The 72,089-nt window shown below is 47.7% G+C and overlaps 1 protein-coding gene and 2 non-coding genes across 3 annotated transcripts; 1 reads left to right on the top strand and 2 right to left on the bottom strand.

The window, feature by feature from the left end:
• The first annotated feature begins 4,780 nt into the window (after positions 1 to 4,780).
• TRNAP-AGG lies at positions 4,781 to 4,852 on the top strand. Its single transcript has one exon. It is a non-coding gene; the product is annotated as a tRNA-Pro (tRNA).
• A 1,670-nt stretch (positions 4,853 to 6,522) lies between these two features.
• TRNAP-CGG lies at positions 6,523 to 6,594 on the bottom strand. Its single transcript has one exon. It is a non-coding gene; the product is annotated as a tRNA-Pro (tRNA).
• Positions 6,595 to 16,420: 9,826 nt separating this feature from the next.
• On the bottom strand, positions 16,421 to 56,104 carry RCSD1 (RCSD domain containing 1). Its single transcript, XM_038758231.1, has 7 exons — positions 56,013 to 56,104; positions 29,821 to 29,928; positions 28,155 to 28,244; positions 25,630 to 25,701; positions 22,708 to 22,911; positions 18,864 to 19,661; positions 16,421 to 16,808 (listed from the first exon to the last, which is right to left on the bottom strand). The coding sequence occupies exons 1-7, from the start codon at positions 56,016 to 56,018 to the stop codon at positions 16,776 to 16,778; spliced, it is 1,311 nt and encodes a 436-aa protein (XP_038614159.1). The 5' UTR covers positions 56,019 to 56,104; the 3' UTR covers positions 16,421 to 16,775.
• Positions 56,105 to 72,089: the final 15,985 nt, after the last annotated feature.

Below are 72,089 nucleotides of genomic sequence, written 5' to 3'. Positions count from 1 at the left end.
TTATTTTGTTAATGATGTGCATCTAGCTATAATTCTATTTGTTCTGATGATTTTGACATCTGTCTACATGTTTTGTTTTGTTGCCTGTCTCCCCCTTCTAGACTGTAAGCCCGTTGTTGGGTAGGGACCGTCTCTATATGTTGCTGACTTGTGCTTCCCAAGTGCTTAGTACAGTGCTCTGCACACAGTAAGCGCTCAATAAATACAATTGAATGAATGAGTGAATGAATGAGAGCCAATCTCTCCAGCCCGGAGTCAAGAGATGTCCCTGGGAGGAGAGATGGTCAGTTATATTTATTGAGCGCTTACCGTATGTAGAGCACTGTACGGAGCGCTTGGGAAAGTACAGTTGAACAAGCAACAGACACATCCCCTGCCAAGTGCTAAGAGGTAGGGGGGAAAAAGGAGGTGAGGGGGCCGAGAGAAGCCACAGGGACGTGGCTTCCACCGCCTGGGCCCGCGGGGACGGTCACCGAACCATCTTCCGCCTGGCCATCCTGTCAGAGACAGTCGAAAGAGGGTGGCGACGGGCTCCGGACCAGAGTAAAGGTCTCCAGAGCCATAGAGCCTCCCAGCTGACCATCCAGCTGACCCTTCCCGGACGCTACATCCGACTCCTCGAGTTGTTCCTCGGCATCACTCGCGGGTTCCACTCAACAGCAGGCGTCGAGGCGGGATCCCAGGTAATCAATCAATCAATCAATCGTATTTATTGAGCGCTTACTATGTGCAGAGCACTGTACTAAGCGCTTGGGAAGTACAAATTGGCAACACATAGAGACAGTCCCTACCCAACAGTGGGCTCACAGTCTAAAAGGGGGAGACAGAGAACGGAACCAAACATACCAACAAAATAAAATAAATAGGATAGAAATGTACAAGTAAAATAAATAGAGTAATAAATATGTACAACCATATATACATATATACAGGTGCTGTGGGGAAGGGAAGGAGGTAAGATGGGGGGATGGAGAGGGGGACGAGGGGGAGAGGAAGGAAGGGGCTCAGTGTGGGAAGGCCTCCTGGAGGAGGTGAGCTCTCAGCAGGGCCTTGAAGGGAGGAAGAGAGCTAGCTTGGCGGAGGGGCAGAGGGAGGGCATTCCAGGCCCGGGGGATGACGTGGGCCGGGGGTCGACGGCGGGACAGGCGAGAACGAGGTACGGTGAGGAGATTAGCGGTGGAGGAGCGGAGGGTGCGGGCTGGTAACTAGGTCGGTCTCTGGCCCTGAAGCCGGGCTCACTTCAACACTGCTGCGCTGCGAAGAGAAGCGATGACCGGAGCGCACCCAGCAACCTCTCCTGGCTGGCGAGGTGAAATTGGGTGGGAAAAAGAAGCGAGGGGGACCGAAGGAACGTCCTAAGGGTCCAATAAGTCAAAACACCAGACGGTGCTGCATCCCAGCTGAGAATCGGGCGGTAGGTACTGTAGAAAAGCAAGGGGGACCGAAGGAACGTCCTAAGGGTCCAATAAGTCAAAACACCAGACGGTGCTGCATCCCAGCTGAGAATCGGGCAGTAGGTACTGTAGAAAAGCGAGGGGGACCGTAGGAACGTCCTAAGGATCCCAATAAGTCAAAACACCAGACGGTGCTGCATCCCAGCTGGGAATCGGGCGGTAGGTCCGGCAGAAAAGCAGTGTGGCCTAATGGATAGAGCACAGACCTGTGCGTCAAAAGGACCAAGCTCTGCTACTTGTCTCTGCGGCCGTTTGTGCGAGTCGCTTCATTTCTCTGGGCCTCGGTTTCCTCCTCTTCCGTGCAATAGGGATTAAGACTGTGAGCCCCACGTGGGACAGGGACTGTGTCCAACACGATTAGCTAGTGTCCACCCCAGCGCTCAGAAAGGGGCCTGTCGCATAATAAGTGATTGACAAGGTCTCCCCGTTTTAGACTGTGAGCCCACTATTGGGTAGGGACTGTCTCTATATGTTGCCAACTTGTACTTCCCAAGCGCTTAGTACAGTGCTCTGCACACAGTAAGCGCTCAATAAATACGATTGATGATGATGACAAATACCATAAAAAAACAAGTAGGCCTGCTTGGTGTACTGTAAACGAAATACAGCACTGCTTTTTGAGCGACAGCGGTGTAAGGATCGTGGAAGAAGGCTGTAAAAATGAAATGGAACCAGGTGCGGCGGACAACTAAATGACAGCACAAGAGATGGCTTTGGTAAGCGCTTAATACAGTGCTCTGCACACAGTAAGTGCTCAATAAATACGATTGATTGATTGATTATGTGCCCGGTGGGGCTGGCAATGAGGGACCAACAAAGACCTTTTCAGCCACCCACTCTACATCTCCATCTATGGCATTGTCTTCAAGCAGGCAAAACAGCTAGAGAAGCTGCGTGGCCTGCTGGAGAGAGCGCGGTCCTGGGTTCTAATCGCGCCTCCACCACTAGTTTGGGCAAGTCGCTTCACTTCTCTGTGCCTCAGTTCCCTCATCTGTAAAATGGGGATTAAGACTGTGAACCCCAGTTGGAGCAGGGTCTGTGCCCAACTCGATAGGTGTGCATCCACCGCAGCGCTTAGTACAATGCCTGGCACATAGTAAGCACTTAACAAATACCGTTATTATTATTATAGTAAGCACTTAATAAATACCATGGGAAAAAGTTGACATTCCCTGTCCACAAGGAGCTTGTTCTTCAGTGGGGAGATGATGTAAAAACATAAAGGTGTACCAGATACCTAAGATATTATTATTATTACTGGAAAACAAATAGGGGAAAATAAGTGAAGAAGTGGACAAAACCGAGGAGGAGAGCTCAATGGTAAAGAATTAATGAGGGTCAAATGTTCAGTAGAAACCAAATGAGTTATTCATTCAGTCGTATTTATTGAGCGCTTACTGTCTGCGGGGCACTGTACTGAGCGCTTGGCAAGTACAATTCAGCAACAAGTAGAGACAATCCCTGCTCACAACGGGCTCACAGTCTAGAAGCCGGAGTTAGACTCTCCTGAGATATTTGAATAATAATGATGATATTTGTTAAGCGCTTACTATGGGCCAAGACCATTGGGCACTTGAGACTTCATTAAATCTCTGCCGGCAGCACTTAGCACAGTGCCTGGCACGTAGTAAGCAGCGCGGCTCAGTGGAAAAGAGCCTGGGCTTTGGAGTCAGAGGTCATGGGTTCAAATCCCGGCTCTGCCATTTGTCAGCTGTGTGACTTTGGGCAAGTCACTTAACTTCTCTGGGCCTCAGTTCCCTCATCTGTAAAATGGGGATGAAAATTGTGAGCCCCCAGTGGGGCAACCTGATCACTTTGTAACCTCCCCAGCACTTAGAACAGTGCTTTGCACATAGTAAGCGCTTAATAAATGCCATTATTATTATGGAGAAGGGAGGAAGTCAAAAAATTTGGAACGATCAAATCAATCAATGGTATTTATTGAGTGCATACAATGTGCAAAGGCAGGCACGTTCCCTGCCCAACAAAACCCCTCCAAAATCACTGTCATAAACATGATGACTTGATGACATGATGATTAAAACCTTGGGAGGAAAGTGATGTGAAAATAAATTTAAGTAACAGGAAGACCTTAAGAGGCTTGTAAAATTACAGAGCTCAATACCTAGAATGTGGGAAGGGATGCAACTTTGGATTCCCTTGTTCGTGGTTTTATATTGGCTTTTTGGGCTGTATTTAGCTGTCTATTTTAAAGAGATTTATTTGCAGTTCTTGGAGGCAACAAGTTTGACTAACTGATTTTGGTGTCCCTTTCAGGTGTAGGAGTCTGAACTAACTTGATTTTCTTTTGTACCTGTATATATGTATATATGTTTGTACATGTTTATTACTCTATTTATTTATTTATTTATTTATTTTACTTGTATATATCTATTCTATTTATTTTATTTTGTTAATATGTTTGGTTTTGTTCTCTGTCTCCCCCTTCTAGACTGTGAGCCCACTGTTGGGTGGGGACTGTCTCTATATGTTGCTAACTTGTACTTCCCAAGCGCTTAGTACAGTGCTCTGCACACAGTAAGCGCTAAATAAATACGATTGATTGATTATTCCTCTATTTATTTATTTACTTGTACATATCTATTCTATTTATTTTATTTTGTTAGTATGTTTGGTTTTGTTCTCTGTCTCCCCCGTATATATGTATATATGTTTGTACATATTTATTACTCTATTTATTTATTTATTTTACTTGTACATATCTATTCTATTTATTTTATTTTGTTAGTATGTTTGGTTTTGTTCTCTGTCTCCCCCTGTATATATGTATATATGTTTGTACATATTTATTACTCTATTTATTTATTTATTTATTTATTTTACTTGTACATATCTATTCTATTTATTTTATTTTGTTAGTATGTTTGGTTTTGTTCTCTGTCTCCCCCTTTTAGACTGTGAGCCCACTGTTGGGTAGCGACTGTCTCTATATGTTGCCAACTTGTACTTCCCAAGTGCTTAGTACAGTGCTCTGCACACAGTAAGCGCTCAATAAATACGATGGATTGATTGATTGATTAATTGATTGATGATGAGAGCGGGAGGGAAAAATAGAAATATCCTCCCGGCTCCTTCACCAGATTCCTCTTCCCGTTCTTAGGTTCCCAAAAATCGGAATAAGACATCTAAATCAAGAAAGCATGAATGAGAGGCTCAACGGTATTACAGGGAGAAGCCAAGGCAAGGACCTACATGAATATCAGTAAGTAAAATAACAATTTAAACATATTCCTGCTGCTTTGAGGCAACATTGCCAAATATCTTATAAACCTTATTTTCAGCTAGTAAATTGTAACAACCACGTTGGCTCGTTGGTCTAGGGGTATGATTCTCGCTTAGGGTGCGAGAGGTCCCGGGTTCAAATCCCGGACGAGCCCTGTGGTTTTATTTTTATTTAATTTTTTCCTCCTCTCTCGAGCAACAACAACAATCGTATTTATTGAGCGCTTACTATGTGCAGAGCACTGTACTAAGCGCTTGGGAAGTACAAATTGGCAACTTATAGAAACAGTCCCTACCCAACAGTGGGCTCACAGTCTAAAAGGGGGAGAGAGAGAACGAAACCAAACATACTGACAAAATAAAATAAATAGAATAGATATGTACAAGTAAAATAAATCAATAAATAGAGTAATAAATAGGTACAAACATGACATTGAGTTTTCAAACCAAGGCAGCCTTTACGTCTAAACGCTGTTCAAAGCTTGCAACCTCGAAAGGTTATATTTTTTGAAGCCTGCTGTTTGGGGGTAATGTGTGTGTGAGATAAGCGCTTAGAACAGTGCTTTGCACGTAGTAAGCGCTTAACAAATACCATCATTATTATTATTAGATAAGGGAGGCTATGTCCTTTTTGGGGGGAGGGGGTGTGTGTCCTTTTTATAGGTTTTTTTTGTGTGGGATGGGTGTGGGCCTTCCTTGCAGCCTCCCCGTTCTGGGGAGGGAGAGGAGGATCTCCTAAATAGATGTCGGGTAGATGGGAAAAATAAGGCCTGCTGGAGGAGGGGAGGGGTAAGAAGAAGGAAAGAAAATTAAAAATAATTTATGACTCTATTTTACGTGTACCTATTTACTATTCTATTTATTTTATTTTGTTAATATGTTTGGTTTTGTTGTCTATCTCCTCCTTCTAGACTGTGAGCCCAGTGTTGGGTAGGGACCGTCTCTATATTGTTGCCAACTTGTACTTCCCAAGCGCTTAGTCCAGTGCTCTGCACACAGTAAGCGCTCAATAAATACGATTGAATGAATGAATGAAGGAAAGAAAATTAAAAATAATTTATGACTATATTTATTTTACTTGTATCTATTTACTATTCTATTTATTTTATTTTGTTAATATGTTTGGTTTCGTTGACGGTCTCCCCCTTCTAGACTGTAAGCCCGCCGTTGGTTAGGGACCGTCTCTATATTGTTGCCAACTTGTACTTCCCAAGCGCTTAGTCCAGTGCTCTGCACACAGTAAGCGCTCAATAAATACGATTGAATGAATGTCGGATAGATGGGAAAAATAAAGCTTGCTGGAGGAGGGGAGAGGGAAGGAGGGGGAAGAAGAAGGAAAGAAAATTAAATATAATTTATGACTATTTTACTTATACCTATTTACTATTCTATTTATTTTATTTTGTTAATATGTTTTGTTTTGTTGTCTGTCTCCTCCTTCTAGACTGTGAGCCCAGTGTTGGGTAGGGACCGTCTCTATATTGTTGCCAACTTGTACTTCCCAAGCGCTTAGTCCAGTGCTCTGCACACAGTAAGCGCTCAATAAATACCATTGAATGAGTGAATGAAGAAAGAAAGAAAATTAAAAATAATTTATGACTATTTTACTTGTACCTATTTAATGTTTTATTTATTTTATTTAGTTAATATGTTTGGTTTTGTTGTCTGTCTCCCCCTTCTAGACTGTGAGCCCGCCGTTGGATAGGGGCCGTCTCTAGATGTTGCCAACTTGGACTTCCCAAGCGCTTAATACAGTGGTCTGCACACAGTAAGCGGTCAAAAAATAAGATTGAATGAGTGAATGAAATAATGGAAAAAAAAAATTGGGCTCGTCCGGGATTTGAACCCGGGACCTCTCGCACCCGAAGCGAGAATCATACCCCTAGACCAACGAGCCACCTCCGGTAGGAGGCGGCCCAGCGGCGCACTTCAGTATTGCCTCACTTCCGTTCGTTGGTTCGGGCCCCGCCCTCCCCTGTAGCCACGCCCCCTCCACGCGCTGCGCCCGGCCCTCCTCCCCCCCGGAGGCTGCACACGGCCCTTCGCCCAGCCCTCCAAACGGGCTGCACACGGCCCTTCGCCGCGCCCCCCGTAGGGGTGCACACGGCTCTGTGAGGGCACGCGCTAGCGGGTTTGGCGTGAGGCGATGGGAGAACGCCATATATGCATATGTATATATATATATATATATATATATATATTTTTTTTTCATTCAATCAGTCGTATTTATTGAGCGCTTACTGTGTGCAGAGCACTGTACTAAGCGCTTGGGAAGTACAAGTTGGCAACATATAGCGACGGTCCCTACCCAACAGTGGGCTCACAGTCTAGAAGGGGGAGACAGAGAATCAATCAATCAATCAATCAGTCAATCAATCGTATTTATTGAGCGCTTACTGTGTGCAGAGCACTGTACTAAGCGCTTGGGAAGTACAAGTTGGGAACATATAGAGACGGTCCCTACCCAACAGTGGGCTCACAGTCTAGAAGGGGGAGACAGAGAATCAATCAATCAATCCATCAATCGTATTTATTGAGCGCTTACTGTGTGCAGAGCACTGTACTAAGCGCTTGGGAAGTACAAGTTGGCAACATATAGAGACAGCCCCAACCCAACAGTGGGCTCACAATATATGGGAACAAAATAAAATAAATAGAATATGTACAAATAAAATAAAGAAATATTATATATTTCTTATATATATATTCACAGGTATATGTATATGTATATGTATATACAGCTATATACAGGAATATATATATGTATGCATATATGGCATTCTCCCATCCCCTCACGTCAAACCCGCCATCGCGTGCCCTCAGAATACCACCTGTATATATGTATATATGTTTGTACATATTTATTACTCTGTTTTATTTTATTTGTACTTATTCTATTTATTTTATTATTATGTTTTGGCAACATATAGAGACAGTCCCTACCCAACAGTGGGCTCACAGTCTAGAAGGGGGAGACAGAGAATCAATCAATCAATCAATCGTATTTATTGAGCACTTACTGTGTGCAGAGCACTGTACTAAGCGCTTGGGAAGTACAGGTTGGCAACATATAAAGTCCCTACCCAACAGTGGACTCACAGTCTAGAAGGGGGAGACAGAGAATCAATCAATCAATCAATCAATCAATCAATCAATCGTATTTATTGAGCGCTTACTGTGTGCAGAGCACTGTACTAAGCGCTTGGGAAGTACAGGTTGGCAACATATAGAGACAGTCCCTACCCAACAGTGGGCTCACAAAACATAGGAACATAATAAAATAAATAGAATATGTACAAATAAAATAAAGAAATATTATATATTTCTTATATATATACACACAGGCATATATATATATATGTATATGTATATACAGCTGTATACAGGTATATATATATGTATGCATATATGGCGTTCTCCCATCGCCTCACGTCAAACCCGCCATTGCGTGCCCTCAGTATACCACCTGTATATATGTATATATGTTTGTACGTATTTATTACTCTATTTTTTTATTTTATTTGTACATATTCTATTTATTTTATTTTGTTACTATGTTTTGTTTTGTTGTCTGTCTCCCCCTTCTAGACTGTGAGCCCACTGTTGGGTAGGGACCGTCTCTGGATGTTGCCAACTTGTACTTCCCGAGCGCTTAGTACAGTGCTCTGCACACAGTAAGCGCTCAATAAATACGATTGATTGAATGAATGACGGTTCTGTTGCCTGCGACTTTCTTTGGAAATTGAGCTTGGTTCCGGACCAGGCCTGACTTCCTCCCCTCGTGTTGGGATTGTGGCCCCTGTCACTCGCTAATAATAATAATAATGATGGCATTTGTTTAGCCCTTAGAACAGTGCTTTGCACATAGTTCAAGGAGGATACACGGTGATCAGATTGTCTCCCGTGGGGCTCACAGTCGTCATCCCCATTTTACAGATGTGGTCACTGAGGCACAGAGAAGTGAAGTGACTTGCCCGAAGTCACCCAGCTGACAAGTGGTGGAGCTGGGATTAGAACCCATGACCTCTGACTCCCAAGCCCGTGCTCTTTCCATTGAGCAACAATGCTTCCAATAATAGTAATTGTTGTACATAATAATAATAGTAATAATGATGGCATTTATTAAGCACTTACTATGTGCAAAGCACTGTTCTAAGCACTTGGAAGGTTACAAGGTGATCAGGTTGTCCCACGGGGGGCTCACAGTCTTCATCCCCATTTTACAGAACTGAGGCACAGAGAAGTTAAGTGACATGCCCAATGTCACACAGCTGACAAGTGGTGGAGCCAGAATTTGAACCCATGACCCCTGACTCCAAAGCCCGGGCTCTTTTTCACTGAGCCATGCTGCTTCTCCATGTTGGGACGGTGGCCCCTGTCACTCGCTAATAATAATGATAGCATTTGTTTAGCGCTTACTATGTGCAAAACACTGTTCTAAGCGCTGGGGAGGATACAAGGTGATGAGATTGTCCCACGTGGGGCTCACAGCTGTCATCCCCATTTTACAGATGCGGTCACTGAGGCACAGAGAAGTGAAGTGATTTGCCCGAAGTCACCCAGCTGACAGGTGGTGGAGATGGGATTAGAACCCATGACCTCTGACTCCCAAGCCCGGGCTCTTTCCATGGAGCCATGCTGCTTCTAATAATAATAATTGTTGTATGTGTTAGATGCTTCCTATATGTCAAGCACCGTACTAAGCGCTTAGTACTAAGTACCAAGATACAAGTTAATCAGGCCCCACATGGGGCGCAGTGTCTAAATAAGAGGGAGAACAGGGATTGAATTCCCATTTTGCAGATGAGGGAACTGAGGTACAGGGAAGTGATGATGATGATGATGGCATTTGTTAAGTGCTTACTATGTGCAAAGCTCTAAGCACTGGAGGGGACACGGTGATCAGGTTGTCCCGCATGGGGCTCACAGGCTTCATCCCCATTTTACAGATGAGGTAACTGAGGCTCCGAGAAGTTACTTGCCCAAGGTCGCACAGCAGACAAGTGGTGGAACCGGGATTAGAAGCCAGGGCCTTTAACTCCCAGGCCGGAGCTCTGTGTGGCCTCGCTTTAGAAGTAACGTGGCTTAGTGGAGAGAGCCCGGGCTTGGGAGTCGGAAGTCATGGGTTCTAATCCTAACTCTGCCACTTGTCTGCTGTGTGTCCCCGGGCAAGTCTCTTAACTTCTCTGTGCCTCAGTTCCCTCATCTGTAAAATGGGGATTAAGACCGAGAGCCCCATGTGGGACAACCTGATTACCTTGTATCTACCCCAGTACTTAGAACAATGCTTGGCACATAGTAAGTGCTTAACAAATATTATTATTAATCAATCAATCAATCAATCGTGTTTACTGAGCGCTTACTGTGTGCAGAGCACTGTACTAAGCGCTTGGGAAGTACATAAGCGCTTGGGAAGTACATTATTACCACTAGAACGCACTACTTACAATCTCAGCTGCAGCTCTCCCCATCTTCAATGCCTTTCTAAAAGGGCTTTATTATTTATTTAATTGAGCACTTACTACATTACTTTGTTTGCTGTGTTGTACTCACCCAAGCGTTTAAGTACAGTGCTCTGCATGCAGTAAGCACTCAATAAATATGATTGGTTGATTACTAGGTGTCAATCAATCAATCAATCATATTTATTGAGCGCTTACTATGTGCAGAGCACTGTGTCAAACACTGTTCTAAGTGCTGAGGTAGATACGAGTTAATTAGGTCAGACACAGTCCTTCTCCTGCATTGGAAGTGCTTACAACAGTGCTTTGCACATAGCGCTTAATAAATGCCATCATTACCTCCTTCCTCCTTACCTCCTTCCCCTCCCCACAGCATATATGTTTGTACGTATTTATTACTCTATTTATTTTGTTTGGACATATTTATTCTATTTATTTTATTTTGTTAATATGTTTTGTTTTGTTCTCTGTCTCCCCCTTCTAGACTGTGAGCCCACTGTTGGGTAGGGACCGTCTCTATATTTTGCCAACTTGTACTCCCCAAGTGCTCAGTACAGTGCTGTGCACACAGTAAGCACTCAATAAATACGATTGAATGCATGAATGAATCATTATTATTATTATTATCTAAGGGAACAGGGATAGTGTCAACCAACTCGATTGTATTATGCTTTCCCAAGCACTTCGTACAGTGCTGTGAACACAGTAAGTGCTCGATAAATACCAGTGATTGATTGATTGTCTGATTGAACAAGGTGGGCAGTAGAAGCACAATATACGCTTGGACCACTGGTTCCCAAATCAGGCACCCTTCCCTTGGGCGGACACCGACCAACCATCAGCTGGTAGCCAAAACTCTACCAGCCTAGTCTGGCTTTCCGTTGGAAACTCAGATCTAAATAATAATAATTATGGTATTTGTTAAGCGCTTACTACGTACCCAAGCACTGTTCTAAGCAATGGGGCAAGTACGAGGTCATGAGGTTGTCCCACATGGGACTCATAGTGTTAATCCCCATTTGATAATGAGGGAACTGAGGCGCAGAGAAGTGAAGTGACTTGACTAAGGCCACACACACACACAGCCTACAAGTGGAAGAATGTGTCTTTCTGTTTCAGCCTTTCCAAGCCCGACAACGGTCTCAGCTGGGCCCACCTGAAAAAGGCTTCTGTCCGAGGCTCCCAAAGCCACTTGCTTGTTTTTCCCTCCATCAATAGCCCTGTCCCCGAGGATGGTCACAAGCCTCCCTCGGAACGGGGACAATTACTTGGCAGAAATACTCTCCCTCCTCCTCTTGCAGCTGTTGCCACCCTCCCTAGATGGAGAGAGAGGCCGGGGAGAGGAGAGACGGAGAAAGGAGGGGGAAAGAGGTGGGAGAAAAGGATGGGAAAGGGAAGGAAAGGGATTAAGTGGGGAGAGGAGAGACGGGAAATGAGAGGTAATGGCGGAGGGTGGGGATGGGAGGGGGAAAAGGAGCAAACCTAAGGTTTCGCAGGAAAGCATCAAAACTTCCTTGTCTTGGTCCCTGTTTACAAGTGAAGTCTTTATGTGTAGAGATACCAGCTGTGCCAAGAAAGGATTCAGCAGAGAGGTGCCCCTGGGTTTTGCATGGTGCCTCGTAGTGCTTAGCTCCAGTTGGGACACACAAACAACACACCCACTCTTATTTCTGCGGTTCCTTTTATTTTACCAAGCCTGCATGCAGTTCCTTTTTTTTTCCCTGTCCCGCCGCCCCCCGTCCCCAGCACCAAAGTATCAGCCCCCTTCTCAGATCCGTCGGAGGGTGACGGAACCATAGTCTGTGTGCTTGGGATTGGGTAGAAGTAGATCCATCCGAGGCGCATAAGGGACCTGATTATAGGGCCAAAGAAGTTTGGAATAAGCCCGAGGAATCTGCGATCTTTGTGCGTTCAGATAATGATTCGACGTTCACCCGTGTCCGTCGCTGATATCCCTTTTCTTCTCCTCTCCTGCTTTCCTCCTCTAATAATGATTTTTGCCAGTCTCCCCTCCATTACATTAAAGCTCCTTGAGAGCAGGGTACATGAGTCTTGTTACTGTTTTACTCGCCGAAGTGTTTCACCTTGTGCTTTGCCGTCAGCAGGTGCTCAGTAAATACCATTGATTATTGATGGAGCGATTTTCCGAGGGCCAACGCCAGATTCCTGGCACCTGAATATCTGTGGGCCCACTCCCTAACCCTCCGGCTGGCCACGGGCCTGAGACCTTCCCTGACTAAGCCCTTCTTTCCTCTTCTCCCACTCCCTTCTGCATTGGCCCGACTTGCTCCCTTTATTCACCCCAACTCCCAGCCCCACAGCACTTATATCCATATCTGCAATTTTATTTCTTTCTATTAATGTCTGTCTCCCCCCTTTTGACTGGAAGCTCACTGTGGGCCGGGAATATGTCTGTTATAATGTCTGCTGTGTGACCTAGGGCAAGTGACTTCACTTCTCTGTGCCTCGATTCCCTCGTCTTTAAAATGGGGATTAAGAGTGTGAACCCTCTCCGGGACGGGGACTGTGTCCAACCAGGTTATCTTGTATCTACCCCAGCGCTTGGAACAGTGCTTGACACATAGTAAGTGCTTAACAAATACCGTCATTATTAATATTATTATCAAGTAACAGTTATTATAACAGCAGTAGTGAAGGTAGTAGAAGTCGTAGCAATAGTAGTCTAGTAGTTATAGAGGTAGAGGAGTAGAAGCCGTGTGGCTTAGAAACAGCATGGCTTAGTGGAAAGAGCCTGGGCTTGGGAAACAGAAGGTCATGGGTTCTAATCCCACCCCGCCACTTGTCTGCTGCGTCACCTTGAGCAAGCCACTTAACTTCTCGGTGCCTCAGTGACCTCATCTGTAAAATGGGGATTAAGAATGTGAGCCCCACGTGGGACAACCTGATTACCTTGTGTCTACCCCAGCGCTTAGTGCTTGGCACATAGTAAGCGCTTAACAAATACCATAATGACAATAATAATAATAGAGGTAATAGTTGTAACAGTCATAGTAAGAGTGGAGGTGGTTGTAGCATTAGTAACAATAACAGTCTGTCTCTTTCATTCATTTGTAAAATCCTTGAGGAGAGAGAAGCAGAGTGACCTAGTGGGTGGCCCGGGGAGTGAGAAGGACCTGCGTTCTGATCCCAGCTCAGCATTTGTCTGCTGTGTGACCTTGGGTAAGTCACTTAACTTCTCTGGGCCTCAGTTGTCTCAGTTGTAAAATGGGGATTAAGACTGTGAGCCCCGTGAGGGACAGGGATTGCATCCAACCCTATTTGCTTGTATCCATCCCAGCGTTTAGTTCAGTCTCTGGCACAGAGTACTTAGCAAATGTCATTATTATTATTAGTAGTAATAATGGTGTGCATTAGATGCTTGGGAGAATATTCCAGAAGCAAAACACCCTTAATGTGGTGTTTGTGGCATTTGTTAGGTGCTTTTTGTGCCAAGTACTATGGTAGAGTCTAGACTGTGAGCCCGTTGCGGGCGGGGATTGTCTCTGTTGCTGAATTGTACTTTCCAAGCGTTTAGTACAGTGCTCTGCACACAGTAAGTGCTCAATAAATACGATTGAATGAATGAATGAATGAATGAAAATAATCAGATCAGACACAGTCTCTGTCCCACATGAGGCTCACAGTCCGAAGGGAAGCGAGAACAGGTATTTAGTCGCCATTTTACAGATTCATTCATTCATTCATTCAATTGTATTTATTGAGCGCTTACTGTGTGCGGAGCACTGTACTAAGCGCTTGGGAAGTACAAGTTGGCAACATACAGAGACGGTCCCTACCCAACAGCAGGCTCACAGTCTAGAAGATGACAAATGGGGGCCCAGGGAAGTGAAGTGGCCTGCCCATAGTTAGACAGCAGACAAGTGACAGAACCAGATCAGAACCCTGGTCTTCTGACCCCCAGGTCTGTGTTCTTTCCACTAGGCCACACTGCTTCTCTACCCTCAAGAATCTTACAAAATAACGAGGAAGGCAGAAATGATTTACAATTAACGGGAGCGGGAGGAAAAAGAGCTTTCAGCAGGTAGCAGACAAACGTAACAGGATGAAATAGATGAATAAACAATTGAATGTTTAAATATACGGATGTGAAGTGCTGAGGTTAGGGTTAAAATACATAACTGGTGAAGGTGGTGGCTGGATCGACGAGGTTGTCGGGGGCGGGCGGAAGAGTTGTGAATTAATCCAGGAAGGCTTCCCGGAGGAGGTGGGGTTTCAGGAGGGCTGTGAAGATGGGGGAAGCTGGGGCCTGGCAGATTCGGGGAGGGGGAAGATTGATGGATCCAACTCGCGGACTACAGGGAGGGAGTCGAGGATGGCAAAATTGGGGGACAGGAGAGGGAGGTGGTCAAAGTTTCACACCAGGCCACCTAGTTAGCTCATTGGCTTGGCATCCCTCCCGAATGATTTCTTCCTCTTGTCAGGTGCTCCCTCAATTCAGGGCCCCCAGACGCAAAACACAGTTCTCTTCTCATGTCGACATGATTTATTTCCTCAGTTTTCCCACTATTGATTTTTCGGGGGGGGAAGGGGATAAAATCTTTTCCCTTCCACCACACACACGTATAAACACACCCACATCCTGTAAACGCTTGCACACAATATATACAGTAATGCACCATCGTTGTCGTCCCCTCCGTGTCCTCCCCGTGCACCCAGGAACCCATCCCCTGAGCCCGGAGCCACAGGAATACCCGGCTGAGCCTAGGAGGACACAGTTTTTACATTAGAACAAGTGGATTGATCCTAATGGATCTTTCCTGGAACCTGAGGGGATGTCTGGTAGGCTACAAAAGAGATCTGAAGCGGCGGTGGCAGCAGCAGCAGGCTAAGCACTTGAGACTGGACGATGAAGATCGGCGGGAAGATTTTTTTCAGCTACCGTGGGGGACGCCGGCAGTCACACAGAACCTGAAGCGGAACCGGTTTCAGGCCCGGCGACCGTCTTCCTGGGTGCCGGCCTCTCATCCTGCTTCGGGAAAACGTTCTCGAGCCCGCTGGGCTGTGGGGAGGCATGGTGGGGATGCAGGGGGAGACACGTTCTTCTCTCAGTCTCCGGGCCTCGCTTGAGCTCTCGATAAATACCATCGATTGATTGAATCATTGATTAATAGGTGGCTAAGAACAGGGGCCGATGGTGCGGACGGATTTTTGGAGACAAACACCTCTCCAGAGCTGAGAGTTCTGACTGGCAACAACCTGGGCTTGATGGGAAATGGCAGTTTTGGCCAGGAAGAGTCCATTTCATAAGGGGATACATATGTATTTCTCAAGTATCTATCCATATGTGTGTGTAGGTGTAAATATATATATATATATATATATATATATATATATATATATATACACACACCCACTTCTACGTACACATATAGATAGGTACATGGAACTTATCGCCAAGGGGCTCAACATTCCTTATCTGATGTTTCCCCACTGTTTTTTTTTTATTAGAATCATTCTTCAGAGGCCAACTCGCAAGGAGGTAGGGGGCAGGTTTGATTTCATTTTACTGAGGAGGGGAATTGAGGCAGGGAGCTGGAAATCGATTTTTCCTCACAGGGATCGGGGGGAGGATGGGGTCCCTCCGAGTTAGAGCTCAAGGCGGCCCTGCGTCCTCTCCCTGCACCTAGCGTGGTGTCGAGGACAATCTCCTTTCCCTCAGGAAATCCCTTCTGAGGAGGGGGACTTAGCCAGGGAGCGGGTTAGAGGACAAGGGGCTCAGCAGGGAGAGTAAACTTGATGCTTCCTGAACTTGTCTTTGCTTGCCCGGTGTTTGAGAGGCTGGCTGGCCAGCTCCAAATTGGGCCTGAGGGAAACCTGCCTCAGAAATTTGGATGCGATCTAAAGAGAAAGGAAACGGCCACTGGGAATGGAGGAAGAGTCCTGGGGTCGGCCACGCCTGAGAGACAGCATGTCATCTCCCGATTTGCTTTTACTGCACGTACGGAACCAGGTGGTACTTCGGGGAATCACAAAGGCGACGACGATTTCACGGACTCCGCTTCGGACGTGAAACGGAAGGTCCGAGAAGTTCCGGACCCGACCGCGTGGAGAAGCAGCGTGGCCTAGTAGATAGAGCCCGGGAGTCAGCAGGACCTGGGTTCTAATCCTGACTCCGCCACTCGTCAGCCGTGCGACCTTGGGCTAGTCACTTCACGCCTCCGGACCTCAGTTACCTCATCTGTGAAATGGGGATTAATACTGGGAGCCCCATGTGGGACGGAGTCCATGTCCAACCCGATTATCTTGAATCTACCCCAGCGCTTAGTACAGTGCCTGATGCATAGTAAGCACTTAACAAATATCATAAAAAAGGTCCTGTCTCTTATTTAAGGGGTCCAGCTGGGACCTTCCTGTTGCTTCGTCCACCTGCTCCTGCCTCCGGCCCCGCTGAGTCAAAAAACTTTTTTTTCCCAGTCTTTCCTGGTTGGTCAGCTCCAAAACATTACAGCTGGGAGGCAGTGAAAGGATAATGAGCCCTGGGGGAATCAGGGCTTCTTGCTAGACCTTTGGCAAGACTAAGATTCTGCGTCTGCTGCTGTTCCTCCTGCCTCTGGAGATATCTCCAGCAGCTTCAAGTACACAAAAGAGGTCTTCTTCACATTTGAGCCTTCTTCATTGTGGAAACACCCTGGCAGCCAGCGGGAAGGAGAAAAGAAACGATTAAGAAAAGTCCCGGACAATAGCCTCCCACTCAGTGGACCGGTCGTATAATAACTCAACAGTTTGAAAGGATCTTCTTGTGCAATTTCCTCCCCTCCCCTTTTCCCAGTTTCCACCTTCCTGGGAATTCTATCCCGTCAGCCACCTCTGCGCTCACATGTTGATCTGTTTATTTAGTAGTTATCTCTTGGGGTGTATTATGTATACATTCAGTTTTGTCAGAAGGATTCTTTAGCTAGAACCGTGGTTAGGGAATTAATCGATCGGTGGTATGTATTGAGCGCTTACTGTGTGAGGAGCACTGTACTGAGCGCTTGGGAGAGTACAATATGACAGAGTTGGTAGACACGTTCCCTGACTATAGAGAGTTTACAGTTCAGAGGAATTAGGGGACATTCTTCCAACTGTGAACCTATTTGGATATCGCGTCCCTTGGTGTTGGGGTGGTTACTTGAGGATATACGGGGCATTGGAATGGGCGTATACTACAGAGCGAGTTTTCCTTAATGTGGAGTTTTGCAAGTGCGCAACCCTTGCACTAGAGAACTGGGCCCATCCCTTCTCATAGTCCCACTGTAGGACTTAAAAATAACAATAACAATAATAATAATAATGTTTGTATTTGTTAAGCGCTTACTAGTTGCCAAGCACTGTTCTAAGCACCGGGGGAGGTACAAGGTGATCAGGTTGTCCCACGTGGGGCTCACAGTCTCCATCCCCATTTTACAGATGAGGGAACTGAGGTGCAGAGAAGTGAAGTGACTTGCCCAAAGTCACACAGCAGACAAGTGGTGGAGCCGGGATTAAAACCCACCGGGCTCTTTCTACTGAGCCACACTGCTTGTCAGTCAAGGAAGCAGCTTGGCCTAGTGGCAAGAGCCTGGGTGTAGTAATCCGAGGACCTGCATTCTAATCCTGGCTCTGCCGCTGACCTGCCCAAGGTCACCCAGTTACTTAAATTCTCCGGCCTCAGTTTCCTCATCTGTGAAATGGGGATTCAATACCCATTCTGCCGCCTACTTAGACAGTGAGCCTTGTGTGGGACGGGGACCGTGTCCAACCTGAATCTCAATTCTACCCCAGTGCTTAGTACAGTGGTTGGAACATAGTAAGTGCTTAAAAATTACCATTAAAAAAAATCTGTGCCTGATTGTCCCCCTCACTGGAGCATAAATTCCTCTAGGCCAGGATCATGCACTGTACTTCCACTGTGTGTTTTTAATAATAACTGTGGTATTTGTTAAGCACTTACTACATTCCAGTTACTGGGGTAGATACAAGATAGTTGGGTTGGACATAGTCCCTGCCCCACAAAAGGCCCCCTTTTACAGATGAGATACCCGAGGCACAGAGAAGTCAATTTTCTCACCCAAGTTCACACAGCAGGCAAGTGACAGAGCCAGGATAAGAACCCAATTCCTCTGAGTCCAGGCCCGTGTTCTTTCTGCTAGGCCACGCAATAAATGCATTTGTTGCCGATAATGTCCAAAGGCTATACCGTAGCTTCCCACAGGACTCTCCAAACAATTCTGATTGCCCGAAGAACCCAAAAGGGCCTCAGAAGTACATTTCAGCGAGGGAATCGTTCAGAATCCTGAAAAATCTGTACACAGCATGAAGGAGGTCCATCTTAACCCTTGGTCACTTCATTACTGAGTAGTAATAGTATTTATTAAGTGCTTACTGTGGTCAGAGCACTGTACTAAGCGCTGAGAAAGAATACACAGTCCCTGTCCCTATTTGTGTCACAGTCCCAGACTGTGCCCAACCTGACAATCTTGTATCTACCCCAGCTCTTAGACCTTAAGCTCGTTATGGGTAGGGATTGTGTCTGTTGAACTGTTACATTGTATCCTTTGAAGTGATTAGTACAGTGCTCTGCACACATTAAGAGCTCAGTAAATATGATTGACTGATGGACAGTGCCTGGCACATAGTACAAATGTAACTAATAATATTAAAAAAAATAAAGGCTGGGGAAGAGTCAGCCTGGTTTCCAACGGGAATGGGAGGAACAGCTCACCTCTGTACTGCAGTGGCTCGGATCTGATTTCTCCTCCTCCGGCCCCTCGGCACAATTCGAACTTGTGGCAGGGTTGGAAGGGCCAGATCCGGACTGAGCGTTTTGCCTCAGCTTGGCTCCTTGGTTGCCGGGTCCCTCCGGGACCTCATGCTTCGTCTCCGCCTCTTTCTCTCCTTCCGGCTCTTTCTCCTCGTCCACCTCCTTAGCCCCTGAGTGGCTTCCCTGACTCTTTCCCTCTTCTTCTCCGGCCAGGGGTCTCCGCTCTGGCACCCCATCCTTGTCCCCTAGGCCTTCGGGCCCGGGGCTCTGCTCTCCCTCTCCGGAAGGGCTCCGGGCCTCCTCCGCCTCCCTGTCTCCTCTAGAGCTCGACGGCTTCTCCCGCTCCAGCGTGGAGGCCTGGTGAGAACTGTCTCCTTCCTCCGTGGTGGGGCCGTGCTGTGACTTCCTCTGCCGTTCCTCCTCCTCTCCCTTGTTATCCTGGCCAGCGGGCAGTGATCCCGGCAGGGCCGAGGCCTTCTCCTCCTGGTCCTCTGCCCTGCCGGACCGTCTCCTCGAGAGCGGCTCTCTGCCCGACCCCTCCGTCCCCGTCGGCTCTCCTCCCGTCACCCCGTCGTCTCCGGGCGGGGGTGACCCTTGGGCTTTATCCTTGGCGGCAAACACCTCATCACTTTCCTCCTTGGCTCCATTCTCCTGCGAGGGCTTGGCCAGCTCCAGATCGCCAAGGTCCCCCAGGTCGGATTGGGACTTCCGGAACCTCCGGGAGGGGGGCCGCCGCTTGATAGACCCCCGCGTCCGCACCTGAGGAGGGAATCGATCAATCGATCGATCAATGGTATTGATTTAGCACTTACTATGTGCAGAACACTGTATTAAGCGTTTGGGAGAGGGCAGTACGACAGAATTAGCAGACGTTCCCTGCCCATAATGAGCTTACATTTTAGAGGGGGAGACCGACAGTACTATGACTTGTTCCCTTTTTTCATCCCCCTCCCAACACCACAGCACTTATGTTCATTCATTCATTCATTCAATCGTATTTATTGAGCACTTACCATGTGCAGAGTACTGTACTAAGCACTTGGAAAGTACAAGTCAGCAATAGAGAGAGGCAATCCCTGCCCACATCGGGCTTACAGTCTAGAAGGGGGGAGACGGACAGCAAAACAAGTAAACAGGCATCAATATAAATAAACAGAACTATGGATGTATAAACATCGAAACAAGTAAGCAGGCATTAATGTAAAGAAATAGAATTATAGATATGTAGCGTGGCTCAATGGAAAGAGCACGGGCTTTGGAGTCAGAGGTCATGGGTTCAAATCCCGGCTCTGCCAATTGTCAGCTGTGTGACTTGGGGCAAGTCACTTCACTTCTCTGTGCCTCAGTTACCTCATCTGGAAAATGGGGATTAAATCTGTGAGCCCCCAGTGGGACAACCTGATCACCTTGTAACCTCCCCAGTGCTTAGAACAGTGCTTTGGACATAGTAAGCACTTAATAAATGCCATCATTATTATTATGTGTACATATATACACAAGTGCTGTGGGGCAGGGAAATGGGGGTAGAGCTAAGGGAGCAAGTCAGGGTGATGCGGAGGGGTGGAGGAACTGAGGAAAAGGGGGGCTTAGTATCTGTCATTTATATATTTCTATTAATGTCCATCTCCCCTATAGACTCTAAGCTCGTTGTGGGCAGCGAATGTATCTGTAATATTGTTATATTGTACTTTCTCAAGCACTTAGTTCATTGCTCTGCACACAGTAAGCGCTCAATAAATATGATTGATTGATTCAAAGCCCTACTGAGAGCTCACCTCCTCCAGGAGGCCTTCCCAGACTGAGCCCCCTCCTTCCTCTCCCCCGCCTTACCTCCTTCCCCTCCCCACACCACCTGTATATATGTATATATGTTTGTACGTATTTATTACTGTATTTATTTATTTTATTTGTACATATTTATTCTATTTATTTTATTTTGTTAATATATTTTGTTTCGTTCTCTGTCTCCCCCTTCTAGACTGTGAGCCCGCTGTTGGGTAGGGACTGTCTCTATATGTTGCCAACTTGTGCTTCCCAAGCGCTTAGTACAGTGCTCTGCACACAGTAAGCGCTCAATAAATACGATTGATTGATTGATTGATTGACTGATTGACTGACTGCGTGTGAATAAAGGGAAGCCCGCACGAAGACTGCTCAGGACTCCGGCAAGCCAGCCTGGATGCCAGACCTGCTGGGAGCCCCCTCCCCACCCACCCTTTCCCCCAGTTTGGCTTTGACTGGGAGGAGCTGAGACCACAGCCTCCCTCAAGTGGGAGGATGTCAGTCGATTGATCAGTCACATTAAATGGTATTTATTGAGTGCTTATTGTGTGTGGAACACTGTACTAAGCACTTGGGAGAATGCAGTGGTAGACACGTTCTCTGCCCGCGGGGAAATTACAGTCCAGTGGATTGTCCCTAATGAGGGGAGCAGTAAGAAGAGCCCAGAAAGGTAATTTTGTGTCTGTCTTCCCCACTCGACTGGGAGGGCAAGGAGCGTGTCATCTAACTCTAACCCCTAACTCTGTTGTCCTCTCCTAACTGCTGAGCAAAACACTCTGGACCCAGAAAAATAGTACCAGGCTCCTTAGAGACCAGTGTTTCATCGGGAGTGTGGGGGGCCAAGATGGGACAGGGAGGTGGATGGAAAATTGAAGGGGACGGGATTTAAAGAGAAGCAGCGTGGCCTAATGGGAAAAGCACACGGGAGTCAAAGGATCTGGTTTCTGATCCCGGGTCTGCCAATTGCTTGGGTAAGTCACTTCTCTGGGCCTCAGTTTCCTCATCTGTAAAACAGGGTTTCAGTACCCATTCTCCCTGCTGCTTAGACTATGAGCCCTATGGAGAACAGGGACTGAATCTGGCCTAATTAACTTGTACGTGCCCCAGCGCTTAGAACAGTGTTGGACACACAGTAAACACCTAACAAATACCACCCACCCCCCACCAAAAAAAAAGGGAAGAGAAAACAAGCCTGAAAGCCATCACTTTGGGTGTTTTCAGCTCTGACTGGAAACTTTCAGGTCTATTTATGATATTTGGAGGAGGGAGTCAGAAAATCTGCCTCATGGCGTCGGAGGTCATTGCTCCCTGACATCCCCAATGGGAGCCGGCACTTAAGCTAGCCGCCCATGGCCTAGTTCCCAAAATGCCCTGATCCATCCTGACCCAGACTGGGAAAGCAGAGAGTGTTAACAACCTAAACAAGGACCGTAGTAATAATGACCTAAGCGAGCCTGGAGGCATTTCTTGATGAAAAATGCAGGGGTGACCTCAGAGAGTTCACTGCCCTTGTGTCCACTCGATCAAACAACTCCTTTGACCCCATCCAGCCTTTAGGCTCGCATCAAAGCCAGCACTGAAGTATGAAGTATCTTACAGCTGGCTTTCATCTTTAGCTTTTGAAATAATTTTATCTGAGTTTCCGGGAACGTCCAGGCCTGCCCCTCCCCATCTCCCATCTCTTCCCTTCCTTTGGCACCACATTGTGCTGGCAGAGGATTACATAACCCCGCCTTTCTCTGGGGCAGGTAGCATCTGGTTCAAGGGGGACAGGGGCCGGCGGGGATTGACAGCGGGGGTGTTCCACAGGATGGGAGATGAGGCAGAGGAGCCACACCAGATGGAGATTACCCGGTTTCAAGAGCCATCTCCCCTCTCCCAGCGACTACATCCTCTCGGGCTGGCGGGAGGCAGGGGGACCGGGATGGACAGAGGGTGAGAACGGATCCCGTCCATTCCCAAGATGAATCCAATGGCTGTCTCTTTTCCGAGTAGGAGACACCAGACTGCCCAGAGGCCTCACCTTGTTGTAAGATGGGAGGTGGCTGCCTTCCGGGGGTTGGTCAAAGCTGACGGGCACTTCTTCCGACTCGCTGGCTCGAGACCGCCCGCCGGGGCTACTGGGAGTCGACGGGGGGCTGCTAAACGGGGACACGATGGCCTTTAGCCCAGGGCTCTTGGGGGACGCTCCTGGCAGGAGAGCTGTGGGAGCAAAGGCTAGATTGGCCTGTGGAGCAAAGAGGAAGCAATCAATTAATCAATCGATCAATCCATCGTTTATTGTTATATTGTACTCTCCCAATCGATAGGAGAGAATCAGGTTGGACCCAATCCAGGTCCCGCATGGGGCTCACGGCCTTAATCCCCGTTTTACAGATAAGGTAACTGAGGCACAGAGAAGTGAAATGACTTGCCTAAGGGCACACAACAAACAAGTGACATAGCCGGGTTTAGAACCCGCTTCCTCTACTCCCAGGCCCCAGGCTCTTTCTATTAGTCCACGCTGATTTTTTATTTGGGGGCCTGGCGGCTGTTGGGAATGGTTTGGAGAGGAGGGGTGCGTTTGGGATCCAATACAACCGATCAGGTGAGGGTTGGAGGCCTGACGTGAAAGGGGAGGGGAAAGGAAAGGAGGAAAAAGGAGATTTTACTGCCCCAGGCTCCCCCTCCCCAAGAATACAAGCTTTAGCTGACTTAGGGAAGAACTGGGGAGGTCTTCAGCTCCAGCATGAGAAGTATCGTGGCCTGCTGGAAGTAGCACACCTCTGGGTGTTAGAGGACGGGAGTGTGGCTTAGTAGCAAGAGCATGGGCTTGGGAGACAGAGGATGTGGATTCTAATAATAATAATAATACTAATGATGGCATTTGTTAAGCGCTTACTATGTGCAAAGCACTGTTCTAAGCGCTGGGGAGGTTACGAGGTGATCAGGTTGTCCCACGGAGGGCTCATGGTCTTAATCCCCATTTTACAGAACTGAGGCCCAGAGAAGTTACGTGACTTGCCCAAAGTCCCACAGCTGACAGTTGGCGGAGCCGGGATTTGAACCCATGACCTCTGACTCCAAAGCCCGGGCTCTTTCCACTGAGCCACGCTGCTTCTCTAATCCCACCTCCCCAACTTGTCTGCTGTACGACCTTGGGCAAAGACACTTCGGTTCTCTGTGCCTCAGTTACCTCATCTGTAAAATGGGGATTAAAAGTGCGAGCCCCACGTGGGACAACCTGATTACCCCGTATCTACCCCAGCGTTTAGAACAGTGCTTGGCACATAGTAAGCGCTTAACAAATGCCATCATTATTATTATTATTATTCTCAGGGCCTCAGTTTCCTCACCTCTGAAAGGGGTATTTAAGAGGGTGAGCCCCAGGTGGGACAGGGACTGTGTCCAACCTGATAAACTTGAATCTACCCTAGCGCTAACAGTGCCTAGCACATAGTAAACACCCAACAAATATCATAAAAAGAAACCCCCCACACCCCGCAGGCTTTTCTGGGGAAAAAGTAGCAGCTCCGGTAACGTGTCCACGGGAGGACAACGACCACATGGAGGAGCCCTTGTCCTGAAGTAAAAGTTATAACAAATTCGCACTGGGACACTTTTTTTGTGTGTTTTTTGTTAGTGCTTACCATGTGCCAGGCACTGTAATAATAATAACAATAATGATGGCATTTATTAAGCGCTTACTACGTGCAAAGCACTGTTCTGAGCGCAGGGGAGGTTACAAGGTGATCAGGTTGTCCCACGGGGGACTCACAGTCTTAATCCTCACTTGGTTTTGTTCTCTGTCTCCCCCTTCTAGACTGTGAGCCCACTGTTGGGTAGGGACTGTCTCTATATGTTGCCAATTTGTACTTCCCAAGCGCTTAGTACAGTGCTCTGCACATAGTAAGCGCTCAATAAATACGATTGATGACGATGATGATGATGTTGGGTAGGGACTGTCTCTATATGTTGCCAACTTGTACTTCCCAAGTGCTTAGTATAGTGCTCTGCACACAGTAAGTGCTCAATAAATACGATTGATGATGATGATGATGATAATAATAATAATGATGGCATTTATTAAGCACTTACTATGTGCAAAGCACTGCTCTAAGCGCTGGGGAGGTTACAAGGTGATCAGGTTGTCCCACGGGGGACTCACAGTCTTAATCCTCATTTTACAGATGAGGCAACTGAGTCACAGAGAAGTGAAGCGACCTGCCCAAAGTCACACAGCTGATAGTTGGCGGAGCCAGGATTTGAACCCCTCACCTCTGACTCCAAAGCCCGTGCTCTTTCCACTGAGCCACGTTGGGGTAGATACAAGCTACTCAGGTTGGACACAATACCTGTCCCACATGGGGTTTACGGTCTTAATCCCCATTTTACAGATCAATCAATCAATCAATCAATCATATTTATTGAGCGCTTACTGTGTGCAGAGCACTGTACTAAGCGCTTGGGAAGTACAAGTCGGCAACATATAGAGACAGTCCCTACCCAACAGTGGGCTCACAGTCTAAAAGGGGGAGATGAAAAATGCAAAATGCAAAATAAGCATTCAAGTTCGAAGAAGCAGCGTGGCCTAGTGGAAAGAGCCCAGGCTTCGGAGTCAGAGGTCATGAGTTCTAATCCCAGCTCCGCCATTTGTCAGCTGTGTGACTTTGGGCAAGTCACTTCACTTCTCTGGGCCTCAGTTACCTCATCTGTAAAATGGGATTAAGCCTGTGAGCCCCATGTGGGACAACCTGATAGCCCAGCGCTTAGAACAGTGCTTGGCACATAGTAAGCACTTAACAAATGACATCATTATAAGCGCTTAGTACAGTGCTCTGCACACACTAAGCGCTCAATAAATATGACTAAATGAATTCAATTTGGGCAGTGTGGCCTAGGGGAAAGCATTCCTGGGAAATCCAGGGAAAATGAAACAGGGAATCAGTCGGACGCCAGCACTTACCTGCAACTTTTCAATCATAGGGGAGCTTTTCACCTTGATTTTTGGGGGGTGGCAGGCGTTGGCTGACGGTTTCTGAGGAGCAGACAGATCAAAAAACAAGATAAGCAGGAGATGGGAGGCAGGGTCCAAGCCAAAGCCAGGATCGGAAGGGAAGAAATAGAAGGAAAATGGGGGGTTGACTTCATTTCTTAAGAAGATAGGGACGCGAGAATCCGGCCCCCATTTTGTCCGTTTCCATTATCCAATCCCCGGGGATGCCACTGAGGTCTGGAATAGGTGAAGTCTCTGAGAGTCACAAGGACCTGGGTTCTAATCCCGGCTCCACCACTTGTCTGCTTGAATAACCTTGGGTAAGTCACTTCTCTTTTTTTATGGTATTGGTTAAGTGCCAGGTACTGTATTAAGCAAAGTAAGAAGGCTGGACACAGTCCCTGTCCCCCACGGGGCTCACACTCTTAATCTTCATTTTACAGATGAGGTGATTGAAGCACAGGGAAGTTAAGTGACTTTTCCAAGGTCACCCAGGAGGCAGTTGGACCTGGGACTGGAACCCAGGTCCTTCTGATTCCCAGGCCCAGGTTCTATCCACTAGGCCCCACTGCTTGGTTTATTTTTTTCTTTCAGTGGTATTTGTTAAGCGCTTACTATGTGCCAGACACTGTTCATTCATTCAGTTGTATTTATTGAGGGCTTACTGTGTGCAAAGCACTGTCCAAAGCACTTGGAAGAGGACAATTTAACAAAAAACAGACACATTCCCTGCCCACAACGAGCACACAGTCTGAAGACTATTCTAATTGCTAGGGTAGATATAAGCTAATCGGGTTGAACACTGTTCCCTGCCCGCCATGGAGCTCACAGTCTTAATCTTCATTTTATAGATGAGGTAACTAGGCACAGAGAAGTGAAGTGACTTTCCCAAGGTCCCACAGCAGACAGGGATTAGGACCCAGGTCCTTTTGACACCCAAGCCCTGACTTTATCCACTAGGCCATGCTGATTCTCAGAAGGACCTGCGTTCTCATCCCGGCTCCTCCATTTGTCTGCTGCGTGACCTTGGGCCAGTCACCTCAGTTCTCTGTGTCTCAGGTACCTCATCTGGAAAATGGGGATGAAGACTGTGAGCCCCATGTGGGACATGGACTGTGTCCCCCACGTGGAACATGGACTGTGTCCAACCTGATTAGCATGTATCTACCTCAGCACTGATTACAATGCCTGACACATAGGAAGCACTTAATAAATACCATAAACAAATTCAGATCCGTCCTGCTAGATTAATACAAACAGGTGATGCTATTAATAGCTCTGCTCCCTGGGGTCTGAGAGAGTCCCTTTATTTTGCCAGGAGCTGCAGCTATTTATATCCTGGGGCACGGAAGACTCTGGCTTTCCTGAGTGATCCTCTGACCCATCCACACCATGGATTTCGGGAGTTCTCTGATTAATCGTCATCTGGGGAGAGACCCCCGTCCTCTTCCATTCCCAGATCAACCAATCAGTGGTATTCATTTTTGTTTAGTGGTATTTGTTAAGCGCCTACTCTGTGCCAAGCATTGTACTAAGCTCTGGGGTAGAAATGACCTAATTAGGTTAGACACAGTCCCTGTCCCACATGGGGCTCACAATCAATCCCCATTTTACAGATGAGGTAACTGAGGCACAGAGAAGTAAAGCGACTTGCCGAAGGTCACACAGCAGTACTATGTTAGTAGCCCTATACTAAGTGCTTGGGTGGGTATAATACAACAGAATTAGCAGACACATTCCCTGTTCGTAACGAGCTTGAGGGAGTGGAAAGGGTGAAGCTAGGAGAGGCAGTGTGTCCTAATGGATAGCGCCCAGGCCTGGCAGTCAAAAGGACCTGGGTTCTAATCCTGACTCTGCCACTTGTCTACGGAGGGACCTTGGGCAAGTCACTTAACTTCTTCATCTTTAAAATGGGAATTGAGACCATGAGCCCAATGTGGGAGAGGAACTGTGTCCAACCTGATTAGCTTGCGTCTACTCCAGTGCTTAGTACAGTGCCTGGCTTGCAATAAGTTTTTTTTTACAGTGCCTGTCACATAGTAAGTGCTTGAGGAATACCATAAAAAAAGGTGGGGACAAGACGGGGTCTGCAGGAGTCAGGAAAGGCACAGCTCACAGCTTTCCACTGCTCTTTCCCTAAATTTAAAGTTTCTTCTTAAGGATTTCCCTGTGGGCCAATAGCTAATCCCTAGGCAGAAGTTTTAACCGAAGAAAAAGTCATAGAAGGGGCTCTCTGCTACCGACTCAGGGTGCTGTCCACTGAACTTCCCTGCCCCCTGCCATGGGCCACACGACACCTCGAAAACTAATCTTGTTTTCCCCCTAATCAAGCCTCGAGGGACAAGGGAGATCCCTTTTCCAGAAGAAGGGAGCGGAAGGAAGCAGAGACCGTGATCCTTGGCGGCGACCCTGTTCTGGTGGGTCTCCTTGCCCCAAGGGGAGGAAGGAGATCCAGGGCTGGGGCACTCACTTCCCCCTCACCCGGTGATGCTTACCTCCTCTCCATTTTGGCCAATCTCCACTTTGGGAGGAAACAGCGGGAGGGAGCAAGGTGGTTTTCTTCTTGTTGGTTTACTGGCCGATGGCTGGAGGGAAACAGACAGACCGACACAGAGAGAGACAGAGAGAGAGAGAGAGTAGAGGAGGGAGGAAATGGCAGTCAGGCCCCAAAGAGGAAGAGGAAGGCAGGGAAATCTCATGTATTGAGAGAGGCAGGATATGCGGACTGGGGCAATGAGGGCGTGATGGGCAGGGAAGCCAGAGGACTCGGAAACTCCCATGAGACCCTGTTCACGGCACCGCTCGTCTTAGTTGATGCCCCAACTTAGTTGATGTCACAGGTGGAGGGTGGACCGTTTAGCCTCTCGCAGGGTTTCCGGCTTCTCTTCAGCCCACCCGCCGCCACCGTTCTGACTCACCCCCTCATGGCAGCTCCTCGAATGGACCCAACAGTCCTTCCTGAGAAGCCCCCAGCCCCCTGCCTGCCTCAGACATTTCCCACGCGAAACAAGCTCGGGCGACAGAACCTGGGGCGGATGAGGGGGTCAGCACCCCATTTTACAGGTGGACCAAAGGGGCACAGATCAGTTAGCAGCCTTCACCAGGGTCACCCGGCAAATCACCCTGGTCGGGCCCAGGCTAAAACTGAAGCTTGTAGTTTCCACTCCAGAGCTTCCTGTCCCGTTCAGCGACACCTGGTTCTCCTAAAACACGGGGGCGTTGGGGTTTTTTTTATTATTATTATTGTTTTAAGACCTCACGCAGCATAGCTCGTCCCAGGTCTGACACCCTGCACAAACACACACGTGAGTCAATGGGTTCCTGTTTGCTCAGTGGTTGCCCATCCTCCTCCGCATCAAACAGAAACTCCTCACCATTGGCTTTAAAGTCCTCAATCCCTTTGCCCTTTTCTACCTCACCTCACTACTCTTCTACTACAACCCAGCCCGCACACTTCAGTCTTCTACCTCTAACCTTCTCACTGTACCCCAATCTCGTCCATCTCTCCATGGAACACCCTCCCTCTTCATATCCTACAGACGATGACTCTCCCCCCTGCTTCAAAGCCTTATTGAAGTACCATCTCCTCCAAGAGGCCTTCCCTGACTGAGCCCTCCTTTCCTCTTCTCCCCCCCTCTGCGTCACTTTGTTTTCCCCCCTTATTCATCCCACCTCCCAGCCCCACAACACTTATGTCTACATCCGTCATTTATTAATTTCTAATAATGTCCGTCTCTCCCTCTAGACTGTAAGCTCATGAAGACTGTGAGCCCCGCGGGGGGCAACCTGATCACCTTGTAACCCCCCAGTGCCTAGAACAGTGCTTTTCACATAGTAAGCGCTTAATAAATGCCATTATTATTATTATTATTATTGTGGGCAGGGAATCTGTTATATTCTTGTATTGTCCTCTCCCAAGTGCTTCCCACAGTGCTCGGCACACAGTAAGCACTCAATAAATAATAATAATAATAATGATGACATTTATTAAGCGCTTACTATGTGCAATGCACTGTTCTACTGACTGGCTGACTCCCCTCTTTGTGAGGCAGATCTATCCTAGCCAGGACCTCTTGTCCCCCGACCCACTCGGCCTCCTCAGGTCGTCTCCCGCCTGCCTCTGGGGTTGGCTGCACGAGGGATGGAGAAGCGTCTCCTTACCTCCTTGATGGAAGCAGCTGCCGCTTGCTCCCTGAACCTTCCGGCCAGCTGAGCCACGGACAGCGAGGCTGAACTGTCCACCCCGGCGTTCGTCTTGGCCGCTCTCTCCTGGCAAACCAATCGGGGAAAGAAAATGTAAGTGGAGATGCCGGTGGTGGCGACGGTTAGCAGCGGGAATCTGGGCAGGATGGGATACCCTGGGTGTGCTGGGCATCAAACCTTTTGTGATGCTCTAAATCATGGCATGTCAGTCTTAGATCGTAAGCTCCTTGAGGGCAGGGATCAGGTCTTCTATCTCATTTTACTTTGCTTAGGTCAGTGCTCTGCACCATATAGACTGTAAGCTCCTTAAGGGAAGGGATAGTATCTATCTCTATTGGACTCTCCCAGGCGCTTGGTACAGTGCTTTGTACATATCTATCCTATTTATTTTATTTTGTTAGTATGTTTGGTTTTGTTCTCTGTCTCCCCCTTTTAGACTGTGAGCCCACTGTTGGGTAGGGACTGTCTCTATATGTTGCCAATTTGTACTTCCCAAGCGCTTAGTACAGTGCTCTGCACATAGTAAGCGCTCAGTAAATACGATTGACGATTGATGATGGTGAGTAAGTGCTCATTACTACTGACTGATGCCATGAAACCTGTCATTCCTGCTAACCCCCAGTAGCCCCTGAAAAGATATATACAGAGAGACAGAGAGAAAAGGGGAGGGAGAGAGAGAGCGGTCCTTTGAACTTGGAGTCACTGACTGAAATTCACTTATGGGTGCTTGTGTGATAGAAATGGCCAATATTCATTCATTCAGTCATATTTATTGAGTGCTTGCTGTGGGCAGATCACAGTACTCAGCGCTTGGAAAGTACAATTTGACAACAGAGACAATCCCTACCCAACAACAGGCTCACAGCCTAGAAATGGGCTCACAGTCTAGAAATACAGAACTGGCCATCCTCTCTTCATGTGAATAAGCAGTGAAAGGTATTCTGATCAAACTAAAAGAACCACAAGAAGCAACATAGCCTAATGGAAAGAGCATGGGCCTAAGAGTTAGAGGACCTGGGTTCTAATTCCGGCTCTGCCAAATGCTTGCTGTGTGACCCTGGGCAAGTCACTACATTTCTCTGTGCCTCAGTTCCCTCATCTGCAAAATGGCATTCAATACCTGTTCTCCCTCCTACTTAGACTATGAGCCCCAGTGTGGGATCTGACCATCTTTTGTCTAAGATATTATCTAAGATAAGATTTAAAAAGCACTTGGGAGAGTGCTCACCCTTTAGACTGTAAGTGTGTTGTGGGCAGGGAATGTGTCTGTTGTTATACTCTCCCATGTGCTTAGTACAGTGCCTCTGCACAGTAATAGCTCAATAAATACGATTGAATGAATTGAATGAATGAATGGATGAAAGTATCTACCCTAGTGCTTGGCACATAGTAAGTGCTTAACAACTATTGTTATTATTATTATTGAGTGGAATTATGTTGGTGGCCACTAAGGTGGTAACTGGAAAGGTTAGGACACTTTGGAATGCTGCAGGGGATCAGGATGGAAATTTCCAAAATCATGAAGGGTGTGGGCAGGTTGAGCATGACCTGGAGTCAGAAGGACCTTGGTTCTAACCTGCTGAGTGACCTTGGGCAAGTCACTTCACTTCTCTGGGCCTCAGTGACCTCACCTGTAAAATGTGGATTAAGACCGTGAGCCCCATGTGGGAAGGGACTGTGTCCAACCCAATTAACTTGTATCTACCCCAGCACTTAGAACAGTGCCTGGTGCTTAGTAAGCGTGTAACACATGCCATCATTATAATTATTAATTATTCCGAACAGATACTATTAAAAAAAGGACCTAGGGCCAGGGGATTGGTAATCCAGGAAAGAGTCTTTCTCATCTTCATCCCTTTTTTCCCCACAAGGAAAATCCCCCAACATCCAGATCCTAAAGCAAATAAGGTTTGCTTCCTTCCCACACTCCCAGTGGGGTTTAGCTTAATTCCTACAATATCAGAGCTAGGAGGGACCTCTAGTCCAGCCCCCTGCCTTTACCCTTGAACCATCCCAGACAAGCGAGAATCTAGCCTGCTTTAAAGACCAGCAGAGAGGTAAATCCACAGCCTCTCTGTCATTCACACTGGAGTTTCACAGGCTTCCCGTCCAGGATGGCCCTCCTTAAGTCTGACCTCAATCCCTCACCTTGCCATGTACGCCTGTTTCCTCTCATTCAGGCCCAAATCGTCCTTTTGCCACCCTCGCCTCTCTCCCACTCGTAGCCTGGAGATCTCCCTATCTGTCTCTACGCACACATAATGCACACACACATGCTTTTCTCAATTCAGTTCTATCCAGAGGGCATCTGACAGCCCCTGTCCCCTGCTCTGTCCTTAGAACTCAGGAAACCTTCAACTGCTTTAAGTCACAGAGTAGCAGACAGAGAAGGCTGAGAAGATCCAGAGGAACATCATCATCATCATCATCATCATCAATCGTATTTATTGAGCGCTTACTGTGTGCAGAGCACTGTACTAAGCATTTGGGAAGTACAAGTTGGTAACATATAGAGACAGTCCCTACCCAGCAGTGGGCTCACAGTCTAAAAGGAACATGTGGCCCAGAGGCTGGGAGGGGGAGAAGGAAGGCAAGGGAGAGGAAGAGGAGGGCCAGAGAAAAGGGGAAGAGAGAGAGAGAGGTGAAATTCAAACCCGCTAGCTTGACATTTGGCGACTCGAAATTGGGAATCCCCACTAGATTTCTCTTTTCTCCCTGCTCCCTGTCCCTCCTCACCGAACATGGGGCAGGATGGGCCCAACATGCAAATAGCAGTTTAAATGTCACCGAGTAGTTTCCTCTTGATCGTCAGCACCATCATGCAGAGTAAACTCTGTGCGTGTGCATGTGTGTGTGTGAGAGAAAGAGAGAGTTTGTGCGCGTGAGCATGCGGGCTCGGGTCGGTGACATTTGTGACATTTGTCCTTGAGGCACAGGAAGCTGTGAGCATACCGTTCTAAGATTAGCAGCGAAGCCACCCAAGCCCTTGGGCGGAGGCTTAACCTCCCTTTGCCAGCTGCAACCTTCTCCAGTTTCGCCACGGGAGAATCGATACATCAGCCGGGCCGGCCCACTCCGGCAATGACACCGCACTGCTCCCTCTCTGGCACGGCGTCTCCCCCTTGCCCCCCAACCCAAATCTCTCTCTCTCTCCGGGAGAGATCCAGGATACCCTCTCCAATCCCAGATCTGGGCGCTCTCTGCCCTCGCCGATGTCCCATCAACACTTTATGGCAAGTGGTAGCACTCACAATAATAACTGTGGTATTCGTTAAGCAGTTACTATGTGCCAGGCACTGTACTCTGTATACTAGGCTGTTCTCCCAGGCCGTGCTCTATATACTAGGCGACGCTACTTCTGCTTACTACTAGAAGCAGTAGAAGCAGCATGGATTAGTGGCAAGAACGCCGGCTTGGGAGTCAGAGGTCATGGGTTCTAACTCCGGCTCCGCCACTTGTCAGCTGTGTGACTTTGGGCAAGTCACTTAACTTCTCTGTGCCTCAGTTCCCTCATCTGTAAAATGAGGATTAAGACTGTGAGCCCCACGTGGGACAACCTGATTACCTTGTATCTACCCCAGTACTTAGAACAGTGCTTGGCACATAGTAAGCACTTAACAAATACCATTATTATTATTGTGTTGCCAACTTGTACTTCCCAAGCGCTTAGTACAGTGCTCTGCACACAGTAAGTGCTCAATAAATACAATTGATTGATTGATTGATTATTATTACTACTACTGTTTTCAAATGGGACACTGAGTTGTATGATGGGAGCCGAGGACTGTAATGAGAATGCAGCCATTGTACTCTACGTGTGTTCATGGAATAAAGCTGGCAACATTCCAGGGAAAAGGGAGAGGGCGGGAGCAGATTCCCAGGAAGGGATTCCGCTCTCCCAATCCCTAGTTTTCACAAGGCCTCATTCAATCCAGGACTGCACTTTTCTACATCGCAAGAAGAAATCACCTTCTCTCAGTTGACACCAGAAATGTTCCCACACGGGATCCAACAACAATGTCTCTGTCCATCAGTCTTCCCCAATTTTGTCAATCGATCCATCAATGGAATGTATTGAGCACTTACTGTGTGAAAAGCACTGTACTAAGCACCCGGGAGAGTCCACTATAACAGAGCCGATAGACTTGTTTCCTGCCCACAGGAGCTTCCAGTCTAGATGGGGGGACACACTTTAAAATAAATTACTGATAATAATAATAATAACTGTGGTATTTGTTAAGCACTTACTATGTGCCCAACATTGTTCTAAGCGCTGGGGTAGATAAAAGAGAATCAGGTCATGCATGGGGCTCACAGTCTACGTAATAGGAGGAAACAGGTATTGAATCCTCATTTTGCAGGTGAGGGAACTGAGGCACAGAGAAATTAAGTGCCTTGCCCAAAGTCACACAGCAAGCAAGTAGAGGAGCTGGAATTAGAATTTAGGTCCTCTAACTTCCAGGCCTGGGCTCTTTCCGCAAGGCCATGATTCTTCAGTGGATAGAAATGCTTAGAGGCAGAGTGTGGGATGAATAAAGGGCAAAAATGCAAGTCCGAAGCATGGAAGCATTTCTCGTGGAAGACTCCTTAATAATAATAATAATAATAATAATAATGATATTTGTTAAGTGCTTCCTATGTGCCAAGCACTGTTCTAAGCACTGGGGTAGATAAAAGGTGATAAGGTTGGACCAAGGAGGAGCTCACAGATGAGGTAACTAAGGCACAGAGAATTTTAAGTGACTTGCCCAAAGTCACCCAGCTGACAAGTGGCGGAGCAGGATTAGAACCCATGACCCCTGACTCCCAAGCCCATGCCCTTTCCACTAAGCCATGTTGTAGAGAAACACTCTAATAATAATAATAACAATACTCATTAAGTGCTTACTATGTGCCAAGATTGTTCTAAGCACTGGGGTAGATACAAGATAATCAGGTTGGACTCAGTCCCTGTCCCACATTGGGCTCACACTTTCAAAACTCATTTTAGAGATGAGGCAACCAAGGCTCAGAGAAGTGAAGTGACTTGCCCAAGGTCACATAGCAGACAAGTGGCAGAGCCGGGATTAGAAGCCAGGTCCTTTTGGCTCCCAGATCCAGGCTCTATCTAGTAGGCCATGCTACTTCTCCCTCCACCAATTAATTAATCAGTCGTATTCAATGAGCACTGACTGTGTGCAGGGCACTGTACTAAGCGCTTGGGCGAGGACAACACAACAATATGACCAATACATTTCCTGCCCACAACAAGTTAACAGTCTAGAGGATGAGCTTACGCTCTGGAGCCGTCCAATAAATCACTCCATTGGTCCCCAGTAAGAGTCAGGACCAGAATCAGGATTCCTCTGCATTATTCTTTCATGCATTCATTCATTCAATCATATTTATTAAGCACTTACTCTTCAGTCTTTTAGCTTCGGCCGTGGGGCCTTGGGCTGTCCTGGCAGGTTTCACTCACTAAATCAATCAATCAATGAATGGTATTTATTGAGCACTTACTGTGTGCAGAGCCCTGGATTGAGCACTTGGGAAAATATAGTACAACAGAGACACTAATAATAATAATGATATTAATAGTAATAATGACTACAATAATAATGATGGTATTTGTTAAGCACTTCCGATGTGCCAAGCTCTCTTCTAAGTGCTGGGGTAGATACAAGCTAATCAGGTTGGACACAGTCCCTGTCCCGCATGGAGCTCACAGTCTTAATCCCCATTTTACAGATGAGGTAACTGAAGCCCGGAGAATATAATAATAATGATGGCATTTGTTAAGCACTTACTCTGTGCCAAACACTGTTCTAAGCGCTGGGGTAGCTACAAGGTAACCAGGTGGCCCCACGGGGGGCTCACAGAGAAGTGAAAGGACTTGCCTAAGGTCACCAAGCGCTTGGGAGAGAACAATATGACAATCTAAAAGGCGCATTCCCTGCCCGCAGTGAGCTGACAGTCCAGAGCAGGAGACCGAAGACTAGAAGAGAGGAGAAAAGGAAAGGAAAACAGGCAAGAGGGGAGAGCCCTTCTAGACTGTGTGCCCGTTGTTGGGTAGGGACCGTCTCTATATGTTGCCAACTTGTACTTCCCAAGCATTCAGTACAGTGCTCTGCACACAGTAAGCGCTCAATAAATACGATTGAATGAATGACTGAATGAGAGGTCCTGACAGAGATACAAAGAGACGGAGACGGTGAGACAGGGAGGGGAGGCCGGAGAGAAACTTTGCTCCCTGTGGTATCTGCTGCCCTATCTGGCCTGTAAGGAAGGAGTCACGTTGTGTGGTGGGAGATGCGATAAGGTTCCTCCCAACGTGCTGTGCTACATTCCTCCCCTCCTCCTCCCCACCCTGCAGGGCATCTTAAAGGTCCCCAAGAAGGGTCACAAGAGAGGACTTTCATAAGAGGCAGATAGTATGACTGTCGATAATCAATCAGTCGTATTTACTGAGCACTGAAATAGGCACTTAGGAGAGTACAGAGTTGGTAGACACATCCCCTGCCCACAGCGAGAGATTAAGGGTGGGCCTGGGCATCAGGAGACCTGGGTTCTGATCCTGGCTTCCACACTCGCCGGCTTCTCTGTGCCTCAGTCTCCTTCTCTGTAAAATGGGGATTCAGTCAACACCTGTTCTCCCTCCTCCTTAGCCTGTGAGCCCCATGAGGGACAGTGGCTTGTCTGACCCGACTGTATTGTTTGTACCCTAGTGCTTAACGCAGTGCTTAGCACATAGAAAGTGCTTAACAAATGCCATAATAATAACGTGTATTCTTATGGTGTTATAATGCACAATGGTATTATTATCATCATCATCATCATCAATCGTATTTATTGAGCGCTTACTATGTTCAGAGCACTGTACTAAGCGCTTGGGAAGTACAAATTGGCAACATATAGAGACAGTCCCTACCCAGCAGTGGGCTCACAGTCTAAAAGGGGGAGACAGAGAACAAAGCCAAACATACTAACAAAATAAAATAAATAGAATAGCTATGTACAAGTAAAATAAATAAATAAAATAAATAAATAGATTATTACTATTTGACTTGTCTAATGGATAAGGAGTCTGATTCCAGATCAGAAGATTGAGGGTTCGAATCCCTTCGTGGTTTCTGTATTTCTCCCTCTAGACTGTAAGCTCGCTGTGGGGAGGGAATGTTTTTGTTATATTGTTCATACTGTACTCTCCCATGCGCTTAGTACAGTGCTCTGCACATAGTATGCACTCAATAGATCCGACTGATTAAGTCACACAGCAGGCCCATTCCCAGGTTTCATTTTCCTGGCCCGTCTGCTTCCTACCTGCTAGCAGGAGCATCTCATTGGCTTAGTGGATGGAGCACAAGCCCGGGGGTCAGAAAGCCATGGGTTCTAATCCCAGCTCTGCCTCTCGTCTGCTGCGTGACCTTGGGCAAATCACTTACCATCTCTGTGCCTCAGTTCCCTCATCTGAAAAAATGGGGACTATGACCGTGAGCCCCATGTGGGACAGGGATTGTGTCTGACCCGATTGTCTTGCATCTACCCCAGCCCTTAGAACGGTGCCTGGCACATAGTAAACCCTTAACAAAACCATCATTATTATTATCATGACTTGCCCAGAGAGCTTCTCCAGAGCCCCAGGACCACCATGTTCCCACGGGAGACGGGCCAGAGGCACCTCTCCCTAAGGAAGCCAGCCCTGCGGCTCTCCCGGAAAGAATGATGAAATGGGAAACTTTGCTCTCCAGCCCCTTTGAAAGTCTCGTCTGTGTCCAACAGCCCACTCCTGGGCTGGCACCCAATTGAGCTCGCTTCTCCCAGACATCCCCCAACCTCCGGGAGAGACTCCCTCTTCGGAGAGCCGGGGCCCAAACCAGAAATGACGTCACTTGTTTTCGGTGCAAAGAAAAGCGATCGTTGTTCCTTAGATTTTCTGTCAGAGGCAGGCCTGGAGATATTTTTAATCCCCCCTCGTTTCCTGCCGCCGGCAGGTGTTTCCTAGGGGGCTTCTTGGAAGGGACTTGATGATGATGATGGTGATGGTACTTGCTAAGCGCTTACTATGTGTCAAGGGACCATCTCTATATGTTGCCCACTTGTACTTCCCAAGCGCTTAGTACAGTGCTCTACACACAGTAAGTGCTCCATAAATACGATTGAATGAATGGATGTCAAGAACCGGTCTTAGTGCTGAGGTAGAAACACGTTAATCAGGTGGGACACAGTTCCTGTCCCACATTCATTCATTCATTCAATCGTATTTATTGAGTGCCTACGGTGACGGAGCCGGGATTAGAACCCAGGTCCTTCTGACTCCAGGCCCAGGCGCTATCCACTAGACCATGCTGGATGGCATGAAGATGGGGTGGGGAGGGTGAGGCGGGGTGGACAGGGGTTCACACCCAGGGCAGAGCATTTGAGAGGCCCTCCTCTTTATGCCACTGGCCTTGTGCAAAAGTGCCCCGGGTCCACCTCCCTTCCGTCTGGTTTGCAAACCGTTTTCTTTAAACACGGTTTCGAACATCCGCTGGAAACCACTGTGGCTTGCTCCACTTCCGACGGTGTCCACACCCCAAGCCTCTTCCCTCCCTGCCCAGCACAGGGAGGGACCCCCTCTCCCGCCTTCTGACCCCACCCTAAGCAAATGGCAGCTAATAATAATAACTGTGCTATCCGTTAAGCATTCACTATGTGTCAAACACTGTACTAATCAGCTTAATCAGGTCCCACGTGGGGCACACAGTCTTAATAGGAAGAGCAGGTTTTGAACCCCTATTTTGCGGATGAGGGAACTGAGGACCAGAAACCTGAAGTGACTTGGTCAAGGTCACACAGCAGACAGGTGGCAGAGCTGGGATTTGAACCCAGGTGTTTTGACTCCCAGGATGTGGGATGGGGGAGGCTGGGCTACCAAAGGCCCCCTCCGCCCCGTCTCCTACCCCCCCTCCACCTCTATAGGCAGAAAGAATTCCTCGTTATCCAGAGGGAGGTGATTCCAGCTCCTGGGACAATTCCCCAGCAAAGATTTTATGATCCTGGCCCAAAGAGGGGTTGGAAATGATGGATTCAGGGAACCAGGTCTGAAACTCCCTGATGGACGGGAGAGGAGGCATCTGGAATTGAGTTCTTTCTCTCGCCGGCCTCATTCCCCATGCAGCTGATAGAATCCATAACCAATCAATCAATCAATCAGTGGTATTTATTGAGCACTTACTAGTTGTAGAACACTGTACTAAGTGCTTGGGAGATGACATACAACAGAATAACCCCTAAGAAAAGGTCTCCCTTTAAAAATACCCCGCACCCAGGGAGGGGCAGCGTGGCCTAGTGGATAGAGCCCAGGCCTGGGACTCTCAGAAAGACCTCGGTTCTAATACCGGCTCCACCACTTATCTGCTGGGTGATCTTGGACAAGTCATTTAACGTCTCTGTGCCTCAGTTCCCTCATCTGTCAAATGGGGGTTAAGTTTGTGAGACCCACATGGGACAACATACCGCAGCGCTTAGTAAAGTGCCTGCCACACTTAACGCTACCCTAAAAAATTAAAAAGTAGAAAAAGGGGGACACTACAATCCGAGATTCAATCAATCAGTCAGGCACTTAGTACAGTGCTTTGCACAGAGTAAGTGCTCAATAAATACGATTGAATGAATGAATCTCATGTTGCGGGGAGTTTCCCAGCTGACGGGAAACTCCCCCTGAGAACCGTTTCGGCAAAGGTCAATACCTCTGGGAAGGAAGGGGAGGGGATCAGATGAGAAAGGCTGCCCAGAATATCGGGAGGAAAAGCCACATAAAATGCAGTCCTTTGGATCAAAGCACCATCGACTGTTCTGTAACCTTTGCTTCCAGCCTCCTCCGCCCCTCATGTGTTGGATGTCCTGGTTGCTGGGGTGGAGCAGAGCTGGCAGGGGGAACAGCGGGGTCCCCAGCCCCCGTCCAACTCTCTCAGAGAGAGAGAAGCATCAGTCGTATATCCTCTCTCTCCTCCAGCCCTCTCGGGTGCAGCAGTTGTCCAAGGATGGCTTGAAATGGGAACCGACAGCCTCGGAGTGCGAGGCCAGATTGGACAGCGGAGCAGTATGATGAGGGAAAGGGACTGGGGGGGTGTCAAGGCGGGGGACGGGGGGGACAGTCGTGCAATTCCTGACAAAGATGGCAGCTGAGTGGCTCCCTCCCAAAGATTGCAGCTGGTAGCCCCTCTGACAGAGATGGTGTCACCTCCTCCCCAAAGATGACATCTGTGTCACCTCCTTACATACATGGCGGTTGTGTGGCCCTCCCAAAAAGATGGCAGAGACCAAAGGCTACATGTTTTGCTGTCCTTCTCTAAAAAGGCGGCACCAAGATTGTGAGTCACACAGTAAGAAAAGGAGGTTTTAGTGAGGCAGAAGTTGGGGTCTCAGAGATGAGGTCCTCTGGGCGACGGTGGCTAAATGCTCTTCCGACAGACTTCCACAAAACACTGTCTTCAACATCCTATGGAACAGGAAGGGATGGCCGATTTTTCTCCGCCTCGGGGCAGCCAGCTGACGTTATCTTATCCTTCCAGCGGTTTTGCCCCTTTCCTCCCAACCCATCTGCCTTCCATCCTCCCCACCCGGGCTGGCTGGTTTTTCCCATCCCCCATTCCAGGGCGAGATAGCCAGTGGAAAGCCGACCTGAAAATAGAGTTCAAAACCCCATCTGGCTTCCAAGAATTCTATTTCCTGAGGTCTCACCATCCTTTGGAGGCCTCTCCCCTTATCAGCAGGTCAAGAGGCCAGAAGCAGCCAATGGCTTCAGAAGTCAGAGGTCGTCCCCCCGCCCCCCACCCACCCACCCCATCCGGAGCACAAGCAGGCTTGAGAAGCAAGCCGTAAATTTCTTATACTTAAATTTCTCCGATTTGTTTTTGGTCTTGAGGGTGGGTCCCAGACCTCACTGCCGATGTGAAGGAGCGAAAGGCTCCAGTGAGAAGGGCAGAATCAGTAAATATGGAGATCTGGCTGTAATCATAGTTTTTTGATCCAAAATCCCAAGGTTTTTATTCTTCCTGCCACTAACAGAATGTTTTACCCCCGCCACCCCCGCCCCTGCCATTTTTTTAATGGTACTTACAAAGCGGCTACTATGTGCCGAGCACTATTCTAAGCCCTGGGTTAGATACAAATTAATCAGGTTGGACAGAGTCCCTCTCCCATTTGGGGCTCACACTCTTATCCCCATTTTTTACAGGTGAGGTAAATTGAGGCCTAGAGAACTGGAGTGACTTGCTCGAGGTCACACAGCAGAGGTGTGGCAGAGCCAGGATTAGAACCCACGTCCTCGGCCTCCTAAACCGGTGCTCTTGCCACTGTTTGACAGTTAGTAAGTGCTTGAAGTATGCCACTATTATTACAATAAGGTTCAGGCAGAGGCTGGGAAGTTTCACAGCGTCCCACTTCCATCTATTTGTCCAAATCTGTAAATGGTGTTACCCCAGAACAGACTCCTGTTAACTATGGTACTTATTTGTGGTATTCATTAAGCGTTTACTATGTGCCAAGCACTCCACTAAGCGCTGGGATAAATAAAAGATAATCAGGTCCTACGTGGGGCTCACATCGATTGAGTATGTTTGGTTTTGTTTTCTGTCTCCCCCTTCTAGACTGTGAGCCCACTGTTGGGTAGGGACTGTCTCTATATGTTGCCAACTTGTACTTCCCAAGTGCTTAGTACAGTGCTCTGCACACAGTAAGCGCTCAATAAATACGATTGATTGATTGATTGATCCTTCAATCATATTTATTGAGCATTTACCGTGTGCAGAGCACTGTACTAAGCACTTGGGAGAGTACAATATAATAGACAATTCCCTTCCCATAACAAACTTACGGACTAGAGGGGGAGACAGACGTGAATAGAAATAAATAAATTACGGTTATGGACGTAAGTGCTGAGGGGCTGAGAACAGGTATTGAATCAACATTTTGATGAGAGAATTGAGGCACAGAGAAGTGAAGTCACTTGCCCAAGGTCACACAGCAGACACTTTTCTTTTTTGGTTGGCATTTATTAAGTGCTTACTATGTGCAAAGCACTGTTCTAAGCGCTGGATTGGTGGAGCTGGTATGGGAACCCAGGTCTTCTAATTCCCAGGCCCAGACTCTTTCCACTGGGCCACACTGCTTCCCTAGAGATGGTGATGATGATGATGATGGTTCTTGTTAAGCACTTAGTATGTGTCAGGCACCGTACTAAGCACCGGGGTAGATACAAGCTAATCAGATAGGACACAGTCCCCTGTCCCACAGCGGTCTCACAGTCTTAATCCCCATTTTATGGATGAGGTAACTGAGGCACTGAGAAGTTAAGTGACTTTCCTAAGGTCATAGAGCAGGCACGTGGCGGAGCCGGGATTAGAATCCAAGTCCTCTGACTCCTGAGCCTGGACTCTTTCCGCTAGACCACACGGCTTCCCTAGAGGGAAGCATTCCCAGTCATGTTGTGGGACAAAAGTAATAACAGTAATAATAATAATGATGGTATTTGTTAAGTGCTCATTAAGTGCCAAGCACTGTTCTAAGCCCTGGGATAGGTACAAGGTTATTAGGTTGTCCCATGTGCGGCTCACCGTCTTAATCCCCATTTGACAGATGAGGGAACTGAGGCACTGAGAAGTTAAGTGACTTGCCCAAAGCCACACAGCTGACAAGTGGCAGAGCTAAGATTAGAACCCACGACCCCTGACTCCTAACCCCGGGGCTCTTTCCATTAAGCCACGCTGCTTCTCACTCAGTTATCTAGTTCATTCATTCAATCGTATTTAATTGAGCAATTACTCTGTGCAGAGCACTGTACTAAGCGCTTGGGGAAGTAGAATACAACAATAAACATTGACATTCCCTGCCCACAGCGAGCTTCCAGCGTGCTCTATCCAAACTGTGATGAAAACATGGATTACGGCCAAACTGACCAGGCTGAACCAGCAAAGCTGGCTCCTTACAGCAGAAAGGAAATCAAGGGGATTTGAGGTCCAGGATTCACTACCGGGAATGGTGGCAGTGGGAGGGAATAGAGGAGCATCATGGGATAGCAGATAGAGCTCGGGCTTGAGAGTCAAAAGGTCATGAGTTCTAATCCTGCCTCTTCCATTTGTCTGCTGCGTGGCCTTGGGCAAATAACTTCCCTTCTCTGGGCCTCAGTTACCTCATCTATAAAATGGGGATTGAGACTGTGAGCCCTATGTGGGACAGGGACTGCGTCCAACCCGATTTGCTTGTATCCACCCCAGTGTTTAGTACAGTAAGTGCTTCACAAATACCAGAATTATTATTATTATCATTATGTCACATCCTTAAAGTTATCATTTTTTTCGGACAAGCTTGAATTTCAAAATAAATATATCAGCTTTATTGCACCCCTTCTGAGAGGTGTCCAATCACACCCAGTAAACCTGGGGCTCCAAGAGACTCCATTAAAGGTCAAGCTGAGGAACTGCTAGATCAGAATCCAAAAAAGTTAATTAGAACGAATGGAAAAACTTTAGCAGCTTTTTAGTGGTCCTCAGACATAGCTCTTTCGAGACATAGGCCTTAATACATAACTAGAAAATCACTGGCCCTGAGGCCAGGCAGAAGGAGATTTGACACCTGTCTACGTGTTTTGTTTTGTTGTCTGTCTTCCCCTTCTAGACTGTGAGCCCGTTGTTGGGTAGGGACCGTCTCCATATGTTGCCGACTTGTACTGCCCAAGCGCTTAGTACAGTGCTCCGCACACAGTAAGCACTCAATAAATACGATTGAATGAATGAATGAATCCCTTACACAACGGAGTCAACTGGGTCAAATGGGTTTGCGCTTCGGGTTTAGGCTTTGGCCCTGATTTTCTAGGTCTTTTGGTGAGAGGGGGATTCTGAGAGATTGTGTGAGGGCAGAAGCATGGCTTAGTGGATAGACCACAGGCTTGGGAGTCAGAAGGACCTGGGTTCTAATTCCGGCTCTGCCACATGTCCGCTGTGGGAGAGTAGAACAGAGTTGATAGATACGTTTCCTGTCCACGACAAACTTCTGGTCTGGAGGACTGTGAACATCCCAGGATGGACCTCCTGTCCCCAGATTTATCCAAATCCCTCTTGAACCTACTGATATTTTCAACCTGCGTAACTTCCCGAGGCAATGAATCCCACATGTTTACCAGCTGCTATGTGAAGGACCATTTCCTTTGGTTTCTTTCAACCTTTCCAACCCTTTAGAGGGTGTCATCACCTCCTGCCGAGTGGGATTGCGGGGAGCACCATTTCCACATCTCTAGAAGCATCGTGGCCAACTGGAAAGAACCCGGGCTTGGAAGTCAGAGGACCTGGATTCTAATCCTGACTCCGCCACTTGGCTTCTCTGTGCTTCAGTTCCCTTATCTGTAAAAAGGGGATTCAGTGCCTGTTTTCCCTCTTACATAGACTGTGAGCCCCATGTGGACCTGATTTAGTGGACAGAACAAGGAGTCAGAGGGTCATGGGTTCTAATCCTGGCTTCACCACTTAGGCAAGTCACCTCACTTCTCTGTGCCTCAGTTACCTCATCTGTAAAATGGGGATTGAGATTGTGAGCCCCACGTAGGACAGGGACTATGTCCAACCCGATTTCCTTGTATCCACGCCAGCACTTAGTACAGTGCCTGGCACATAGTAAGCGCTTAACAACATAATTATTATCCAGACCATCTTGTATCTATCTACCCGCACTGAATCCTGAGAAACAAACCAAAACCCTCAAAGGTTTTATTTATTTATTTATTTTTTTATCTAATCTGCCCTCAAATTCCACTGTGACATCACAGCGGCCCGGTGACCCCCTTGGACACGCCGTTCCGTGAATACATCTGATCTGGCATATTTCTCGAGTTCTGGTGGAGGTAGAGAGCTCCCATCCGATATTCCCTGGAATCCTGTCTAGCAGTCTGCACTGAGAAGCTGAGCCCGGGGGGACACAGGTGATATTGGGCTGAGAGGTTCAGTCCAGTTCGAGTTATTTTTGCTTTCAGGGGACACTCGTCGCTGCCGGCAGCCGAAACTGAAATCTTCCAAGCCGACTGAAGTAACCGGTCTGGATCCCCAGCAGCTGGGAAAGTCTGGTGTCATTTGTCCTCTTCCAGGGCTTTGACTCTTTGTGGCACCCACCCGCCTGAAGAAGCGAAATACTGACCAAGCTTCACCTTTTCCCACTCTTAGGGAAACAGAGGTCTAGTGGACTAGAGCACGGGCCTGGGAATCGAAGGATCTGGGTTCTAATTCTGGCTCTGCCACTTCCCTGCCGTGTGACCTTGGAAGAGTCACTTGGCTTCTCTGTTCCTCAGTTTTCTCAGCTGTAAAATGGAGATTTAATGCCTTCCTCCTACTTAATAATAATAGTGATAGCATTTATTAAGTGCTTACTGTGTGCAAAGCACTGTTTTAAGTGCTGGGGAGGTTACAGGGTGATCAGGTTGTCCTACGGGGGGCTCACAGTCTTCATCCCCATTTTACAGATGAGGGAACTGAGGCCCCGAGAAGTGAAGTGACTTGCCCAAAGTCACACAGCTGGCAATTGGCAGAGCCAGGATTTGAACACCGGACCTCGGACTCCAAAGCCCAGACTCTTTCCACTGAGCCACGCTGCTTCTCTAAGAAGCTTCTCTACTTAGACTGTGGACCCCAGGTGAGACTGGGTTATTTTGTACCTACCCCACCTCTTAGTAGTAATAATAATAATTATTATTATGGTACTTGTTAAGCATTTACTATGTGTCAAGCACTGTTCTAAGCACTGGGGTAGATACAGGTTAATCAGGTTGGGCACAGTCCCTGTCTCACGTGGAGTTAACACTCTTTAGCCCCGTTTTATAGATGAGATGAATGAGAAGTGAAGTGATTTGCCCAAGGTCACACAGCAGACCTTGGAGCTGGGATTAGTAACTGGGATTAGGTCTTTTGACTCTCGGGCCTTTTCTCTATCCACTAAGCCACACTGCTTCTCGGTACAGTGTTCGGCACATAGTAAACACTTAACAAATACCACAATTATTATTTATGACTATTATTATCCATGACCGTGGTCCCTGCCATTTTATGAAGACCTAAAGTGGGGTAAGAGCTAAGCCTAGAGCAGCATTCAGCCTTCAATCCATGCTACCTGTTGGGCGCTTACTGCAGGCAGAGCACTGTACTAAGCGCTTGGGAGAGTACAAGACAACAGAGTTGCGGAAGCAGTGTGAGGTAATGGATAGAGCACAGGCCTGGGAATCAGAAGGTCATGGGTTCTAATCCCGGCGCCGCCACTTGTCTGCTGCGCGACCCTGGACAAGTCACTTCACTTCCCTGGGCCTCATTTCCCTCATCTGTAAAATGGGGATTGAGACTGTTAGCCCCACATGGGACAGGGACTGTATTCAACCTGATTTGCTTGTCTCCACCCCAGCGCTTAGTACTGTGCCCGGGACATAGTAAATGCTTAACAAATACATTATTATTATTATTATTATTACACAATCTGTTATCCCTAAGATTTATTACTTATCCAGGGCGCGAATCTTCCTGGTTATCTCTCCGTGGCCATGGTGGAAACTGCTCTTACCGAGTATTATTATGAGGTTGATAATCATAGCACAACTGGATAGGGAGGAGAACTGGAACTGGGTGATTGAGGCCTTAGTCCCAGACCCTGCAATCTCAAGACCCGGGGGCTGAATTTCAGCCTGGGCTGGGACAGATCGGGGTCCCTCTGGGGTCAAGTTGAGATAGTTGGGGGGTGAAGATCTTGGCCCACAACTGGACCCCTGACTTTAAGCTCCTTGAGGACAGGGTTCCTGTTTGCTAATTTCTACTGGCCTCTCCCAAATGCTTAGTACAGTGCTCTGCATACAGTAGACTGGTAAGCTCCTTGAGGACATGGTTCCTGCACATTAATCTCTATTGGTCTCTCCCAAATGCTTAGTACAGTGCTCAGCACATAGTAGACTGTAAACTCCTTGAAAACAGGATTTCTGTTCACTAATCTCTATTGGTCTCTTCCAAATGCTTAGTACAGTGCTCTGCACACAGTAGACTATAAACTCCTTGAGAGCAGGGATCATATCTACAGCCTCTAGGCTACTCTTCCAAGCACTCAGTACAATGTTCTGCACACAGTAGGTGCTCAGTAAATAGTATGGATTGAGCAACAGCCATGGCAGAGAACGAAAAGTCCTAATGGTGCCTCTTCTTGCCCAAACTGTGAGGTTGGTACACATAGGCCGTCCTCTTGCCCATCCTGTCTCCTTGCCGTGGATAACCAGGAGTTTCTTGTCTAAGCCCATGATTCTAATACTCACCTACTTATTGGAAAATAAAATAATAATAACTGTGATATTTGTCGAAGCACTACGTGCCAACACTGTGCTAAGCACTGGGGTAGGCCCAGAACAAACAGAATGAAAATAAAAATGAAAATGTCAATGAGAGCAGCAGGGTGGCGAATCGGTGTGGCCTAGTGGATAGAGCACGGGCCTGGGCGTCAGAAAGTCATGAAAGTCACTTCATTTCTCTGGGCCTCAGTTACCTCATCTGTAAAATGGGGATGAAGACTGTGAGCCCCACGGGGGACGTCCAACCCGATTTGCTCGTATCCACCCCAGCGCTCAGTACCTACCTGGCACATAGTAAGCACTTAACAAATACCATAATTATTATTAAATATCAGGTAGTACCACACTCTTCTAGGCTGTAAACTCCTCGTGGGCAGGGAATGTCTCTTCCAACTCTGTTGTATTGAATGCTACCAAGGGCTTAGTACAGTACTTTGTTCACAGTAAACACTCAGTGAATACCATTGATGGATTGCTTCCTGTTGCTTGCTCCTTTTGAACTTACAGCGGGTTCACACACTGCTGTGTGGGAAGTTCCAGAATCGCTGGTAGCCAGGGGACAAAATGAGTGGTCACCGACACCCATCAGCTGTTAGGAAGGCTGGGTGATCAGGGCTACCGCTAGCCCAGGGACCAGCTGAGAGCTCAGGGCTACCGGTAGCCAGGGGACCAGCTGGGAATTCAGAGCCTGGATATGGATATGTAGGAAGCTTGACAAGGAGAGGAGGAGAAAATCCTCTTTTGATTTGCAAACAGAGAACTATGATTAAAGAAGGAATTGAGAGTGACAGGGGACAAGCTCTCCTGACACACACTGACAAAGTCACTTTCCTCCCTGTTGTCATGCTTAGGTTATGTTCTAAATGGACATATGGAGAAGCAGTGTGGCTCAGTGGAAAGAGCGCGGGCTTGGGAGTCAGAGGTCATGGGTTCTAATCCCGGCTCCGCCACTGATCAGCTGTGTGACTTTGGGCAGGTCACTGAACTTCTCTGGGCCTCAGTGACCCCATCTGGAAAATGGGGATTAAGACTGTGAGCCCCACGTAGGACAACCTGATTACTTTGTATGTCCCCTAGTGCTTAGAACAGTGCGCGGCACATAGTAACCGCTTAACAAATACCAAAATTATTATTATTAAATGATTTTCTAACCCGCCTCCTTCAAGGGCCCGGACTCAGGCTTGATGAAGTGGTTGCCCTTTTTTTTTCTTTAATGGTACTGGTTCAACACTCAGTATGTGCCAGGTACTGTACTGAGCGCTGGGTAGATACAAGCTAATCAGGCTGGACACAGTCCAGGTCCCATGTCAGGCTTTAAAGCCCTCAATTCCCTCGCCCCCTCCTACCTCACCTCACTGCTCTCCCACTCCCACCCAGCCCGCAGACTTCGTTCCTCTAATGCCAACCTACTCACCATCCCTCGATCTTGTCTATCTCGCTGCCAACCTCTCCCTCGCATCCTGACTCTGGCCTGGAATACTGTACCTCCTCATATTCATTCATTCAATCGTATTTATTGAGTGCTTACTGTGTGCAGAGCACTGTACTAAGCACTTGGGAAGTACAAGTTGGCAACATAGAGAGGTACTCAAGTCTTCAAAACTTATAATATGCCAGATGAATCTAGGCTAGGGGATATTTTATTGTCAATATTTCCCCATAAAATGGATTTTTGCTTTCTTCTACTATGTCAATCAATTGCTCTCTCCCCAATTATCACTCTTAATTGGTTTCATGTAAGTAGAGTCTGACAGACAATTCCTCTTCCCGCCTTCAAAGCCTTATTGAAGGCACATCTCCTCCAGGAGAACTTCCCTGACTAAGCCCTCGTTTCTTCTTTTCCCATTTCCTTCTACGTTACCCTGATTTGCTCCCTTTATTCACCCCCCCTGCCCCCCGGATCCCAGCCCCACATCAATTATGCACATATCCGTAATTTAATTATTGACATTAATGTCTGTTTCCCCCTCTAGACTGTAAGCTCATTGTGAGCAGGGGATGTTTCTGTTATATTGTTGTGTTGCACTCTCCCAAGCGCTTAGTACGATGCATTGCACACGGTGAGCACTCAGTAAATATGATTGGTTGACTGATTGATTGAGGCTCACAGTCTCAATCCCCATTTTACAGACGAGGGAACTGAGGCCCAGAGAAGTGAAGTGATTTGCCCAGGTCACACAGTACAGAAGTAGAGGAACCAGGATTAGGACACAGGTCCTCTGAGCCTCAGTTCCCTCACCTGAAAATGGGGATTAAGACTGCAAGCCCCATGTGGAACAGGGGCTGGGTCCAACCGGATTGTCCCGTATCTACCCCAGCGCTTAGAACAGTGCCTGGAACATAGTAAGTGCTTGAACAAATACCACAATTAAGTGGCAGAGGCGGGAAACATCTTCCAATTGGAGACAGCTCAGCCCTGGCCTCCTCTGCCTCTGCTTCCCACCCTGAAAACAGGGAAAAGCCCGGCTGGGGAAGGAGACGGTCGAGGGTTTGGGGCCGTTGGCCGACGAGGGAGGAGGAGTTCTTGAGTGCCCAGTGTGTTATTCCTGGAGACACGCAGCTGGGATTCATTCCTCAGGAACCACGAGGCTCGCGCTCCCGACGCCCTGATAAGATTACCCCGTCTGCCTGGCCGGCCTGGGCTCCAGATTTCCCACGGATCCGGTCCCTCCCGGGCTCCGGCCCGCATCCCTCGGGGAGCCGCGTCCTGGATGACAGACCACTCGGACCCCAGGCCCGGGATGTTGGCTCTTTCTGATCCGGGATGTGTTTTCCCCGGCCACCATGAAGACCCCTCTCCTGGCCGCCCAACACCAGGGAAATGGGGCCATTCAGGATCCAGGCAAGCTCCCCTTCTGGGTCGTAAACTCTAACTATTGTCCTCTCCCGAATGCTCAATCCAGTGTTCTTCCGAAAGTAGACTGAAAGTTCCTCGAGAGCAGGGATCATTTCTACTCATTCTATTGTACTCTTCCTAGTGTTCGGGCCAGCTCTCGGTAGACAGAAAGCTCCTTGCGGGCAGGGATCGTCTCTACAAACACTCTTGGACTCTCCCAAGCGCTCAGTACAGTGCCCTGCACATGGTAGACTGTCAGCTCCTTGAAGGCAGGGATCTTGTCTACTGACTCTGCGGCGCTCTCCACACTGGGGTGGGCAGGAAGGGGTGGGAGACACGGCCACAAGGAGGTAGGCAGGTGAAGACCACCGATTAGGGACTTCTGGGGTCACATTCATTCAATTCACAGTATTTATTGAGCACTTACTGTGTGCAGAGCACTGTACTAAGTGCCTGGAAAGTACAATTCAGCAAAAAAGAGAGACAATCCCTGCCCATAATGGGCTCACAGTCTAGAAGGGGGGAGACAGACATCAAAACAAGTAAACAGGCATCAATAGCATCAATATAAATAAATGGAATTATAAATATATATACAACAAAACAATTAAACAGGCTACACTTCTGGTTATTTGTAAGCCCCCTTCTCCACTGTTATTTTGCTGTTATTTTATTCTTTAATTGCATTTGTCAAGCCCTTACTATGTGCCAGGCACTGTTCTCAGCCCTGGGATAGATTCAAGATAATCAGGTCGGGCACAATCCCTGTCCCACAGAGGTTTCACCATTTACAGATGAGGGAACTGAGGCCCAGACAAGTGAATTGACTTGCCCAAGGACACACATCAGACAAGCACGGAGCCCGAATTAGAACCCAGGTCCTCCTGACTCCCAGGACTGACTCTTTCCACTGGGCCATGCTGCTTCTTGATAAGCTCCACAAAAATTGGGAGAAAAAGTGTGCTCCGGTGAGGGCTCATAGATAAATCAGGGTTTTTTTTCATTATTATTGTATTTATTAACCCTGAACTGCATGCTAAGGACTGTTGTAAATGCTATGGTAAATACAAGATCACCAGATAAGATGTGTTCTCTGTCCCACTCGGGGCTCACAGTCTGAGACACAAGGAGAGCGGGGATCCTACAGAGGAGGAAACCAAGGCCCAGAGAGTTTAAGTGACTTGCCCAAGGTCACTCAGCAGGTCAGTGGCAGAGCTGGATCTAAAAGCCAGGCCTAACTCCCCATCCCACTAGGCTGTGTGGACTCAAGAAAGCAGGCTGGCTCCACCACTGGGTGACACTGGCAAAGAGCCCTTATGTCTCTGAGCCTCAGTTTCTTCATCTGGGAAATGGGGATGGCTGTCCCTCTTCTCTTTTACAAGAATAATGGGATGAGGAATTGAATATCTAGACTGTGAGCCCACTGTTGGGTAGGGACTGTCTCTATATGTTGCCAACTTGTACTTTCCAAGCGCTTAGTACAGTGCTCTGCACACAGTAAGCGCTCAATAAATACGATTGATTGATGATTGATTGATTGATTGAGTTGGGGAGGGACTGGTTGTGGGAAGGGAATGTGGCTGTTCATGGTTCTACTGGACTCTCCCAAGTGCTTAGTACAGCGCTCTCGTTGTGGGAAGGGAATGTGTCTGTTCATGCTTCTACTGGACTCTCCCAAGCTCTTAGTACAGTGCTCTGCACACAATAAACCCTCAATAAATACGTTTGAATGTATGATTGAATTACTGAATGAATTACTGAATGAATGAATGAATGAATGAATGAATGAATGAATGAATGAATGAAAGAAGTCTTAGGCCAATGGTTCATCCACTCTCGCCCTTCCTGGAGCATATCTCGATATGCCCTCGCCCCTTAGGTGGCTCAGAACTGACCGCTTCTCCTTATCTCTCGGCCATCGGATGGCAGGCGAGGTGGCCACCGGAGTATCATCATCATCATCAATCGTATTTATTGAGCGCTTGCTATGTGCAGAGCACTGTACTAAGCGCTTGGGAAGTACAAATTGGCAACACATAGAGACAGTCCCTACCCAACAGTGGGCTCACAGTCTAAAAGGGGGAGACAGAGAACAAAACCAAACATACTAACAAAATAAAATAAATAAAATAGATATGTACAAATAACATAAATAAATAAATAAATAGAGTAAAAAATATGTACAAACATATATACATATATACAGGTGCTGTGGGGAAGGGAAGGAGGTAAGATGGGGGGGATGGAGAGGGGGACGAGGGGGAGAGGAAGGAAGGGGCTCAGTCTGGGAAGGCCTCCTGGAGGAGGTGAGCTCTCAGCAGGGCCTTGAAGGGAGAAATAATTAATCACTCTAGAACGCGGCCAGAGGGCTGCGCGGCATCTGAGAAAGCAGATGACCGGCTCTGGCCTCAGCCCAGAGCCCGGCCTGGACGTCTCGAAACCTCCTCCTCCTGCCCCTCTCCCAGAGTCAACGGCCACAGAATCAATCAATCGATTAATGGTACTTATTGAGCACTGTCCTGAGCACCTGGGAGAATCCGATACAACAGAGTTGGTAGACGTGTTCCCTGCCCACAGCGAGCTTACAGAATGACCCCTTGCCCCTCGCCTCCCCTCCCTTGCCTCCAGCTCGTACAGTGGTGCCACTTAGGGGATCCTACTTCCAGCATCTCTCCCCCACCGAATCTCCCCGCTAGAAGTTTGTTCGGCCAGTCCATCCAACATTCATGTACTCGACCTGTCTGGGTCTGTCTCCCCCGTTACAGAACAGCTCCTTATGGGCAGAGAAAGTCATTCATTCATTCAATTGCATTTATTGAGCACCTACTGTGTGCAAAGCACTGTACTAAGGGCTTGGGAGAGTGCGATATAACAATAAACAATAACAATATAAACAATATTGTCCTCAGTACAGTAAGTGCTCAATATGTATCATCATTATTATTATTACTACTACTAGTAATAATAATAACTGTGGCATCTGTTAAGCGCTTACTGCGTGCGAAGCACTGTTCTAAGCACTGGGGTAGATATGAGGTTGGATCCAGTCCCTGCCCCACATAGGGCTCACACTCTTAATCCCCATTTTACAGATGAGGGAACCAAGGCCCAGAGAAGTGAAGTGATTTGCTCAAGGCCACACAGCAGACAATTGGTAGAGCTGGGTTTAGAAACCATGACCTTCTGACTCCTAGGCCTGTGCTCTAAGGGAATGTGTCTAATAATAATAGTGATGGTTTTTGTTAAGCGCTTACTATGTGCCAAGCACTGTTCTAAGCGCTGGGGTAGTTATAAGGTAACCAGGTTGTCCCACGTGGGGCTCACAGTCTTAATCCTCATTTTCCAGATGAGGTAACTGAGGCCGAGAGAAGTGAAGTGACTTGCCCAAGGTCAAACAGCAAACAAGTGGCGAAACCAGGATTAGAACCCACATCCTCTGACTTCCAAGACCGTGCTCTTTCCACTAAGCCACGCTGCTTGCTAGTGTTTATTAATAATAATAATAATAATAATAATGGTAGTCACTATGTGCTTACTATTTGCAAAGCACTGTTCTAAGCGCCAGGGAGGAAACAAGGTGATCAGTTTGTCCCACGTGGGGCCTACGGTCTTAATCTCCATTTTCCAGATGAGGTAACTGAGGCACAGAGAAGTGAAGTGACTTGCCCAAAGTCACACAGCTGACAAGCAGTGGAACCGGGATTAGAACCCATGACCTCTAGCTCCCAAGCCCAGGCTCTTTCCACTGAGCCACGCTGCTTCATGTATTAGACACTACTGTTTCTATTGTATTGAGTTTTCCCGGGTTCTCAGTCCAGTGCTCTGCTTTGCTCACTGTAAGTGCTCAATAAATACTTTTGATTGATTGAGAAGGTCAAGGCCCACTCCCTGGGCACAGGGAGCTTCCACTCTAATTCAGTGCCATCATCATCATCATCAATTGTATTTATTGAGCGCTTACTGTGTGCAGAGCACTGTACTGAGCGCTTGGGAAGTACCACCTGTCATCTGGGGTCCTTGGGAAACCTGGTTAGATTGCCAGCCTGAGCCAACTAATAATAATGGTATTAATTAGGTGCTTACTATGTGCCAGGCACTATACTACACGCTGGGGTGGAGACAAGCGAATCAGATCAGATATAGTCCCTGTCCCACGTGGGGCTCACAGCCCCAATCCCCATTTTACAGATGAGGTCACTGAGGCCCAAAGAAGTGACTTGCCCAAGGTCACACAACAGGCGGGGATTAGAACCCGGGACCTTCTGAATTCCAGGCCTGGGCTCTATCCGTTACGGCCACCCTCTCTCTCTGTGCCTCGCTGCCGGTCAGAAAGCTGCATTCATTCATTCATTCATTCAATTGTATTTATTGAGCGCTTACTGTGTGCAGAGCACTGTACTAAGCGCTTGGGAAGTACAAGTTGGCAACATATAGAGACGGTCCCTACCCAACAGTGGGCTCACAGTCTAGAAGAATTATAGCTATATACACATCACTAATAGAGTAATAATAATGATGGCTTTTGTTAAGCGCTTACTACGTGCCAAGCACTGTTCTAAGCACAGGTGATCAGGCTGTCCCACGTGGGGCTCACAGTCTTAATCCCCATTTTACAGATGAGGGAACTGAGGCACAGAGAAGTGAAGTGACGTGTCCAAAGTCACACAGCTGACAATTGGCAGAGCCACAATTTGAACCCATGATCTCTGACTCCAAAGCCCGGGCTCTTTCCACTGAGCCACGCTGCTTCTCCATGCTCTGCACCCAGTAAGCGCTCAATAAAGGTGACCGACTGACTGTCCGTCTTATCAGACCGTATGGGCAGGAAGTGGGTCTCCTAGACCGACGTAATAATAATGATAATAATTATGGCATTTGTTAAGCGCTTACTATGTGCAAAGCACTGTTCTAAGCTCTGGGGAGGTTACAAGGTGATCAGGGAGGAGGAAGAGGATGGGAAGGAGGAGGAGGAGGAAGAGGATGGGAAGGAGGAGGAGGAGGAAAAGGTTAGGTCAACATGGGGCCTAGGTTCAGGAGGTTCTAGGGTTTAGAGTGGGGTTTACCTCTACAGGCTGCTCCCCTGGTCGTGCCTAGTTGTGACCCACACATGGAAGTTCACACCTGTGCTGACACGCCTACACACACTAGCACCCCCCCGGACCCGTGTGCATGCGTGTGAACATCCCCATGTGCCGCTAAAGAAACGTAAGGGCCGTCTTGGACCTTTGGAGGTTCTCTGCCTCGTGGCCGGCCGGTGGGGGGTGGATTTCGGCAGGGATTTAAGGGGCGACACGGCAGCGGGATGTGGGGGGATCTCAGACCGACGTCACGGCCGTCCCCTCTTCACAGACGGTGGGACCTCGCAACCCCACACTCACACTCCGCCCCCCGCCCCCTGACCCGACGGGCATGGCCTAACGGATAGAGCCCGGTCCTGGGAGTCAGAAGGTCACGGGTTCTAATCCCGGCTCCGCCACTTGTCTGCGGTGGGACCTTGGGTAAGTCACTTCACTTCTCTGGGCCACAGTTACCTCAAATGAAAAACGTGGGTTGAGACTGCGAGCCCATGAGGGACAGGGACTGTGTCCAGTCTGATTTGCTCGGGTTCACCCCAGCGCTTACTACAGTGCCTGGCACATAGTACGCGCCTAACAAATACCACAGTTGTTGGTAGTATTATTTTCTGCTCTGGGCCCGTTTCCGCATTCTCATTTCTGCCTCTTTGAAAGCCGCCACGATCTTCCGACCGAACCCTCGTCGACGTTTCCAAGCCATTAAAACCCTGTAGCCCCTGGGCTCTGGGCACACGAAGCGCCCCAAAAATACCACCAAACGGGGGGCAGCCCCGTAAATACCACCGACCCTCAAAGGGAGAGGACTCTAGGCCCAGGCCGGGCCAGCCAAAGGGTTGACCTGTCCCCATCCCTGTGCCCCCTGAAGTGACCCGCAAGCAGCCCCTCTCGCCCCTTCCCCTCCACCGCCTCATCTCTGTACCTCCATAACTTCAGGTGGGAAAAGGCGGGGGGCGTCCGCGGAGGGATCCCAATCGGCCGGACCCCTTCCTCCTCCTTCCGTCCTGCCCGGGGGAGAAGTTTCTGTCCAGCGCCGGCCGCTCTCAAGTGTAAAGTATCCAGTCAGCTCTCAGACTGAGAGAGTGGTGGCCCACACGGTGAACAGGAAGGAGGGAGGGAGGGAGGAAGAGAGGGTGGGGAGAGGAGGAGGAGGAGAGGGAGGCAATCAGGGTTTAAATTTAGACACAAATCTAAACAGACACTGTCCCTCCCAGAGCGTGGGGCTCGAGAGAGAGAGAGAGTGAGAGCAGGAAACGCCACCAATCTGCTCAACTGTATGGTCACAGTGTCCCCCACCGTCCCCTCTTCCCCGTCCATCCCGTTGCCTCTTGCCCCTCTCCCACCTCTCCTGATCCTACTTGTCGCCTCCTCAGCTGGACTCGGTCTTCTCTTTCCCTGTCTCCCAGCCCTTCTCTCTTCCTTTTGTCCTTCCTTACCCTCTCTCCTTCTTCACACCCATCCATCCGTGGCTGGTTTGCTAGGCCGACGGACAGAGACTCTGTCAGAGACTCTGACAGGCCGCGGGGTTGATACTGTGCTGGACTTCTCCACGGGTCCTGGCGGGAGGGAGACGGGGGCAGAGGCTTCACGGGGGGTGCCTACGGGACCGGATTGAGAGAGTCAGGCCTTGCAATCCTCTCCCCATTTCCCTACACCTCCCACTCCCAGTTTCTGGAAGCCCATGAATGTGTCTGTCTCTCCATCTCTCTCCTCACTACTTCATCTCCCTCTGTCTCTCTTTATCTTTCAGTCAGTCTCTCAGGGTCTTTGTTTCTCCAATTCTCTGACTTTCTCATCTCCTCTGTTTCTCTCTTTTTGTCTCTCTGTCTCCCCCTCACTCTGTGAGTCTCTTCCTTGCTCTCCCTCCATCTCTCATTGTCTCTGTCTCTCTCTTTGGCTTCCTGTTGGTCTTGGTCTCTGTCTTTGTCTCCATTTCCCTCTGTCTTTCTCTTTCTTGCTCTCCTTCTCTTTTTGTCTCCCTATTTCTCTGTCTCCTTGCCGGTCTTGGTCTCTCTTTGCCTTGTCTCTCTCTCCCTCTGTCTTTCTCTTCCTTGCTCTCCTTCCCTCTGTCTTTGTCTCTGTCTCTCAATCTCTCTCTGTCTCCCTGTCTGTCTTGGTCTCTCTCTGACTTTGTCTCTATATCCCTCTGTCTCTCTTCCTTGCTCTCCTCCCTATCTTTGTCTCTGTATCTCTGCATCTCCCTGTCTGTCTTGGCCTCTCTTTGCCTTTGTCTCTCTCTCCCTCTGTCTTTCTCTTCCTTGCTCTCCTTCCCTCTGTCTTTGTGTCTGTCTCTCAATCTCTCTCCGTCTCCCTGTCTGTCTTGGTCTCTCTCTGACTTTGTCTCTATATCCCTCTGTCTCTCTTCCTTGCTCTCCTCCCTGTCTTTGTCTCTGTATCTCTGCATCTCCCTGTCTGTCTTGGTCTCTTTATTTCCCCGCTCTCTCCCCCTACCCCCTTCCTTTCTTTCTCTTTGACGCTCCAGCTTCCCCAAAGGGGACTTCAGAAAAAGGTTCCCAAGCTTGGGCCAAGGTTAATCTTTCTCTTCTCCACCCCGATTGATGTTGTTTTTTTGTCAATCAATCCATCAGTGGTATTTACTGAGTGCTTACTGAACGCAGAGCACTGTACTAAACTCTGGATTTTGGAGAGATTTTCAGCCACACCAGTCAGCCCACCTAAATATCTTTTCTTCATTCCCATTGCATAAATGGAAAATGTCCACATCTGTAATTTATTTACTTCTATCAATGTTTGTCTCCCCCTCTAGACTGTAAGCTTGTTGTGGGCAGGGAATGTGTTTGTTATAATGTTATATTGTACTCTCCCAAGTGTTTAGCACAGCGCTTCGCACACAGTAAGTGCTCAATAAAGACGACTGAATGAAAGAATGAACCTCACAACTCTTCCAGCTGTGGCTGGAAGGGTGACCTCTCTGGTTTCTTCTGCTTTGAGCCCTGCCTGGGTCGTGGGGCGAAGAAGCTGCAACGGAGAGAAGCAGTGAGGCCTAGTGGGTAGAGCCCTGGCCTGAGAGTCAGAAACACCTGGGTTCTAATCCCGGCCCTGCCACTTGCCTGCTGTGTGACCTTGGGCAAATCTCTTCACTTCTCTGGTCCCCAGTTCCCTCATCTCTAAAATGGGGATTAAGACTTTATGCCCCACGTGGGACAGGGACCGTGTCCAACCCCTATTATCTTGTACCTACCCCAGCGCTTAGCACAGTGCCTGGCTCATAGTAAGCTCTTAACAAATGCCGCAGTAATAATCATTACAATGAACCGGGATTTCTGCGCATGACGTGTCAGTGAGCAGAGCGGTTCTTGTCACCTGCATCCTCTAGACTGTAAACTCGTTGTGGGCAGGGAATGATGGCATTTATTAAGCACTTACTACGTGCAAAGCACTGTTCTAAGCGCCGGGGAGGTTACAAAGTGATCAGGTTGTCCCAAGGGGCTCACAGTCCTAATCCCCATTTTACAGATGAGGTAACTGAGGCCCAGAGAAGTTAAATGACTTGCCCAAAGTCACACAGCTGACAAGTGGTGGAGCTAGGATTTGAACCCCTGACCTCCGACTCCGAAGCCCGGGCTCTTTCCATTGAGCCACGCTGCTACGTCTGTTTATTGTTCTAGCCTACTCTCCCCACGCTTAGTACAGTGCTCTGCCCACAGTAAGCGCTCAATAAATACGATTAAATGAATGAATGAATGCAAGAAGCTGAGCACCGACTGCTCAATCCATTCTCCAGACTGTCAGCTCGTCGTGGGAGGGGAATGTGTCTGACAGCTTGGTTAATAATAATGATGGCATTTGTTAAGTGCTTACTAAGTGCAAGGCACTGTTCTAAGCGCTGGGGGGGATACAGGGTGATCAGGTTGTCCCACGGGGGGCTCACAGTCTTCATCCCCATTTTACAGATGAGGAAACTGAGGCTCTGAGAAGTTAAGTGACTTGCCAAAGGTCCCACAGCAGACATGTGGTGGAGCCGGGATTCGAACCCATGACGTCTGACTCCAAAGCCCGGGCTCTTTCCACTGAGCCACGCTGCTTCACAATAAATAAAATAAAAAAGTAATACAAAGAAATCAGGTTGTCCCACGTGGGGCTCACAGACATCATCCCCATTTTACAGATGAGGGAACTGAGGCCCGGAGAACAATAATAATGATGGCATTTGTTGTAACTTGTACTTCCCAAGCGCTTAGCCCAGTGCTCTGCACACAGGAAGCGCTCAGTAATTACGATTGAATGAATGCATTTATGAAGCGCTTACTATGTGCCAAGCACTGTTCTAAGCGCTTGGTTGTATTGTTTAGTACAGTGCTCTGCACACAGTGACTGCTCAGTAAATACGGTTCATGATGCTGATGTGGCCTCTTCGTGGTTAGTTAGTGGTGGAAGCTATTAGTCAGTCAGTAGCATTTATGATACGCCTACTCTGTGCAAAACATTGTTTTAGCATTGAGAAGGAACGTGGCATAGTGAGAAGCAGCATGGCATAATGGATCGAACACACAATTGGGAGGCATGGATTCTAATCCCGGCCCTGCCACTCGTCTGCTGCGTGACCTTAGGCAAGTCACTTCACTTCCCTTTGCCTCAGTGACATCATCTGTAAAATGGGGAGTGAGGCTGTGAGTCCCATGTGGGACAGGGACACGATTTCCTTGGATAATAATGATGGTATTTGTTAAGCGCTTACTATGACACAGCGTGGCTCACCCAGCAGACAAGTGGCAGAGTCGGGATTAGAACTCAGGACCTTCTGATGCCCAGGCCCGGGCTCTAGCCACTGGATTATGCTACTTCCCTTTGGTTTTGGAAACCCAACCCTTAAGCAGCGTGGCTCAGTGGAAAGAGCCCAGACTTGGGAGTCAGAGGTCATGGGTTCAAATGCCGGCTCCGCCACTTGTCAGCTGGGTGACTCTGGGCAAGTCACTTCACTTCTCTGGGCCTCAGTTACCTTATCTGTAAAATGGGGATGAAGGCTGTGAGCCTCACATGGGACAACCTGATCACCTTGTATCCCCCCCAGCGCTTAGAACAGTGCCTTGCACATAGTAAGTACTTAATAAATGCCATTATTATTATTATTATTATTATTATTATTATATGTCAAGCTGTATCCACCTCAGCGATTAGTACAGTGCCTAATAAATAGCATGATTACGAGTATTATTATTTTTATTATTAATAATAATAATGGGTCAGCGGAAGCTAATAATAATGATTGTGGAATTTGTTAAGTGTTACTGTGTGCCAAGCACTGTACTGAGCGCTGGGGTAGATACAGATACAGTACTGTCCCCATCCCACACAGGGCCCTCAGTATAGTAGGAGGGGGAACAGATATTGCATCCCCATTCTACAGAAGAGGAAACTGAGGCCCAGATCATTTCATTCATTCAATCGCATTTATTGAGGGTCTACTGTGCTTAGAACAGTGCTTTACATCATCATCATCAATCATATTTATTGAGCGCTTACTATGTGCAGAGCACTGTACTAAGCGCTTATTTTTTTGGGGGGGGACATATATACAATAAGGAAGGTTTAAAAAAAGGGGCAAAAACCCTATTACACATAAAAAAACCGAACAAAAACAACAACAAGAATTCTCAAAGTAAAAATGCTTAATAAATGCCATCATTATTATTACTGTGTGCAGAGCACTGTGCCAAGCGCTTGATTGACTCGCCCTAGGTCACACAGCAGGCAAGCAGCAGAGGCGGGATTGGAACCCAAGACCCAGGGCTCTCAAGCCGTGGCTTTTTCCACTAGGCCGCACTGCTCCCCTGAAGCCAATGAAACTTGTAAAGATGAGGCTGGTTTGAGCCCACCCTGTTCGGACCCCCAACCCCTCACCCATTTCTTTGCGTCAGCCAACGCTTTGCCTCTCCGCGCCGAGAAGGAACTGCCACAGCTGTGGCTTCTTAATGCACAAACAGGAGGGCGGAAGTTGTCTGCCCAAAGGAAACGGTCGCTCAAACACCGTCACCCCCTCCTAACAGGCTACTTATTAAGCACTTTCTAGGGTTCAAGCTCTGGGCTAAATCCTGGGTAGACCCAGAGACAGACCCAGAGGCTCAAAGTCTTGGCCTCAGTGACATCGTCTGTAAAATGGGGAGTGAGACCGTGAGTCCCATGTGGGACAGTGACCCGATTTCCTTGGATAATAATGATGGCATTCGTTAAGCGCTTACTATGAAGCAGCGTGGCTCAGCGGAAAGAGCCCGGGCTTTGGAGCCGGAGGTCACGGGTTCAAATCCCGGCTCCGCCACTTGTCAGCTGGGTGACTCACTTCATTTCTCTGGGCCTCAGTTACCTTATCTGTAAAATGGGGATGAAGACTGTGAGCCCCACGTGGGACAACCTGATGACCTTGTATCCCCCCCCTCAGTGCTTAGAACAGTGCTTGGCACATAGTAAGTACTTAATAAATGCCATCATTATTATTATTATGTGTCAAGCTGTATCCACCTCAGCGATTAGTACAGTGCCTAATAAATAGCATGATTACGAGTATTATTATTTTTATTATTAATAATAATGGGTCAGCGGAAGCGAATAATAATGATTGTGGAATTTGTTGTGTTAAGTAAGTACTTAATAAATGCAATCATTGTTATTATTATTATGTGTCAAGCTGTATCCACCTCAGCGATTAGTACAGTGCCTAATAAATAGCATGATTACGAGTATTATTATTTTTATTATTAATAATAATAATGGGTCAGCGGAAGCGAATAATAATGATTGTGGAATTTGTTAAGTGTTACTGTGTGCCAAGCACTGTACTGAGCGCTGGGGTAGATACAGATACAGTACTGTCCCCATCCCACACAGGGCCCTCAGTATAGTAAGAGGGGGAACAGATATTGCATCCCCATTCTACAGAAGAGGAAACTGAGGCCCAGATCATTTCATTCATTCAATCGCTTAATAAATGCCATCACTATTATTATTATGTGTCAAGCTGTATCCACCTCAAAGTCAAAAAGGGAGGGAGAGTGAGGATCTTATCCCCGCTTTCCGGATGAGGAAACTGAGGTCCGGAGAGGTTAGAGAACTCACTTAAGGCCACACGGCAGGCCTTTCTGACCCATCTGCCCGAACAAGCCATCACCCTCCCTGGAGGGTGGGAGGGCGGGAGGTGGGGCTGGCGGGCAGGGCGCAGTGGCGGAGACCCCCCTGACCTGTATATATGTATATATGTTTGTACATATTTATTACTCTATTTATTTATTTTACTTGTACATATCTATTCTATTTTATTTTATAGTATGTTTGGTTTTGTCTCCCCCTTTTAGACTGTGAGCCCACTGTTGGGTAGGGACTGTCTCTATATGTTGCCAATTTGTACTTCCCAAGCGCTTAGTACAGTGCTCTGCACATAGTAAGCGCTCAATAAATACGATTGATGATGATGATGAAACACGGACTCAGCCCTTACTCGGTTTCCTGTTTCTGTAACCCAGCGCGGTCTGACACGCTGGGGATGTCTGTGTGGTGGTACTGGTCTCGAGGACGTTCATTCAGTTTGCATATTTCATTTTGTACAGATTTCTTACTCTACTTGTACATATTTGCTATTCTATTTATTTTATTTTGTTAATATGTTGTGTTTTGTTGTCTGTCTCCCCCTTCTAGACTGTGAGCCCATTGTTGGGTAGGGACCGTCTCTCGATGTTGCCAACTTGGACTTCCCAAGTGCTTAGTCCAGTGCCCTGCACACAGTAAGCGCTCACTAAATAATAATCATGGGATTTATTAAGCGCTTACTATGTGCAAAGCACTGTTCTAAGCGCTGGGGAGGTTACAAGGTAATCAGGTTGTCCCACAGGGGGCTCACAGTCTTAATCCCCATTTTACAGATGAGGTAACTTGAGGCTCAGAGAAGTTAAGTGGATGTTAAGGGGATGTTTCTGTTTATTGTTATATTGTCCTCTCCCAAGCGCTTAGTACAGAGCTCTGCAAACAGTAAGCACTCAGTAAATATGATTGACTCACTGACTGACTAATAATAATTGCGGTATTTGCATACTGTGTGCAGAGCACTGTACTAAGCATCTGGGGGAGGTACAAGATCATCAGGTCCCACATGGGGCTCAGGGGCTACGTAGGAGGGACAACAGGTTTTTGAATCCCCATTTTGCAGATGAGGCCCAGAGAAGTGAAGTGACTTGCCGAAGGTCACCCAGCAGACAAGTGGCGGAGTCGGGATTAGAACTCAGGACCTTCTGACGCCCAGGCCCGGGCTCTAGCCACTGGGTTATGCTACTTCGCTTTGGTTTTGGGAACCCAACTTTTAAGCAGCATGGCTCAGTGGAAAGAGCCCGGACTTGGGAGTCAGAGGTCAGGGGTTCTAATCCCGGCTCCGCCACTCGTCAGCTGTGTGACTTTGGGCAAGCCACTTCACTTCTCTGGGCCTCAGTTCCCTCATCTGTAAAATGGGAATTAAGACTGTGAGCCCCATGTGGGACAACCTGATTACCTTGTACACCCTCAGTGCTTAGAACAGTGCCTGGCACATAGTAAGAACTTAACAAATGCCATTATTATTGTTATTATTATCCTTCTAATAATAATAATAATAATAATAATAATGATAGCATTTATTAAGCGCTTACTATGTGCAAAGCACTGTTCTAAGCGCTGACTGTTCTAAGCGCTTCTAGACTGTAAGGCTGGTGTGGACAGGGATTGTCTGTCTTTATTGTGGAAATATACACAGTAAACGCTCAATAAATACAACTGAATTCATTCATTCATTCATTCAGTCGTATTTTAGGGAAGCAGCGTGGCTCATTGGAAAGAGCCCGGGCTTTGGAGTCGGAGGTCATGGGTTCGAATCCCACTCCGCCACATGTCTGCTGTGTGGCCTTGGGCAAGTCACTTAACTTCTCTGAGCCTCAGTTACCTCATCTGTAAAAATGGGGATTAAGACTGTGAGCCCCACGTGGGACAACTTGATCACATTGTATCCCCCCCCCAGCGCTTAGAACAGTGCTTTGCACATAGTAAGTGCTTAACAAATGGCATCATTATTATTATTATTATTAACCCTGGTTTCCTGAATCCCAGCTCCAGGCTCTTTCCGTTAGACTGTGCCAACGCCCCCAGAAGCGAAGCTCCCTGAGGACAGGAGCCTTTAGACTGTGAGCCCACTATTGGGTAGGGATTAGTACAGTGCTAAGCGCTTAGTACAGTGCTCTGCACATAGTAAGCGCTCAATAAATACGATTGATTGATTTATTGATTGTCTCTATATGTTGTCAACTTGTACTTCCCAAGCACTTAGTACAGTGCTCTGCACACAGTAAGCGCTCAATAAATATGATTGATGATGACAGGGGAAGCGTCTACAAACTCTATTGCGTTGTTCTCTCCCAAGCCCTTCTCACAGTGCTCTGCACACAGTAAGCGCTCAATAAATGCCACTGATTGTTGGTGAGCACTTAATAAATATCATAACAAACTGATACAAGCCTCCAAGTTTCTAAACTGTTTCTAATCTCTGTGAATTGTAAATAGCTCCCCAAGGTTGCAAAACAGGTATAAATTCCCACTAGTCCCACAATACCCCAAGCTCAATATGTCAATCAATCAATCAATCAATCAATCAATCGTATTTATTGAGTGCTTACTGTGTGAAGAGCACTGTACTAAGCGCTTGGGAAGTACAAGTTGGCAACATATAGAGACAGTCCCTACCCAACAGTGGGCTCACAGTCTAGAAGGGGGAGACAGAGAAAAAAACCAAACATATTAACAAAATAAAATAAATAGAATAGATATGTACAAGTAAAATAAATAGATAGAGTAATAAATATGTACAAACATATATACATATGTACAGGTGCTGTGGGGAAGGGAAGGAGGTAAGATGGGGGGGATGGAGAGGGGGATGAGGGGGAGAGGAAGGAGGGGGCTTATTATGTCGTTATTGGTTGTAGCTGCCTCCCCTGAGAGATGAGTTTACCGTCATTACTATTATTATTATTATTATTTTAGGGGGCCTAGTTTATCCTCGAGAGACTTGGCTAAAAATGAGAAGAGGCGGGAGAGAGAGGGAGACGTGATTTGCGAAGCGCCGGGGAAGAGACAAGAAAATCAACTCAGAGATAAGTCTGCTCCATCTAAGCAATCAATCAATCAATCACTCGTATTTATTGAGTGCTTACTGTGTGCAGAGCACTGTACTAAGCGCTTGGGAAGTACAAGCTGACAACAGATAGAGACAGTCCCTACCCAACAGTGGGCTCACAGTCTAGAAGGGGGAGACAGAGAACAAAACCAACCATACACTGTGGCCCTGTGAGAAGAACCCAGGCCTGGGGGGGTCAGAAGGACCTGGGTTCTAATCCCAGCTCTGCCATTTGTGTGCTTTGGGACCTTGGGCGGGTCCCTTCACTTCTCTGTGCCTCAGTGATCTCATCTGTGAAGTAGGGATTAAGGCTGTGAGCCCCTTGTGGGAGTGTGTCCAATCCAATTACTTTGTATCTGCCCCAGCGCTTAGTAGAGTGCCTGACACATAGTAAACACCTAACAAATACTTCGTGGTTAGAACACAGGCCTGAGAGTTAGAAGATAATAATAATAATAATAATAGTAATAATAATAATGGCATTTGTTAGGCGCTTACTATGTGCAGAGCACTGTTCTAAGCGCTGGAGGGGGGTTACAAGGTGATCAAGTTGTCCCACGTGGGGCTCACAGTCTTAATCCCCATTTTATAGATGAGGTAACTGAGGCTCAGAGAAGTTAAGTGACTTGCCCAAAGTCACACAACTGACAATTGGCAGAGCTCCAAAGCCCGTGCTCTTTTCCACTGAGCCACGCCGCTACACAGCAGACATGTGGGGGGGTCGGCATTCGAACCCATGACCTCCGACTCCAAAGCCCGTGCCCTTTCCACTGAGCCACGCTGCTCCTCCCTCTATCATGGGTTCAGATTGCGCCTCGGCCCCTTGTCTGCTGTGTGACCTTGGACAAGTTACTTCCCGTCTCTGGTTCTCAGTGACCTCATCTGCAAAATGGGGATGGAGACTGCGAGCCCCAAGTGGGACAGCGACTGCGTCCAACTCAATTAACTTGTATCCACCCCAGCGCTTAGTACAGTGTCTGGCACGTAGGAAGCGCTGAGCAAATACCACAATTATTATGATTAAATACCATTAAAAAAAAGCAGGGGCAGCAGCGGTGGGGGCTGACAGGGTGGGTGTTGGCCGGGCGGTGGTGGCAGAGGGGGCGGGCCAAAGAATTGGGCCCATCCTGAAAACCAGGGGATGATGGTTCAGAAAGGGTCAGCGTGGGGAACGGGACCGTTAGCGCCGGACAGTAGCATCCTGTCTTGTGGGCTCAACCCGACTTGTACTTCCCAAGCGCTTAGTACAGTGCTCTGCACACAGTAAGCGCTCAATAAATACGATTATTACTCTATTTATTTATTTTACTTGTACGTATTTATTCTATTTATTTTATTTTGTTAGTACGTTTGGTTTTGTTCTCTGTCTCCCCCTTTTAGACTCTGAGCCCACTGTTGGGTAGGGACTGTCTCTAGATGTTGCCACTCTATTTATTTATTTTACTTGTACGTATCTATTCTATTTATTTTATTTTGTTAGCATGTTTGGTTTTGTTCTCTGTCTCCCCCTTTTAGACTCTGAGCCCACTGTTGGGTAGGGACTGTCTCTAGATGTTGCCAACTTGGACTTCCCAAGCGCTTAGTACAGTGCTCTGCACACAGTAAGCACTCAATAAATACGATTGATTGATTGATTGATTGACAATCCTCCAGGAGGCCTTCCCAGACTGAGCCCCTTCCTTCCTCTCCCCCTCTCCATCCCCCCATCTTACCTCCTTCCCTTCCCCACAGCACCTGTATATATGTACAGATGTTTGTACATATTCATTACTCCATTTATTTATTTATTTATTTATTTTACTTGTACATATCTATTCTATTTATTTTATTTTGTTAGTATGTTTGGTTTTGTTCTCTGTCTCCCCCTTTTAGACTATGAGCTCACTGTTGGGTAGGGACTGTCTCTAGATGCTGCCAACTTGTACTTCCCAAGCGCTTAGTACAGTGCTCTGCACACAGTAAGCGCTCAATAAATACGATTGATTGATAGATTGATTGATTGACAGTCCTCCAGGAGGCCTTCCCAGACTGAGCCCCTTCCTTCCTCTCCCCCTCTCCATCCCCTCCATCTTACCTCCTTCCCTTCCCGGCAGCACCTGCATATATGTATATATGTTTGGACATATTCATTACTCTATTTATTTATTTTACTTGTACATATCTATTCTATTTATTTTATTTCGTTAGTATGCTTGGTTTTGTTCTCTGTCTCCCCCTTTTAGACCACTGTTGGGTAGGGACTGTCTCTATATGTTGCCAACTTGGACTTCCCAAGCAAGTAGTACAGTGCTCTGCACACAGGAAGCGCTCAATAAATACGATTGATTGATTGATTGATTGATTGACTGACAATTCTCGGGGTTCGATGATCCTCAGCCTGGGGGCCGGAAGCCCCTCTCTCCCCCCACACTGCGATGCCTCCGGCCTGCGGCTCACCCCCCGACCCTCTCCAGGGAGTTTATCAACAGGAAGTGAGGTCAACTGGAACACTTTGTACTTTCAGCATTTTTGTTTTAATTCTGCAGCTGTGTTCACACACACACACACACACACACACATCAACAATCTCTCTGCCCTGGATGCTTCTTTTGATCTCCCCATCGGCTCTCTGCGTGTTTCTGGGTATCTCTGTTGCTCTCTCACACACATCAGCGCTTAGAACAGCGCTTGGCACCTAGTAAGCGCTTAACAAATACCATTATTATCATTATTGTGGGCACACACACACGCGCACTCACGCAGAGTCATAAATTGAACAATCCCAACCTGATAGGGATTGGAAGGAGCGTTTGTCTACACAGAAAAGGCGGTGGTAAGGAAGATGCAGAAGAGGGCTTCAGCCCACCAAACCAGCCCCAAATCATCGCATAATCCCAAGCCTGGGATCACTTTATCATCAATCATATTTATTGAGCGCTTACTATGTGCAGAGCACTGTACTAAGCGCTTGGGAAGTACAAATTGGCAACATATACAGTCCCTACCCAACAGTGGGCTCACAGTCTAAAAGGGGGGAGACAGAGAACGAAACCAAACATACTAACAAAATAAAATAAATAGAATAGATATGTACAAGTTAAATAAATAAATAGAGTAATAAATATGTACAAACATATATACATATATACGTTACCCACTTTGGAGCTTAGAAACCTCCTCGTCAGTCGACCGATCAATCGGATTTATTGAGCGCTTACTGTGTGCAGAGCACTGTACTAAGCGCTTGGGAGAGGACAGCAGAACAATAGAACAGACGCATTCCCTGCCCACAGCCAACTCACAGTCTAGAGGAATAAATAAACGAATTATGGATAAGGAGATAAGGGCTGTGGGACTGAGTGGGGGGCGACGAATAAAGGGAGCAAATCGGGGTGACACAGAAGAAGGTGACAGAGAAGCAGCATGGCTCAGTGGAAAGAGCACGGGCTTGGGGGTCAGAGGTCATGGGTTCTAATCCCGCCTCTGCCACGTGTCTGCTGTGTGATCTTGGGCAAGTCACTTCACTTCTTTGAGCCTCAGTGACCTCATCTAAAATGGGGATGAAGACTGTGAGCCCCCCGTGGGACAACCTGATCACCTTGTAACCTCCCCAGCACTTAGAACAGTACTTTGCACATAGTAAGCGCTTAATAAATGCCATTATTATTATTATTATTATAATTAAGGGAGTGAGAGATGAGGAAAAGCGGGGTTTAGTCTGGGAAGGCCTCTGGAGGAGATGGGCCTTCAGTAAGTCTCTGGAAAGGGGGAGAGGAATTGTCTGTGGGATACGACAGACTGTGAGCCCACTGTTGGGTAGGGACTGTCTCTGTATGTTGCCAATTTGTACTTCCCAAGCGCTTAGTACAGTGCTCTGCACATAGTAAGCGCTCAATAAATATGATTGATGATGATGATGATACGAGGAGGGAGGGCATTCCAGGCCAGAGGCAGGATGTGGGTGAGATAGATAGGTAGATGAGATAGACGATAAACTCCTGTAGGTGATGGACTCCTATCCTGAGGAGTCAATCCACCTCCCTGCCCCACCCCGTAACTCGAACACACCCACAAACTCACCATCCGGGCCTGTGGCTGGGGTTCGGGGGAGTGGGGGCGTCCTGCTTTATGTCCTGTCAGTATATATGTATATACGTTTGTACATATTTATTACTCTATTTATTTTACTTGTACCTATCTATTCTATTTATTTTATTTTGTTAGTGTGTTGGGTTTTGTTCTCTGTCTCCCCCTTCTAGACTGCGAGCCCACTGTTGGGTAGGGACTGTCTCTATATGTTGCCAGCTTGTACTTCCCAAGCGGTTCATACAGTGCTCTGCACACAGTAAGCGCTTAATAAATACGATTGATTAATTGATTGATTGATTGTCCGTGTCTGGGCTCTGGGTACTATACTGAGAAGCAGTGTGGCTTAGTGGCCAGAGCCCGGGCCTGAGTCAGAAGGACCTGAGTTCTCATCCCGGGTCAGCCACCTTTCTACTACGTGACCTTGGGCCAGTCATGTCTCTTCTCTGGGCTTCGATTACATCACTGAAAAATGGGGGTTAAGAATGTGAGCCCTGTGTTGGACGTGAACTGTGCCCAACCTGATTAGCTTGTATCTACCCCAATCTATCAATCAATCGTATTTATTGAGCGCTTACTGTGTGCAGAGCACTGTACTAAGCTCTTGGGAAGTCCAAGTTGGCAACATCTAGAGACAGTCCCTACCCAACAGTGGGCTCACAGTCTAAAAGGGGAGACAGAGAACAAAACCAAACATACTAACAAAATAAAATAAATAGAATAGATATGTACAAGTAAAATAAATAGAGTAATAAATATGTACAAACATATATAAAAGGTATATATGTATATACCCCAGCGCTTAGAACAGTGCTCGATGCATAGTAAATGCTTAACAAACACCATTAAAAAAAATGGCGATTGGGTTGGGGTCTTCTGTTTCCCTTCCTCTTTGCATGTGACTATATGGCTGTCAATTATACAATTCATTCATTCATTCATTCATTCATTCATTCATTCCTTCAATCGTATTTATTGAGCGCTTACTGTGTGCAGAGCACTGTACTAAGCGCTTGGGAAGTACAAGTTGGCAACATATAGAGATGGTCCCTACCCAACAGTGGGCTCAATTAAGTAGTAGTCATGGTACCTATTTATTTGCTTTTATTATTTATTTAGTGTATTGTTTGTTAAGCACTGTTCTAAGCGCTGAGATACAGTCCCTGTCCCACGTTCATTCAGTCATTCAATCATTCATCCGGTTGTATTTATTGAGCACTTACCGTGTGCAGAGCACATATCGGACTCACAGTCTAAGTACTGAGAATTACTGAGCACTCACTAGATGCGATGCACTCTCCCCTCTAGACTGTAAGCTCGTTGTGGGCAGGGAATGTGTCTCCCAAGCGCTTAGTACAGTGCTCTGCACACAGTAAACGCTCAATAAATGCGATTGAGTGAATTAATGAATGACTACGAAGCGCTGGGGAAGCACGGAACAGAGATTTGAGATGTCCCCTTGCCCTCCGGAAGCTTGCGCTCAAAGAAGGGGTCATGCGTGTGTGCGGGGGGAGTGGGAGATGCCGGAGCGGTGAGGGTGGGGTTGGGGGGAGCGCTTCCTCTCGGACCCCTCTGGTCCAGGAGCCGGAGAGACGGCCGGAAAGGCCGGCAGCCCGTGGGCCGGGGGCGGGCTACTGCTGGCCCGTACCAAGGCGCAACGTGGCTTCTCCAGAGGCGGAGAGAAGCCACTGTGAAGGCCCAAAAAAGAAGAACTGGAGCAAGAAACCAACCGCCCTTCTCAGCCGATTGCAAAAGTAGCCTCGTGACAGCCTAGAGAGACACCCGTTTGGAGAAGTGGGAAGGCCCCGTTCAGATGTCACGCTGGGCCCTAGCAGAGAGGAACCCCCTCTCTTGATCTCCCCGCGGGTCTCTGCGTATCTCTGGGTATCTCTGCCTCTCTCTCTCACACACACACGCATACACACACGTGCACTCAACACGGGGTCATAAATTGGGCAATCCCAAACAGATAGAGATTGGAAGGAGCGATTCTGTATACAGGAAGAGGCCGTGGTAACAGTGGTAACCCCTCTGTCCATCTGCTTATCTCTCTCTCTTTCTCCCTTTCTGTCACTCTATCTCTCTTCCGCTCTCTCTGTCTCTCCCTCCCTCCCTCTCTCTCTCTATCTCTCTGTCTCTCTCTATCTCCTCTTCCTCTCTGTCTGTATCTCCCTCTCTCCTTCTCCCTCTGCCCTTTTTTCTCTTTATAACAACGATGGCATTTATTAAGCGCTTACTATGTGCGAAGCACGGTTCTAAGCGCTGGGGAGGTTACAAGGCGATCAGGTTGTCCCACACCGGGGCTCACAGTCTTAATCCCCATTTTCCAGACGAGGGAACTGAGGCCCGGAGAAGTGAAGTGACTTGCCCAAAGTCAATCAATCATATTTATTGAGCGCTTACTGTGTGCAGAGCACTGGACTAAGCGCTTGGGAAGTCCGAGTTGGCAACACATAGAGAAGGTCCCTACCCAACGGTGGGCTCACGGTCTAGGAGTTGGAGGAAATTAGATGGGAAATGGCACGATCTGAGAACTGTTGACCAGACTGTAAGCCCCCGCTTCCTCAGTTCCGCTGAGCAGGAGGAATTCATTCAATCGTCACACAGCTGAGTGGCAGGGCCGGGATTTGAAACCATGACCTCTGACTCTGAAGCCCATGCTCTTTTCCACTGAAGCACACTGCTTCTCTTTCTGGCTCTCCCTTCCTCTTCCCCTCTCTCTGTCTCTTTCTCGGCATGACCTCCTTTCCATCACTCTGTCACTCTTCCAATCTCTCGGTTTCTCTCCCT

The sequence above is a fragment of the Tachyglossus aculeatus genome, chromosome 16 (genome assembly GCF_015852505.1).
Source record: "Tachyglossus aculeatus isolate mTacAcu1 chromosome 16, mTacAcu1.pri, whole genome shotgun sequence".
NCBI classification, from domain to species: domain Eukaryota; kingdom Metazoa; phylum Chordata; class Mammalia; order Monotremata; family Tachyglossidae; genus Tachyglossus; species Tachyglossus aculeatus.
Note: the sequence above shows the minus strand (reverse complement) of the source record. Positions and strands in the feature narration are given on the sequence as shown.

Coding starts and splice junctions, on each gene's coding strand:
- RCSD1 (XM_038758231.1), bottom strand. Junction 25,702..28,154: donor TTGGCCAAAATGGAGAGGAG/GTAAGCATCACC, acceptor TCTGCTCCTCAG/AAACCGTCAGCCAACGCCTG. Junction 19,662..22,707: donor ACCTCCCATCTTACAACAAG/GTGAGGCCTCTG, acceptor TTCCCTCCTCAG/GTGCGGACGCGGGGGTCTAT.